Here is a 72,089-nt window from a genome sequence, read left to right as displayed (position 1 = left end):
ACATACAAACATGCCAGACTGGGGGCACATGTGGCCCCCATGCTGGTCCCCTTCACTTGAAGATAGAGGTCGTCTTTGAAGAGAAAAAAGTTTTTCTTCAATATTAAATAGATACACAACATGATAAAGTGATCGTTTCCTCTTTTTAAATCTTCCCTCTCTAGAATGGAAGCTATTACTTCTATGGTATCGTTCTGGGGTATGTTGGTGTAGAGGGCTTCTATGTCTAAGGCGACCAGAAATTGAGTCGCCTTATTGAACCCTCTACCTTCAAATGTTGTGATCGCATGTGTGGTATCTTTTAAGTAAGATCTCTGTTTTTTGACTATTGGCTGGAGAAAAAAATCCACATAGCGGCTCAATGGCTCTAAGAGAGAGCCAATTCCGCTAATAATGGGTCTCATGTGTGGGGTTTCCAAATGCTTATGAATTTTGGGGAGTCCGTAAAGAGCTGGGGTGACTGGGTGGTTTTTGAGGAGAAATTTATACTCATTGTCACTGATATGACCTGCCTCCCTCCCTTTATTCAACAGTTCGGTGACTTCTAATTTCAATGTCTTAAGTTCTGTAAATCTTGTTTTTTTATAGTGTTCCTCTACATTTAGGAGGTCTCTGATTTTGTTATCATAATGTGATGTGTTAAAGACTACAACTCCACCCCCTTTGTCTGCCGGCTTTATAGTAAGCTCATCGCATTTCTGTAGATTGGCGAGAGCTAATCTTTGCTCTTGTGTTAAGTTGTTGTTAAATTTGTTTTTGGCAGTTTTGTTGTAAAGAGCTTTAATGTCCATTTCTACAATATGTTCAAAGATCTCCACCTTTTTATCTAGTTGGTTAAGGTTAGGAAAAAGGTTGATTTCGGTTTCAATCCTGTAATGCTCTCTGGGGGAGTGTAGTCTCTGTTCTCAAAAAATGTATTAAGTCTGATCTTTCTAAAAAAGTTTTTCAAATCACTTTCTAGATTGAAAAGTGGATAAAAATTGGTAGGTGCAAAACTGAACCCTTTTTGTAAAACTTCCTCTTCTATGTTTGTTAGTACCCTATTGGAGAGATTAATGATAGGGAATTCACTTATCTCCAATATTACTTGCTTCTGGTTGCAATATACTCTTTTGTGCTGTTCTGAGGTGGATGGTTGCGGGGAGGGTCTTGTCGATGAAAACCCCTGAAATTCCTCTGACCCCGGAATGGACGTCTCCCTAAAAAAGACTCCCGTTCAAAATTGCGTCCAGACCTATTTTCCTGTGCTCTCTCGGGTTCATCCTCACTCCCTGATCCTGAGGTTTCAGAGAATGTTATCCTTCTGTTTTCTCCTCCTCTAAAGTATATGGGTCTTTGTTGGTAGGATCTATCTCCCCGGGGTTCGTTTTTGGTTGAAAAGTAGTCCTTATTGGTATAGGGGTAAACTACTTCTTCTGAGTACTTTTCTACATCCTTTTTAAATTTTCTGAGTTTCTTATTGGTTAGATACTCTCTATATCCATCAAGATCATGGTTTATTTCTTCTAATTTCTTTTTGGCGTCTTCAAGTGCTGATGACTGTAGTACTTGACCTTCCATTTTGTCTATCTCCTTTCTCTCTATGTCTATAATTTCCTGTGCTGTCTCTATGATTAATATTAACCAGTCACGGCTACATCGATTAGCTATCATAGTCCAGGTCTCAATAAATTTGGGGTGTTCCACGAAGAGGCCTGGCTCGTTACGCACTTGAAGGCCAATCGGTATGACTCCTTCTTTTAGGTAGTCAATAAGAAATTCTGCGTGAAGTTCTGTTCTGATTAGTTTCTTTTTTAAATTAAGAATCTTCATTAGCTGTTCATGGCTACTGTTGTTGAGGCTTTTTGTACTGCCTCCCTTGGGGTTGAGGTTCATGAGTCTATTATATTGATCCTCAGAGAACCCAAAGGTCTTGAGTTTATCCATATTGTGCAGTGGTTATAGACAAATAACTCACTATTGCTCTGGATTCCAGAGTGTGCGAGACAAACGCCTCTCCAACCAGCTGGTTGTACAGATATGTTATTAGAAGAGAGAGGAACCCCTTGAAATAATCAAGGGGAAATGGGTGATACATGGGCACATCTTAGAGATGCCGATAATAGACAAGTAGGTGGCGCTAAGCCTGAGGATTTGATTACTGAACTTCCTGGTAGGATTATTGATTATATGAAGACTCTAATGCCTGAAGTACGTGTCAATTGGGACAAGTTGTCTGCGTGCAAGCAGAAGAAAGATGAAACGGTGTCTGACTTTTTCACGCGGTTCGAAGAGACCTTTGTAGACCATAGTGGTCAGGATATGGCTACTGAGGGTGGCCAGAGACTGTTCGTTGACAAATTCGTACATAATTTGCTTCCTGAATTGTGTACTAAGTTGAAGGATTCTGAGAGTGCTTGGGCTGTTTCGACGTCAGCGCAGATTTTAGCTACGGCCCAGTACTATGAAAATAGGCACAAAGATGATGTAGAGAAAGCGGATAAGAAGACTAAGGAATTGAAGACTAAAGTTCTTCTACAACAAGCGTATCCACCCCGTACTAATAATCAACGCGATTATCAGCAGAATCAGCAATATTCGAGAAACTCGCCAAGGAACGATTCTTCTCAACAGCGTTTTCCGTATGGGCCTAATCAGTGTGCATATTGCAGAGAAGAGGGCCATTTCAAGAATAGTTGTCCGGTTTTGTTACAGCGCACGAATGGTGCTTCTGGTGTGAGAGGTCGAGGTGCTCAACAAGTACCTAGAGGTAGAGGTCGCGGACAGACTGGGCGTTCTTTGCCTCCACAGAACTCAATGAATAGTTTTGATCAGCAGAATGGTGCGTCTGGTAGGACGCCACAGTATTATGCGGACGATTATTACGTCGAAGGTGAGGAAGTGGATGGTGATGATTGCTAGGACAGCCATAGACAAAAACAGGGAGTTGTTTCAGTTCCAGTAGATCAGAGTGGACCCTATGTTGAAGTGATTGCATCAGGTGTGTCAGAGCCTTTTCTGTTGGATACTGGTGCTGCGAAGAGTTCTATCATGCACTCTAAACTCCCTGGCGCACCTTTGTCTGGCTTTGGGAATGTTTCTGTAAGTTTTTCGGGCGCCCCGGTTACGAATTCGATTTCTACTTCGTTGCCTCTTTCTGTTGGACCTCATAGATTTCAAGCACCCCTCATTTTGACTACAGGTTGTGGTGAGAACTTGTTGGGATTGGACTTGTTGAAGAGATTGTATGTGACGCTGTATTGTTCTCCGTTAGGAGTACATCTTACGTTGCGTGAGAGAGTGATCTCTCCGATGTATATATCTAAAGATAGACTTCCATCTGAATTGTCTTCCCTCTCTGATTCATTGTGGGCTACTGGTCCGAATGACGTAGGCCTCTTGGAGATTCCGCCATATGTTGTGACACTGAAGGCGAATGCTAAGTTACCGCGTATTCCACAGTATCGTATCTCGAGTGATGGTGAGCGTGCACTTTTGGCGATCATCTACGATCTAATTGAGAAGGGTGTGATTGAAGAAACGAGAGGTAATGTGTGCAATGGTCCCGTTTTGCCTGTTCTGAAGAGAACTGATTCTTCACAGCCTCCTGTATATAGGTTTGTGATCGATCTTCGTGAAGTGAATAAGATCGTTGTTCCGCAATTCCCTGTTGTACCTGATATCACAGCTTTGTTGACTTTGATCCCGGCTACAGCCACATGGTTTTCGGTTATTGACTTGAAGAATGCTTTCTTCAGCATCCCGATTGCTGTGGAAAGTAGAGATATCTTTGGATTATCTTTAGGAGGACGAAGTTTCCGCTTTAAGCGCGCTCCTCAAGGCTATTGTGAGAGTCCATCGATCTAGAGCCAAGCTTTGAAGACGCAACTTGATTTGTTGGTTTTACCTGATGGTGCTGCTCTTATCCAGTACGTTGACGATCTGTTAGTTGCTGCTGACACTGAAGAGATTTATAGAGAAGCTACCTTGTCGTTATTATGTCACTTGTCTGATTTTCATCACAAAGTTTCTCTCTCCAAATTGCAATATTGTCGACAAGAAGTAACCTACTTAGGTCACCTCTTATCGAAGGAGGGAAGAAAACTGACCCCAGAAAGAATTCAAGCTATTGCGAAAATGAGTGTGCCTACGACACAGAGAGAAGTACGTGCGTTTTTGGGTATTACGTCGTACTGTAGACAGTGGATCCATAATTTTTCTTTGTTAGCGAAGCCTTTGATAGCTCCTACTGTTAATGATACTCCAAATCCTATTCCTTGGACTGACGAATGTCAGAAGAGCTTTTCAGAATTGCGCGATGCGTTGTGTTCGGCTCCTGTGTTGGGTACCCCCGACTACAGTAAGCCTTTCACATTGTATGTCCATGAAAGAATGGGATGTGCATTGTCAGTGTTGACTCAACAGTTCGGCGATAAGCAACGTCCATGCGCTTATTTTTGGTCGACTTTAGATCCGGTAGCAAGAGCGTTGCCGAGTTGTCTGAGAGCAACAGCAGCAGCGGCTGTTTCGATTCGACAGTCTGCTGGTTTGGTTATGGACAATACATTGATTGTGATGGTTCCACATGCAGTGGATACCTTGTTGAATCATACCAAGACACAGCATTTAACTAGTGCTTGGTTGTCGGGTTACGAATTGACCTTGTTAGCGAGTCATGTGCACATTAAAAGATGCAGTACGTTGAATCCAGCCACGTTATTGCCGATTTCAGCTGAGACAGATAATGTTGAAGAACAGCATAATTGTTTTCTTAGAACTGAGGAAGAAACAAAAGGGAGGATAGACCTTAGGGATACTCCTCTTCCAGAGTGTGATGGTACTTTATGGGTTGATGGTTCGTGCTTTAACCTGCTGAATGGTGATACGACTGCGGCATATGCTGTTACGACTTTGCATACGATTGTTGAAGCTGATACTGCAGTTTCCACTCTGGTCCTACAGCTATGGAGCATCCTCATTGGCCCATGTAACACTTATTTACTTCCTCCCTATTCCTGTCAAGTAAAAATGATTCTATTGGCTGATAATACAGTTTCCACTCTTGTCCTACAGCTATGGAGCATCCCCATTGGCCCATGTAACATATATTAACTTCCTCCCTGATCCAGTCGGTACCTCCCCCTCGGCTCAGGATCAGTCCAGGGGCACCGACGGACAGGTGAGGAAGCGATGCCAGCCACGCTCATGCAGCTCTCTAAAGCGAAGCGGTTTCCTACTTCATACTTAGGAGAGCGCTTATTTTCCAGCTTTACACAGCGAAGCGTTTCTCTATTTTCATTCTTAGGAGAGCGCTCTGGATATCAGCATACAGGCTGTTGGATTACAATTCCAAACCGGAGTTTGATGAGCTCCTTATGTATTATTGTTACTAAATGAACTAGGTTCGCTATCAGCCAGCCTTGAAGAGCTTTTTTCACTGCTCTTACATTGATATATTGTTAGAATCAGAGATTTGTTACTAACTGTGTCTCACTCTCATGGCAGCCCTTGTAGTTGCTGTCTGTCATGTACTCAGAAACACTGCCAAGGTTTTTAGCACTTTTTGCTAGTGAATCATTAGTATGGATGTGATCTAACCAGACACCCACTATTCTATATCACGAATTAGAGCGGGGCCTCCAACCCTGAGCAGTGGCCAGGAAGAGGTGAGGCTTTCTCCCAAGCATTTTTGGGTGAGTAAAAATAAATAAAAAATATATCTCTATCGTTTTGGATAATGACCTATTGGCATAAAGTAACATATGGTGCAAAAATAATAGAAATGTGTATCTGTGTTCTACCTATTTGTTGTCCCTTGTTGTGTATCTTCCTTTTTAGGAAAGAATCCTAAATACCTTATGAAACAGACATCCCCCGTCTGGAAAATCCAATGTACGGTAGGATGTTTTGTATCATTAGTTTGAGTTAATTTTAGTTTTTTTCACTAAGCTTAGGTCAAGCTTAGTTGCAGTAGTGTTTAAGAGGTGCTGAAGAAAGCCGGGTACACTTTCCTACAATGGGTGAAAAATGTTGACCAAATACCATCCTTAATAGACAGTTATTGTGTCAAACTGTCTCACACTCATTTTAATCTTGACACCATGATTTTCCCTAATAAAGTTTTCCTTAAATCATGGTAGCCAATTTTACATCTCATTTTTTGATTCTTTTTGCACACGTTTTTCTCACTGCAATTTAACATCCCACACCATTCCAAACTGATTTGACTTTTGGTATGATCCATCACGGGTGGTTCCTTAGGTTTGGAGAAGCACATAGGCCCAGATGTAGGTAAAATAGATTTACCGATTTTTAATTACCAAATTCTACCGATTCGGTAATTAAAAATCGGTAAATCTAAGGGGTGGATATGTAGGAACATCCAGATGTTCCTTTTACCGAATCGGTAAATATCGGAAAATACCGACCGGTAATGCCCCATTCATTCCTATGGGCTTTGAAGCCCATAGGAATGAATGGGGCATTACCGGTCGGTATTTACCGATTCGGTAAATACCGATTTTGACAAGGGTGCAGGGGGTGTCACTTTGACACCCTCTAGCACCCCCAAAAAAGATTTGGGGGCCATGTGGCAGGCATACCTGCCCTAAGGGCAGGTCTGCCTGTCATATGGCACAGGTGTGCATGCACACATGTGCATGCACACCGGAATCGGTATTTTACCATGAAGTTGGATTTCATGGTAAAATACCAATTCTGTAAGGCTTGTGGGACTCAGAAGAGTCCCATCTACATCTCATTGTTACCGAATCAGTAAAAATACTGCATCGGTATTTTACAGATTCAGTAAATTTACCGATCGGTAAATTTACCGAATCTGTAAAATATGTGGCCCTACATACCATTTTGTGAATCTCGGTCGGTAACGGCCGAAAATACCGATTTTCGGCCGTTACCGACCGATCTACATCCGGCCCCAAATTCCAACAGGTGTGTGGCTCCTTAACCGGACCATCTTTGGTTCTATCCCAGATGATGAAGCTCTGCCATATGGGTGGGCTGATGGGATTCATTTCCTTTTTGTTGTACACACTTTATAGGTAGACACAGAGTCTGTCTCATTTTTCTTTGCCCCATTAGTTGTGCAGACCATTGACAGTCCTTTTGTATTGTTATACTATGAATAAGGGGTTTGTCTGTCCTTTGGTCTTTAAATAATTTTCCCCTTAGACCCTCTACCAACCTTGTTTTTTTGACGTTTTAGAGCAGCCACGGCACGGGTCTTCTTTCTTGAATATATATATTTTGAGCAGCTCTCACTTTAGAGTTGCATTTGCTCGCCAAGGCAATTTATTCTGAGGTTGTATGATGGCGGACTTCACCGGCTTGTTGTTTGACGATGAGACACTCAATTCCATTCTTTCAGAGAATCCTAGTATTCTGGAAGCTCTGTCGACGAGAGGACCAAGTAGGCAGGACGATTGGGGTACTGTCCTGACTTTAAAGAAAACTTATTCACGTACATGCATCCACGGGCAGATTATGGCTGAATATCTCCATGGGAAGTGCGCTCCTACAGGACTCATAGTCACCAATGCTCCCCGGCTTTTTCTTACAGATAAGATGTTTTTGAAAGACTGGTCGCTCATCGCATGGCGATGTACCCGCGACTGGTTGATCTTGATTATCACCACAGCCAAAAGAGTGGCAGATTCCATCTTGATAGAAATACAAACCCTAGAGGGGAAGATAAAGACCACTTTAACCAATACTGTCTTTAAGAAAAATTCTGATGAAACTACCAAAGCGAACAAGGAGTACAAAGAGTCTATACTTTTTCCCAAAATTTAAAAATTTCGTAAAGATCTGGCCAAATTTTTGTTAGAGAAAATTTACCCATACACAAGTGACACCTAAAACCCTCCAGATTACAACAAGAAGGGGAAACGGCATGGGTCTAATTATTCCACATCTTCCTCAGACCCACACTCCAGTGACTCAGACTCTCCGCGTAGTAGTACATCAACGGGGCAGGGAAGAGGTCGTTTTAATAGGCCCAATCGTAGGGGGGCCAGACAAGGAGGTAATTTTTACCAACAAGGTCCCTGGTGGCCTCCGGCTGCTTGGGGATATCATCAGCCACAATTCCCACAGCCAATGCCCAATTTTCAGCCTCCACCACAATGGTTTAATGACCAGGCTGTTTCAGGACAGGGCCGTGGACGGAGCAGAGGCAGAAGGAAAGGCCAGCCCCAGGTTCATTGGGAAGACGAACCATCCTTTCCCTACACCCAAAGCAGGAAGGGCCATCTGCAGCAACAACAACAAGCAAGACCCAGCACAGAGGGGAGAGTCTCATAGTGAATATTAGCTCTTGGATTCTCAGTGACCTTGAGGAACACGTTCTTAATAGAGGACTTGGGTTTGTACCCACCAACATGGGTGATCCCTTTTAGTGTGTGCAGGTCTTCCTACAAAACTACTTATAAATATTTTACAATTGGCTAATACTGCAGTTTCCACTACGGTCCTACAGCTACCCTGTGTGTGGGCTGGTCCAAGCACCGTGGCACACTTCCTTTGAGAAGCAGCCACTTCCTGTTTTAGTAAAAACGATTCCATTGGCTGATACCTCAATTTCCACTCTGGTCCTACAGCCATGGAGCATCCTCATTGGCCCATGTAACACATATCAACTTCCTCCCTGTTCCAGGCAAGTAAAAACGATTCCATTGGCTGATAATGCAGTTTCCATTTCCTGTTTTAGTAAAAACAATTCCATTGGCTGACACTGCAGTTTCCACTCTGGTCCTACAGCTATGGAGCATCCTCATTGGCCCATGTAACACTTATTAACTTCCTCCCTGTTCCAGTCAAGTAAAAATTATTCCATTGGCTGATAATGCAGTTTCCACTCTTGTCCTACAGCTATGGAGCATCCCCATTGGCCCATGTAACATATATTAACTTCCTCCCCTATCCAGTCGGTACCTCCCTCTCAGCTCAGGATCAGTCCAGGGGTACCAACGGACAGGTGAGGAAGCGATGCCAGCCACACTCATGCAGCTCTCTAAAGCGAAGCGGTTTCCTACTTCATACTTAGGAGAGCGCTTATTTTCCAGCTTTACACAGCGAAGCGTTTCTCTATTTTCATTCTTAGGAGAGCGCTCTGGATATCAGCATATAGGCTGTTGGATTACAATTCCAAACCGGAGTTTGATGAGCTCCTTATGTATTATTGTTACTAAATGAACTAGGTTCGCTATCAGCCAGCCTTGAAGAGCTTTTTTCACTGCTCTTACATTGATATATTGTTAGAATCAGAGATCTGTTACTAACTGTGTCTCACTCTCACCGCAGCCCTTGCAGTTGCTGTCTGTCATGTACTCAGAAACAATGCCTAGGTTTTTAGCACTTTTTGCTAGTGAATCATTAGTATGGATGTGATCTAACCAGACACCCACTATTCTATTTCACGAATTAGAGCGGGCCTCCAACCCTGAGCAGTGGCCAGGAAGAGGTGAGGCTTTCTCCCAAGCATGTTTGGGTGAGTAAAAATAAATTAAAAATATATCTCTATCGTTTTGGAGAATGACCTATTGGCATAAAGAAACATATGGCGCAAAAATAATAGAAATGTATATCTGTGTTCTACCTATTTGTTGTCCCTTGTTGTGTATCTTCCTTTTTAGGAAAGAATCCTAAATACCTTATGAAACAGACATCCCCCGTCTGGAAAATCCAATGTACGGTAGGATGTTTGTATCATTAGTTTGAGTTCATTTTTGGTTTTTTCACTAAGCTTAAGTCAAGCTTAATTGCAGTAGTGTTCAAGAGGTCCTGACGAAAGCCGGGCACACTTTCCTACAATGGCTGAAACATGTTGACCAAATACCATCCTTAATAGACAGTTATTGTGTCAAACTGTCTCACACTCATTTTAATCTTGACACCATGATTTTCCCTAATAAAGTTTTCCTTAAATCATGGTAGCCAATTTTACATCTCACTTTTTGATTCTTTTTGCACACTTTTTTCTCACTGCAATTTAACATCCCACACCATTCCAAACTGATTTGACTTTTGGTATGATCCATTACTGGTGGTTCCTTAGGTTTGGAGAAGCACATAATTCCAACAGGTGTGTGGCTCCTTAACTGGACCATCTTTGGTTCTATCCCAGATGATGAAGCTCTGCCACATCGGTGGGCTGATGGGATTCATTTCCTTTTTTTGTACACACTTTATAGGTAGACACAGAGTCCATCGCATTTTTCTTTGCCCCCATTAGTTGTGCAGACCGTTGACAGTCCTTTTGTATTGTTGAAGCTGCACGTATCCCACACAATTCAGCGCAAGCAGCAGAGTTGATTGCATTAACGAGAGCATGTGTTTTGGCAAAAGGAAAGCGAGTGAATGTGTACACTGAGAGCCTGTATGCGTTTGGTGTGGCTCATAGTTTTGGACATTTGTAGCGTGAACGTGGGTTCTTGACTTCGCATGGGACGAAGATCCAGCATGGACAGTTGGTGAATGAACTCCTTGAATCCCTTACGTTGCCATTGCAAGTAGCGATTGTGAAATGCAGTGCCCATAAGAAAGTTACGGATGATGTTGGCCGCGGAAATCCGTTAGCGGATGAAGTTGCGAAAGAAACTGCGAGAAATGTGATGAGCCGAATGTATGTTGCAGGTCCGGCGAGATGGGTTCCAGAGAAGAGTATGTGTGAAGATACAATTGAGAGTGTGAAATCCATCCAAGCAGAAGCTGCAGAGAAAGAGTTGAATGAATGGAGAGAAAGCAAGGGTAGATTGGATTCGTATGGTTGTTGGACTGATTTGTCTGAGCATCAAAGATGGTTGTTGCCTAACGCGTATGTGCTTCCGGTTGTTACGATGGCACATATTAGTGTGAAATGGATTTGCAAGTTGTTGGCTCCGGTTTGGCAGAATGTGGGAATTTCCAAATGTGCAGAGAATTTGGTTAACAACTGTATGGTGTGCTTGATGTACAATCCTGGTAAGGGAACTCCAACACCAGCTGGTCATTTTGCTCCTCCTACGTATCCGTTCGAGGCTTTGCAGCTAGATTTCATCCACATGGAGAGGTGCAATAACCTGAAATATGTGCTAGTGGTTGTTTGCTCCTTTTCTAGATGGGTGGAAGCTTACCCTTTGAAGGACAATACTGCCTTGTCCACAGCAAAAGCCCTTATCAAAGAGTTTTTCCCTAGGTTTGGATTGTCGAGAATGATCTGGAGTGACAATGGGAGTGAATTTGTGGGTCAAGTGATGAAGAAAGTATGTGAGGGATTAGGAATTAGGCAAAAATTCCACGCTGCAAATCACCCCCAATCAGTTGGTTTAGTCGAGTGCTATAATGGCACTTTAAAATTAAAATTGGCCAAAATTCAAGCGAGTTCTGGTTTACAATGGCCAGATGCTTTGCCTTTAGCGCTCCTGTCCACAAGAATGACTGTGCATTCACAAATTGGTTTAAGTCCGTATGAGGTTGTGTTTGGTCGCTCGGCGAATATTTGGGGCGTGCCAAGACCAACAAAGTTCAGTGATCTCGAATACCCTGTGTTACTTGATTACTTGCACGAACTGACGGCTAAACTGCGTGTCTTACACCAACTGGTTTACGATAGCCTACCACAGGCTGCTGAAGATCCAGGCCACGCCATTGAACCCGGCTTGTGGGTCTTCATTAAGAATTTTCAGAGGAGCAAGAACGAGCAGCCCCGCTGGACAGGACCGCCCCTGGTCCTCCTGTCTACACGTTCTGCAGTTCGAGTGCAAGGCAAGAAAAACTGGATCCACGGCGTACACTGCAAATGGGCTCCGTTGCCCTTACCGTACGACCGGTGGGTCCAGAAGGGACTTCCAGACTCTGAAACTGAAACTGTGCCATGTTTTTTGCCATTTAGCGATGCCCGTTTGATTGGAACGAACTCTGAGAAAGAAAGTGACGATGTTCTGCAAGAAGCTGTGCCTCCTTTGAATCGATTGAACACTACTGAGCCTGAACTCCTGTTTAAAGAACAGACATTGCCTGGGAAAGATCGTTATAATTTACGACCGAGAGTCGTGGACTAATAAAAATAAATGAAGTTTTTATGATTTTTCTGTTTACAGGTTAACTCCCCTCCGAAGAACTACTTATTTTTGTTTTTCGAACCGCCATCCGGGTTCAGCTGTAGGGTCGCGGTTGACAAGTCTTTGGAGTGCAAGCCTAAGACACTAGGTCAAAGGTTCTGGTTGGCCTAAGGGAGTTGCCCTGGGTTGACAGAGGCATTCCTTAGCATAGAACACCCTACCACCGCGACCAGCATATTTAGTGAGGATGGATTTCTTCGAGTTGGAGAGACCTGTAGAGACAATGAGTTTTAAAAGTAAGATACACAAACTGATAACACGAAAAAGATTGTTAATATTGTGCTTACTTATGCTATTGAGTATAATGATATTTTTAATTGGTTATGTGACATTCTCTTTTAAAGTGACGTTTATTCCCACTGTGCAACCTACACCTACACCCACTATTTCTTCTCATTCCTTTCACCCTCTGCCCGATTATGAAGTAGTTAGAAGACTGGAATTTGCCAATAATTCCTTTATTCAACTTTTTCACCAACAGCAGTTAGTTATGAACACAACGAATTGTGGATTTGTGGCCCAATGCCCATACGACCGATAAAGGTATTCCGTACTTGGTTTTGCCTTTCAGCCTTAATGGTTCTATTTGGGCTTATAGAACAATTTTCATCTATGCCCATAGTGTCTATCCCCTACGTTCACCGAAGGACAATCCGAAGAATAGAGCTTTAGCTAGAGGCATAGTCAACATGGTTAAAGGGACTAATGCAGTTGAGACTATTCCGAAAGATGAGAAAGGACCATATAGTGGTTGGGACGTTACTGGATATGGAGTTAGTCTGAGTGTTAACCAGCGAGCGAAAAGTTCTCCACCGATTTGGATAGTGCCCTATCAGGGTCGCTATTGTCTGCAGGGTAATGGCAAGAATCCGAAAGCTCAGCTAGGGAAGAGTGTTTGCACTGACACCTATGTATTTATGTCTCAGACTTACCCAGCATTTCTAGCCGCTAAGGGTACTTATTTTGTTTGTTATGACAAAGCCTATACATGGTTGCCGCCTGAATTTTCGGGCACATGTTTTGTTTCTTTCCTGTTGCCTCCTACTTTTACAGCTGCGGCAGATTACCATAAGACGAGAGTTGCTAGAGGTGTCTTCAGTCAGGAATATACCACAGGGCAAGAGTTGGGAGATTTCTTTAAGGGTTTTCTGCCATTCTGGGGACCGATGGCTAACAGCAGGAACATTCGCCAGTTGACGAGAGTGGTTGAGTCCACCATAGTCGAAACTGCTGGTGCCCTTAGTAACTTGACTGCTGAGCTCCAGTCGGATAGACTTATGACACTTCAGAATAGAGTTGCTCTTGATGTCATACTTGCAGACTGAGGTGGAGTATGTAAACTGATTCAATCGAGCTGCTGCGTTTTCATTCCAGACAACGCTCCGTCAGTCTTCCAGGTCATTTCCAAGCTACATAAGATCTCCGAGTCTGTACATATAGACGATGGAGATTGGTCGTTGATGGGATGGTTTTGGGGATTGATATCCACGTGGGGATGGAAAATTCTGATGGTCATTGGGATGGTCTTAGCTATTCTTTTCCTGTTCTATCTCTGTGTACAGTGCGCTCCTGCTATTTGTGGCCTCAGTGCTACTTCGTGTGCAAGGAGACCTGTCCAGAGAGAGGTACTAAGTAATAGGATGATGCTACAGCAACATATCGATGATCTGATGAATATAGACCTAGATTCAGACGAATATGGGTTTGAGTTTATTGCCTATGTAAGGGCAAAAGGAGGGTCTGTGGTTCCGTAGTTTGAGGGTCTGTGGTTCGGTGGTTCCGAACCCGTCAATGAAGGTCGTCGGATATAGACGATTTTGGTATCAGCGGACCGCAAATCACGAGTGCGGTGTGTACAAGTGTTTTGTCTTAATCGATCAATGAGAAGAATACGTATTCAGTGATTTCGTTTGAACCCTCGGGTTCCATTTTGTGGACGGCAGCCATTTTGTGTGGTTGCCCACACATAGGCCGATGACTGCGGCCGAGCGAGTCCTTGGGACACGTACACCTTAGCTGACTCCTCAGTGACCTGGACGAACTGACTCCCTTGCCCGAGGCTGACCTCACTGAGCCAGTTCCTTGTTAAACAACTGGTCAGATAAAGATCAAAGAGCAGGATATTGCCGAGTTTACAGTACACTGCACCCATCCTTCTATCTTGCTTCTCATCTGTTTCTGTTCCTTCCTTTATGGCTTAATTACTGATTTGGGTTGAGGTCTTTATGATGGGTTTGTCCGGCCCGTTCGAACAGGAATGTTGGATTCTGCCTTGTCATCTCTGGGGGCTAAACAATGGAAAGTGGGATTGTCGTCATGCGATATGTTTGAAATTTCAACCTATGATTGGCCAGTTTGTATGTAATTGATGCTAGCCAGGAATGTGATTTTTGGCATAAAAGACAATGCTCTGCTCCATGAATTTGTGCAGTCTCTAGCGAACCACCCGTGTTGTGCTTCGTAGATCTCTGTTCCTGGTTGCAAACAATAAACTTTGGTCTTTGACGTCATCGAGAAGTGTCCCGTGTCTCTGTTTGCCGAGGCAGGGGAATCCGAAGACTTCGAGGGTTTTCCCTGGCGCTGCTGGGTTCTAAAACCCGGTTCTTCAATATCTATAGCTGTCTCAGTGGTGTTTTTGTGTTTTAGGAAGGTGGTCAGCGCCGTGAGAGTGGACAGTCGTACCTGTTCGTATGTGAGAAGTTTCGTGTTGAGTTGCCAGCGCTGGGCAGCTAGTGTTCGCGGTGTTAGGCGGAAGCATAGGCTAATGGGAGAATGATCTGAGAGGGCGGCGGCCCGAATATCTGTGGTCAGGTTAGCTCTTGTTATCCCTTGTGTGGTGAGAAAATAGTCAATCTGGCCGTATGTTTGGTGCGATGTGGAGACGTAAGTGTATTCCACCTCTGCAGGGTGCATGTGACGCCAAGTATCGGTGAGTCCCGCATCGGTCATCCATCCTTTAATGCCCGGTGTGAGTCCCCCGGTCTGGCCCTCCCTGGGGTGGGATCTGTCGCGGTGGGCATCCATTGTGATATTAAAATCACCCCCCACCACCAGCTCCCTGTCTGGCATAGAGATCAAGTGCCCCAGGGCAGCTTTAATGGATTGGTGTCACTACAACGCATGCTTTTACATCGCATGCCTTTACAACGCGGTTTTTACCACGCAGTCCATTACAACGCATAATGCTTTTAGGCGCTGGATAGTGAATTATTTAATTTACTATTCCAACTCCAGTCCCCGTGGATAGCAGGGAAGGTGTTGGATAGTAAATTAAATATATTCCCTATCCTAGAGCGCCCCCCAGCGCAATGCGTTGTAATGGTTTGCGTTGTAATGGTTGCGATGTAATGGTAGTGCGTTGTAAAAAATGCGTTGTAAGTGATGTTCCCCGCTTTAATAAACATTTCCTGTTTGTCATTAGGGGCATAGAATGTGGCTATTGTGTGTCTGACCACCTGGATCTGTACATGTAGCGCCAACAGGCGGCCTGGGATATCTGTGAAGACCCCCTCCACCCTCCCTGCAAAATGGGTGGGCAAGCAGGATGGTTACCCCAGCCCCCTTGCTCGTACCCAAGGAAAATGATTGCCGGTCAAACCAGTGGGACCGCATCCCTCACCAGTCCTGCTGGACCAGGTGGGTCTCCTGTAGTAAGCACAGTTGCCCTTAGTGTCTTCAAGGAAGGACAGCACCGCGAATCGCTTCAAAGGGAAGTTAAGGCTCTGGATATTGAGGCTAAGTATCAACACCATTTTGCACCTCATCGCCTCCCGTTTTCAGCCCAGTTGAGTACCCCACAGCCCCGCACCCACCTACCCCATGGAAAGGAGCAAAGCAGAGCATCATAGGAAGAGGAGGAAAGGGAAAAGATAAGTAAAATACAAAACAGAATACAACACAACCGATGAGTCCAACCACATCTCTCACCCAGGAGTCGAACTAATCAGGAAGTTAGGGTCCGTGTTGCTGCTGAGTATGTTGAGAAAGAAAAAAGAAAAAGCAGAACAATGGCTTCCGGGCCCGGCCAGGGCCAACTCCTCTCCTTGCGCAGGGCCACTACTGTTCAGCTGGATGCAAGACACCATAGCATGATGTATCAATGATCACTGGCTGTGGTTACGGCTGCACCCTCATGCTGCAGATGCTGCAGAAGTCGAGCACGTTGCTCCTGGCTGTCAGTCTTGCTGAGTTTATTGAGCTTCATCGGCCTCTTCTGGATGAGCGCTGCACCCGAAGGCCCTCCTTTGGGGGATCATGGGTTGGAGACCCGGTGGGGGAGGCCTGTCGCAGGTCTGGCATCCCCAGTATAGTGTGGGCATCTGGGAGAGTGCGACTGAACAGACCTCCTCCTTACAGGTAAACTACAGGCGAAAAGGATCGCCCCACTTGTAGCGAATCTCCTGCGATCGGAGGAAGTCGGTTAGCGGTTTTAGGGCTCTGCAGCGTTGCAGCGTCATTGGGGAGAGATCCTGATAGAGTCCAATTTGATATCCTTCGAAGTCGATGATTCTCACGTACCTAGTTGCGGACATTATTGCTTCCTTCTGGGTGTAGTAGTGGAGACACAGGATTATGTCCTGGGGTTGGCCCAGGGTGGTCGCCGGCCTGCCAGCGCGATGTGTGCAGTCCAGTGTTATTACTTTATCCTGTAGTGTGGGCACCACGTGTTTGAATAGTCTGGTCATGAACACCTCCAAATCACCCGAGATGGCCTAGGGCTGGCACACCCTTGATTTGAATATTGGAGCGTCGAGAACGGTTCTCTAAGTCCTCAATCTGATACCGCAGTTCCTCATTCCGATCGCGTAGCTCCAGGAGTTCCCGGCGATGACCCTCTATCTCCTCCTCATGAGCCTCGTAGTTCTGTTCCATTGAGTCCAACCACTGGTCGAGGGCGGCAATGTCCTGTCTCAGCCCCTTGATATCCTTGGCTATGTCACTCTTAAGTTCTGCGAAGTCTGCTCGGAGGGTGCCAGACAGGCACTCCATAAAGGCCTGTGTCAGCGGGACTCTTCAGCCCCTCCTCTCCGCTGTCAGGCCCATCGGAATGATTCCCAGAATCCTCCTTGTCCTGCAGGGTGTTCGTCTTTTTCGCTGTCGAGCTGGCGAAGATGTCCTTCACTGAGGGGTGTTTTGTCTGTTGTCGGTGGGTGGTCACCTCTGCCCTAGAGTATTACCCCAAATAAGAGTCGGATGTCCCCCGCCTGTGGGAGGCTGTCCTCCACGGGTCCTCCACGCGTACCTGTTGCAGCACAAATCAGCCCCGGGGCCACAGGGAAGCTAAGCTCTTGGACGCTGCTTCCAGCCTCAGAGTGAAAGACCCGAAGTGGAGGAGGTGGGCCGGCTCACCAGGCGTTCGCCGCAGAAGGCTGCAATTCAGGGCTCTCACCTCCAGTTAGTCCATGGGGGAGCAGTTAGGTTATTGAGGCCCATTAGGGCGAACAGTCACCAGTAACACAAAGGCCCAGTCCCAGCAGCTTGCTGATGCGGCTGCCCACCCGACACAGCACTGGACGCTCCCTGCCTCATGTGGGCTCTCTTCTGTTCCACCCAACTGCTCCTTAGTGTGCACGACCCCCTGTCCCTGTCTGGTGACTGTAGGCTGCCCCCTGCATGGGTGCTCAAAAGAGGAAGAGAGGAGGGATCCAAGAATGGGGGCCACACCAAGCGCGCGCACCCAGCCCCGGCAAGGGAAGGGGGAATGCAAGCGCAGCTCGAACAGGCAGAGGTTTAAGGCAGTAGGCCCAGTGACGGTGCCCTCGCCTCGTGTCCTGCACTTTGCCACTGGCGGCCGCTCCCACAAGCCCTGCAGTCCTAGGCAATCCAGTGTTTGGAGCGAGATGCCCTGCCCCCGGTCCCGGTACCTCTCCGGGAATGACCCGGTCTCTATCTATAGACTAGGCACAAGAGCGTGAGCAGAGGGAGGGCATGGCCCCTTGTGTGCAGCCTAATGCGGTTGGCAGCGGCCTCTCTCTCGTGCTCCAGCATGTAGAGCAATGCCGCCACACAGGGCCGCAATCACTGTTGACCAAGCCTTCCAGGGAGGGGGGTCTTGAATTCTCCCGCCAGGCTGCCTACCTGGAACTCATGGGACATGGACTGGGCCGCCGCACCCCTACTTGTTGGCAGCTTCAGGCCTGGGCACTGCACACTCCACAGGCCGTGCCTGTGCCGTGCACAGATGTTGTTTTCAACCCCACTCTGTCACCACCACGGTCCCCTGGGTCCCCCGGTCACCAGCCGCCTTCGGGGAGACTCCTGGGTCGTAACCAGCTGACAACGCCCCACAGGTGAGTGTATTTCATCCTGCAGACCGGCGGAGCTCCGAGGTGCACGTCTTACACCTCAGTCACCTTGGACACGCCCTCCGTTGGACCATTTCTCCAAAATGGAAAGGGGAGTTGGTTCGTACTAGTGTCTGTATCTCAGCTGAGGACCTTGCAATCTGAAGATCAAAAGTTTCTCGGGCTGAGGTTTAGGGCACATCCTTTTGTAAAAGCATGGCTTTCAGTAAAGAAGCATTTACGAAGTGGTTTCCGGAGACCAAGCAAAAAATCCCTAAAATGCATGTCATCTGAGAGTAAGGACAAGTGTTGTTTCACCTGCAACAGTTTCAAGGTGCTTAGCCAATTCAGACATAACTTCCCAACATTGTATGATGTCACCACCCCCGGATGTTCTTGTTGTGCATAGCGTAGGTCAGGCCTATGTATACTAAACCCTACGGTGGCACCCTTAAATCTTGACTGACACCTATTTGTGTCGATAGGCTAAACTAACCATCCCTTCCAATTGGGGTCTGATGAATTGTATGAAATGTTATGCATGATGTCATCTAGCATACCCTCATTGTGTTCTGTATAATTTTGCCATCCCTCAAAGTGTGAAAGCGAGGGAACATGAGGTGTATTCCAGTCCTTGATCTTGGCTAACCCAAGACAGGAACTCTGTTGCACAGTGTTGTGCAGGAAAATATTCTGCTATGGTATTGCGGTATGAGGCATGCTCCAATGCCTCAGTTCCTTGAACCTGCCATTCCTTAGCCCTCCAGACTGGTTTGGTGTCTATAATGTCTTTTCATAAGTCGAAACCCTGTTCAGACAATTGGAAACTAAAGGATGCAGAGTATATCTGTTTCGTATTTGTAGGCATAGTTTTCTTTGCAGATGTAGGTGCAAGCTTATAATAAAATGAGTGTGGATCAGATGTATTCAACCCAGAAAATTAAGCAAACTTTTGTGTAAAAGTTTGTGAACTACCTTTCGATGGCGTTGGGCAATGTTCCCATTGGTGGTATGTGAAAACATTACGTGGGGCACTTGTTTTATGCAAAAAATGATGACCATAATGTCGGCAACAATACATGGTGTCAAAATCAGACGCATCATCATACATTTCATTTTTCAAAAATGCAGCATATTGTTCTAAATCAGACAGCATACTATTTACAGTTTCAAAATCCCAATCATCGGAGAATGTACTGGAGGTGATGATATCATTCAAATAAATGTTAAATACATGTGGTATTTTCAAAAGTTCAGTAGGACCAAATACATCATATGAAACCCTATCTCAAACTATCCCTTCAGGAATGGGAACTGCTGTAATATACAGAGGACAGGTTTATTTGTTCACGATGAGATGACGTATGTGGTTTCAGGACCAATTTCATATGTGATGCTGCGGCGACCCCTGACCCTCACAGGCCAGGTCGCCCCCCTCCTGCCGCTCAGCTCCACCGGAGTGCCAGCACCTCTCCCCATTGCTGCTGCACCACTGTGAGTTCAATCCTGCTCTGCCTCTTGGCAAGTGTCTCCGTTTTGTGCTTTTGTGCTTGTATTCTCTAACTTGTAAATTACGGTTCTGCTTTTGCACTGGTTTTGCCTCTTTCTTCCCTTGCGTTCAGCTCTCCCCCCCCTTTTCCTTCTGCATTCCTAGCCTGTCTGCCACCGCTGCTCCCCGGCAGCTACGCCCCCTCACCGCCCTGCTCCCGCCTCCCAGCTGATCCTCCCTCCCTCCCCGCCTTAAATGCCAGCCGCTGCGCGGCCGCGCGCAGCGGGCACGCCTCTGGCGCGCCAGTGGTAAGCCCGTCTGCGCCCATCCACGCCTGGTCTGCGGCCAGTACCAGAACCCCTGGACCCCGGGAATGCCACGGCGCCAGACGCCGATACGACGCCAGCACTCTCCTCGCTCTCAACGCCAGCCGTGACCACTCCTGCTTCCAGGCCGCCCCGAAACGCACCCACGGTCCCTTCTCCTGCCGCACCTGCAGCTTCACCTGCGACAAACCACCACTCCTCCAAGGACCGGACCCAACCACCTTCACTGCATACTCCTCAACACACTCTCCACACGCAAACACGCCGTCGAGCTCCGGGACCTCCGCCCCAGACGTTGCCTTCCTGACCGAGACTTGGAGGGACGACTCCTCGGCACCCGACATCGCCATAGCCATCCTGGACGGCTACAAGATCACCCGAAGGAATCGAGCCAACGGAATCGGAGGAGGTATAGCCAACGTCCGCAAGTCCACCCTCAAAGTCTCCACCCACGGAGGCAACACCCTCAACTCCGCCGAACACCTGCACTTCTGGATCCACACCGACCCCAACACCACCCTTAGAGGAACACTCATCTACAGACCGCCGCCCGCAACCTCAGACAGTGGATCGACGACTGCGCCAACACCCTCACACCGCTCAAGAAACCCTCCAACAGCCACACCAGCAAGAAAGCCACCTGGTTCACTGAAGAGCTCCAGACCTCCAAACATACATGTTGGAAACTGGAGAAGAAATGGCTCCACAAAAGTACCCAGGACAGCCACGCAGCCCAAAAGGACGCCATCTGCAGACATCACCACCTCATTAGATCAGCCAAGAGATCTTCCTTCAAAGCCTGCCTGGACAACAACACACACAACAGCAAAGAGCTCTTCAGCATAGTGAAGGAACTCTCCAACCCCAGCGCCAACACCAACGACATCCCGCCCTCACAAGATCTGTGCGACTCCCTGGCCACCTTCTTCCACCGCAAGTTTGCTGACATCCACGACAGCTTCAACACCGCAGCCGCCCGACTATGTCAGACTCCATCCCCCCTGTGAACACCACCCAACCCAACCGCCTGACCTGAGTCTAATCGTGTGTATTGAACAAGAAGTGCACACACAGTAGGTGTGGCAACTCACATTTCACTAAAGTTTTTATTACCTCACTTTAGGTCACTTAGTAGTGGAACGCACAGGGCTGGTCCTTGTGTGGTCCAGAGGAAGAGCCTTGGGGAGGTTCGAAACTTGTTGACCAATACTAGAGACGTCTAAGTCATTAAGGTTACACTGTTTTCTCTAGTATCCCTACTTTTAAACATACCGACTAGGAGCTAGAATAAAATGATTTCGCCCACTAGCCAGGAATTTTTAACATATTTTTTCTTCCACTTTGAGAGGACCCCTATGATGAAGCATGTCACCAAGGGGAAACCCTGGTGAGTGAGGGGACTCAAGAAAGGAACTCCTCTTTCTTGCTTAATTAGACTAACTCAACTGGCCCTCCTAAAATATTAGCCTCTATCGACAGATGCGAAGAAATTGCCAGTTTCTTTACGAACAAAATAAACAAGATCGAACTATCCTTCTCTTCCCTCCCACTCTCACTACAACCTACTCCCACCCTATACACCCTCACCAACACTCCTAACTCTCCTCAGTCCACTTTTTCCACACCTCTTGATCCCTCTCATCCCCTCCCTGCTCTCCCCCAACAAGATACCTTTCCGAAAATAAGCCCCCCCTGCTAAAACAATGCCTCATGGAATGATTTTAGTACAGTATCTGAATCTATGATCACTAATATCATTTCCAAACTAAAACCCTCCTCCCACTCCAAAGATCCTCTTCCCGCCCTTTTGGTTCAAGAACTTAAATTTATCATTGCCCCTATATGGACCAAAATCATCAACTCCTCTCTTTCCACTGGCTGTGTCCCCCACCTCCCTTCAGCTTGGTCAAATCTCACCCATTCTCAAAAGCACCACTGCTGACCCCAATGACCTCAACAACCTTCGCCCTATCTCTAACCTTCCATTCCTCTTGAAAGCCCTCGAAAAATGTGTCCTATTGCAATTAGAGAAACATATCGCCTCCTTCAACCTCCTTGATGTTTTTCAATCCGGCTTTAGAAAGGGATGCAGTACAGAAACTGCTATGCTAAATATTACTGACGACATTCATCGTTCCCTAGACAAAGGGGAATCCTCATTACTAATCCTCCTCGACCTCTCAGCTGCATTCGATACCGTCCACCACCCCACCCTTCTCAACACTCTCAAAGACCGGTTCGGCTTAGATGGCAACGTATTCAAATGGTTCTCTTCATTCCTTCAAAACAGATCACAGCAAATCAAGCTCAGCCACTTTCTCTCTAAACCTCAACCTGTCTCACTCAGCATCCCTCAAGGATCCATCCTCTCCCCAACCCTATTCAATCTGTTCATGGAACCACTCACCCTCATCCTCAAACAAACTAAAATCAATTACCACCTCTATGCCGATGACACCCAATTATATTAAAAGATCAAATCCCACAAAGACATTCTCCACCTCAATGAGACCTTGACCAGAATTCAAACCTGGTTCCATCTGAACCATCTCAAACTGAACCCGAATAAAACTGAAATCATCCTTTTCTCCTCCAAAAACAACACCCTTCCCATTCAACTCTGGATAAATGACATCAAAGCTCTTAACTGCACACTCTCCACCTCTAATTCTGTCAAATCCCTAGGCATCAGTATCGACCAGAATCTACATCTCATCCCCCACATTAAAAATGCATCCAAAAGTGTGCTTTTCACCCTTCTCCACCTCAAGAAACTTAAACCATTTATTCCAGCAAACGGTTTCAAACTTGTTGTCCAATCGCTTGTCCTTTCCAGGATTGACTATGGCAATGCCACTTTGGCTGGCACCCCTAAAATCCATTTTGCTCCGATGAAATCTGTCCTCAATCTAGCTGCAAGAATCATCTCTGATTGTAAAAAATGTGATCACATCTCCCCTGTCCTCAAAAATCTCAATTGGCTCCCAATAGAAGGAAGATCCACCTACATGATTGCCTGCATCACTCACAAAGCTCTTTACCAAAACACCCCTTCTTAGCTTACAACAAAACTACACAAAGCAGGTTGCTCCAGGTCCCTGAGGACCACAAACTCCCTTGTCTTGATCCCACCCAGACTCAAATGTCAAAAGACCTAATCCTGTGCGTTCTCTGGTAACGCTCCCACAATCTGGAACTCTCTCCCCTAAGGATCTTTGCTGCAACCCCTCTTCCCCTCTCTTCAAAAAGGAACTCAAAGTACTTCTTCTCAACAATTATTGGGATATCTAATGTTACTGACTCTGACCATGTTCACTCCTTTCTCTTCCCTTGTCCACTCCTCTTCCCACTCTCTCTCAATCCCTTCATTCTCTCACTCCCCCCTCTCTTCACCTTTCTCTCTCTCCTAACTTTTAATTATTCATTTTCCACTTAATTTTATCTCTTGGCTTCTTAGCCTCCTTAGCGCTGTTGAATGCATTATCACACTGTAACTCTTTTTCGCTTAATTGTTAATTTTATCTCATTATGTTCACCATCCTTGTAAAGCGCTCTGATACTCTTGGGTCCAGTAGCGCTATATAAAACCTTTGAAATAAATAAATAAAATAAATAAATTATATTTAACAGACATTGCTGAAATTTCAAGGAAAATGAGATAAGGTTTTATGGACAATAGGGAAATTATAATCCTTCAAGCTTGAACGAATTCACAGCCAACACATAGGATATACCTGCTCAGCTGCGGCAGATTTTTTCCCTTCCCCCTCAGACATCTCTGGGTAAATGTGAGTAGGGGTCTCTGAGAAAAGCACGATGGAAATACTCAGATTTGACCATTAAAAAAGAACTAAGTAGCGCTGCGCATAGCTGCGCGAAGTGCACTTCGCACTACGCGAGATTCGCGTAGCACTACGCGAACTGCGTAGTGCGCTGTTCGCGATGATTGCACAGTGCCGGGTGCTTGTCCGCACTGTGCAATCATTGAAAACGGCATCTTTTTTCTGCCGCTCAAGTAGATTTTTACTCGAGCAGCAGCTTTCTCAACGCGGACTTGTAGTTTCTCATTGCGAGCGGTCGCGAGCATACGCAACCACTCACAACGAGAAACCTGACCTCCCGCATTGAGAATCTCGCCGGGATGTCATTTTACTTGCTTGCAGTCACCAACTTGACATTGAGGACCGCGAGCAAGCAAAAAATGACCGCTGCACTACGCTACGCGTGTTTACACTGTGCTACGTGCAATTCACGTAGTGCGAAGTAGCGCAAACTATGTTAGCATAGCGTAGTGCTTTGCCCAGGCCTAATAAGAACCAAACCTACTTTGGCGGTAGAATCCTTGATAAGCCTCCTCACTACACAGGGAACAATAAACATGGCACACGTTAAGCGTTAAGAGGACCCAAAGACTCTAAATGTGTGACTCACCAGACAGGAGCTTGTTAGGATTGCACAAGCTCTGGTCTGGTGAGTCACATTTAGATTCTTTGGGTTCTCTTAGCACTTAACGCATGGTTTGTTCGTTAGATATTGGATGTTTGAATTACAAAGCAGGCCATGTTTACTGTTCCCTGTGTAGTGAGGAGACTTATCAAGGACTCCATACACTGTTGTGCCGTGAACCATATAAACGTGGGGGTAAGGATTTAACACCGCGCATTGAAGGACATATTTACACTCACACCCTACTAAGGAAAATGGTAAATAGGATGCCTTGCCATCCCTAATACACCAAAGAGAATTTCTAATTATGTGAGAAATACTCATTGCGATGTCTCAACAATACGGAGTGGTTCTTAGGCAATGACCAACGTGGGGCAAACGTTTGTAACGGAGTGAAATGATAAATACAACATTTGCATGCCATGCGTTAGAAAATATAAGTCGTTATAAAGACTGGGCACACAATGCTGGGCCCTTATATGACATCATATACTTTTGGTTAGTTTGCGCTAATATATGACATGGATATACGGATGTGGTTGGCATTGGTCTTGCAATGGTCTCTCCAGAGCTCAACTAGCGACTTTGTGTATTGTCTCATTAGGTATTAGGTCAGGATCTCAAATATTATTGTTCCTTTCTACACACTCAGAACTTTCTTTAACTCGAACTGACTTGTGGATACAAAAATTGACATGTCGGGGTAGCTGTATTTAAAGGCCAGGGATGCCTGGGCATGAGATTGTCGAACTGGTGGGTTTATCTCACATACTATTTTCTGTTTAGACACTGGGGTTCGGTAATTTGGGGTTCTTTCACAATTTCCTTTAAAAAGAGAAGGGCTTTCTTTTTGGGGTTTTATACACTTTTGTGCACACTTTCTTGTTTAATAATATACATTTTTCTTCTGATTAGATTGTTTTAACGTGGGTGAAATATTTTGCTACACTGAATCTTTCGGTCTGGCTTACTTTGTTTGGCTTTAAATATATCATCACTTAATGCACTTCATTTCTAAATATTTCTCTTTCAGATTTAACTTTTCAGATTATGAGATATCCGGCTGTTTCTTTGGAGAATAAGTAAATGAAAAATCAACTAAACTGTTTTCATCTTTTTATCATGTTGCCTATATCCAGACAATGTATATTGTTCTTACTCTAGCCTTGAAAAAGTCTTGTGAGCTAGACGAAACACGTGTCGGTTGATGTTTGCTGGACTATACAAATAATAAAGCAACAATGGAAACAACGAACATTCTGGTCTCTTAAGAATTATTTCTGTTATGAGAAGAGAAAAAATCAACTTGGGATCTCTGTTCTGAATTTAGCATATTGAGGACAATTACATTCACATTGCTATTATACCTAAGAATAAATGGTCCTTTGTTTGACTTCAAGAAGAGTGCTGCATAAATTAAACACTAGTTAGCATAACAAATGCACATTGTGGCTCCAGGGCTGTTTGGGCCTGAGGACTTCGGCAGGTGCAAAACCTTAGCTGCCACAAATGGAATATTGTAAAGACTGAGTCACACAACAAAACAGCATCTGCAGAAATCACTTTTTTATGCACAATGTACTTGGTAAAATATTTATTTTTTAAGCGTACTTTTTACAAAAACATTCAGTTCAATAAAAAAACATATTGATACAAAAAAAAACGTACATTTTTATTTAAAAGAATGCGTAACAAAAAGGCAAGGCCTGACGAAATGAAGTGACATTGGAATCTCTGGCATCGCCGGCCGTTGTCGTGGTATATTAGTGTCCATGGGGGCAGTGAGATGGGAGAATGGATTATAGGCTAGCACTGAAACATAGCACATGGCCCCAGGTCTCTCCTCAGCCTGGAGGTACTGGGCATGGAATGCTTCTCCAGGCACCTGTCAGACTTAAGAAGTAACTGCAAAGAATTTTGTACACGTCACAGGGTAGTGGTGCTAAGCAAAAGCCGCTCTAGTGATGCCACATCTGTGGCATTGCTTCATTCACCCAAAATCAAAGCCATGAGCCACTCGCGTCACTCTCCCCGAGTGCAGTCTTAGTCATGAGAGATTAAGTGCCACTCATTGGAAATCAAGAGCCTGATTTATATTTTGTTAGAGAGTGAACTCCATTGCGATGGAGTTCCCTCACCTTCTCCCTAAGACTGTAGTCTGACTGCCCGATTTAAATTCGGGTGGACCATGGTTTGACGACAGTGGAGAGTACTCCATCTCTGCCGTGGTCAAACTCCTTCCACATAGTAAGTGCCGTCTGAGGATTGTCTGTATGTCCACCCACCTAATCTAGATAGGTGTAGATTAAATGCCAGGAAAAACCATGCAGTAAGGGGCACTGAAAAGTGTTCAATGCCCCCAATGACATGAAAGGAAACTCCCATGGCAAGGCGAGCATAGTTTTCTCATTTCAAAAAATAAAACCCAGCTATGAGATTTTCTTTTTTAAAGTAAAAATTATTTATTTAATTGTGATGTACAGCCCTGTTATGTTTGACAGAGCCGTCCGGCAAAGTTACAAGGCATGGTCAGCGACCGCAGTGACAGCAGTTCCTGTCAATGCTTGAAATGTCTGCTTGACCAGCTGACGTCTCATAATTTGCAGGGCAGAACCTCCATCAGGTTGAAAAAGTAATTTACTCGGCTGCACTTGGGAGGACGGGCCACAGGCTAAAATAGAAATCAAGCCCTAAGTCTGACTGATCAACTCACTCAGTAGAAGGAATGGCACACTAATGATCTCACTCAGAGGAGGCCAAACCTTACTCATCGGAAGACACATCTCACTAAGCCCTTGCCTCACTGGACGTAAGACCTCACTCATCAGTGGAACTGCAATGTCCTCGTCTCCCTCATCCGAAGTGAAGACTCAGCCCTCTGAAGTCAAGTCTTTCCCCTTGTCTCACCTGCCAGAAACCAGGCGGTTCTCATTGGAAGTCAAGCCTCACTCACTGCCTGCCACATTGAAGTTACACCTTCATTCACAATCGGAAGTCACGTCCCACTCTTTGTCTTCCTCCGGAGCAGTCATGTCTCGCTCATCGTCACATGAGAAGCAAATTCTTCGTGCCCGCTCTGCCTTTATCCACAAACACCTGCACAGTTGGATTGGTCGCTGCTCGCAACACGTCTTAAGGATCTCCTTCTTACATGTCACATGCGTCACCTGGACCTCCGTACATGCCACACAGGTCTTAAGCACTTCATTCTTACATATCACACAGGTCTAAAGGACTCCATTCTTACATATCACACAGGTCTTAAGGACTCCATTCTCACATATCACACAGGTCTAAAGGACTCCATTCTCACATATCACACAGGTCTTTAGCACGTCATTCTTACATATCACACAGGTCATAAGGACTCCCTTCTTACATCACACATGGGTCTTAAGGACTGCATTCTCACATATCACACAGGTCTAAAGAACTCCCTTCTTACATATCACACAGGTCCAAAGGGCACCTTTCTTACATGTCACACAGGTCTGAAGGACTTCATTCTTACATATCACACAGGTCTGAAGGACTCCATTCTTACATATCACACAGGTCTTAAGGACTCCATTCTTACATATCACACAGGTCTAAAGAACTTCATTCTTACATATCACACATGTCTTAAGGACTCCATTCTTACATATCACACATGTCTTAAGGACTCCATTCTTACATATCACACAGGTCTTAAGGACTCCATTCTTACATATCACACAGGTCTAAAGAACTTCATTCTTACATATCACACATGTCTTAAGGACTCCATTCTTACATATCACACATGTCTTAAGGACTCCCTTCTTACATATCACACAGGTCTTAAGGACTCCATTCTTACATATCACACAGGTCTTAAGGACTCCATTCTTACATATCACACAGGTCTAAAGAACTCCCTTCTTACATATCACACATGTCTTAAGGACTTCATTCTTACATATCACACATGTCTTAAGGACTCCATTCTTACATATCACACATGTCTTAAGGACTCCATTCTTACATATCACACAGGTCTTAAGGACTCCATTCTTACATATCACACAGGTCTAAAGAACTTCATTCTTACATATCACACATGTCTTAAGGGCTCCATTCTTACATATCACACAGGTCTTAAGGACTCCATTCTTACATATCACACAGGTCTTAAGGACTCCATTCTTACATATCACACAGGTCTAAAGAACTTCATTCTTACATATCACACATGTCTTAAGGACTCCATTCTTACATATCACACATGTCTTAAGGACTCCCTTCTTACATATCACACAGGTCTTAAGGACTCCATTCTTACATATCACACAGGTCTAAAGAACTTCATTCTTACATATCACACATGTCTTAAGGACTCCATTCTTACATATCACACATGTCTTAAGGACTCCCTTCTTACATATCACACAGGTCTTAAGGACTCCCTTCTTACATATCACACAGGTCTTAAGGACTCCATTCTTACATATCACACAGGTCTTAAGGACTCCCTTCTTACATATCACACAGGTCTTAAGGACTCCATTCTTACATGTCACACAGGTCTGAAGGACTCCATTCTTACATATCACACAGGTCTAAAGAACTCCCTTCTTACATATCACACATGTCTTAAGGACTTCATTCTTACATATCACACAGGTCTTAAGGACTCCCCTGTGTGTTATGGAAGAATGACGTGCTTAAGACCTGCGTGATATGTAAGGGTGCCGCTCACTTTGGTTGTTTGCCCTGAAGCTTCTCACCTGACTCGGAGGTGTCTGGAGTCGTCCGAAGGGTCTGAGCCCTGAACTCTGCTGTGCTTCGCGATCCCCGCTCTACGGGTGCCGCCTTGAGAGACCACAGCCTTTTGCAGCTGGGAGAAATCACCGGGGTACTGCGAGGACCAGCAGGCTACACTCCCCACAGCTGCTGCCTCTTCCCTCGGTGGGCACACCCCCTGCCAGGCCCCTTTATCAACACACAGGTCCTAAGCATTTTCTGTTACATGTCACACGGGTCTTAAGGACTCCTTCTTACATGTCACACAGGCCATAAGAATCCCCTTCTTACATGTCACACAGGATTTAAGGACTTCTTTCTTATATGTTATACAAGTCTTAAACACTTCCTTCTATGTCACGCATGTGTTTACTGCACCATTCTTACATGTCTAACATGTCTTAAGGACCCTCTTTATCATATGGTTCTTAATGATCCCCTTCCCACATGTCACACAAGTGTTTACGACGCCTTTCTTACATGTCACAAAGGTCTTGAGCACTTCCTTCTGAAATGTCACACTGGGTTTTAGGACCAGCTTCTTACATGTCACACAGATCACTGGAACATTCCTTTTACGTGTCACAGGGGACTTCAGGACTGCCTTCTTACTTTACACACAGTTCTCATGGACCTGCTTTTTACATGTTACACAGGTTTTAAGCATTTCATTCTTACATGTCTCAAGGATCCCCTTCTCGCATGCCATACAAGTGTTTACGACCCCTTTCTTACATGTCATACAGGTCTTCACAGCTGCCTTCTTACATGTGACAGAGGATTTCAGGACCCACTGCTTACATGTCCCACCCACCCCAGTCATGCCGGGTAGACAGCTGATGGGAGGTCGTTTCAACTTTCCACAACCAATCCTGCGGCGTTTCTGCTTCATCCATGATAGAATTTTTTTTCCTGAATCCGTGCCAAGCGGGGGCCCTTACTTCCATTTGAAGTAAGTGCTGGTTGCTGTGGGTCTCAAGATCATAGAAGTGCTCTAGTTACACCCAGTGGTGCCCCCTTGAACTTCTAATCATGTAAAACACTTTTAGATCTTGTTACATCAACTGCTCAAACAAGATGTAGGGGATCCCTCTCCATGTTTTCCAGACTCATCACTAGATGGTGAAATAATGCACAGCATGAGAACCTAGAATAGGCTCTCGCTGCAAAACACTAACAACTCCTAAAAGACCCTCCTTCTTGGCTCCAGAAGGTCAGCTACTGGCTGCCTTGAGTGGATGTGCGAGGGGTTTGTACTCCAGCGCTGAGGTTAGCTCCTCGCAGACCAGCGCCTGCAGGTAGTGGGTGATCCCAGCAATGAAATCTCACAAATGTACTTTTTCAATTTCCTCACAGTGCTAACACTTAAGATTAGTCGCCTCTAAGCGCTCCTGATCTTTACAGATGAGGTGAACAAAGATAGCTAAACCGAAGGGAAGAGGAAGACAAGAGACACAGAAGAAGGTTTGAGGTGGCTGGGCCGAGTGGAAGACAGAAGAAGACAGGGTTTAACAGATCGACAGAGGCAGAGTGTTTGGCTTAAGGAGCACTTCCAGACACTTCACTGACCTAAAATTCAATTTTGAAATGTGATTGATTTTTTTTACATTAATCCATGAAAAGAAAAATTGGAACGCGTAGTGAATTCAATAAAAGGATAGGGCGTGGAGGTCTGTCACTGAAGCTCGCAGAGGCTCATTTTGAGGGGTAAAGACACAGAACCCCAGACTTGTGGCTTAATTGAGAGTTCGAGTGGAGAATTTTTCTTTTGTTGGTGCTTTGAGTTTTCATTCTCCGCCAAGTGGACAGAGAAGAATCTACCACCACCTGTGGTCACTGGCCAGGTGGCAGCGAAGGATCTACCACCACCTCTGGAGCCCCCTCGGGTGGCAGAGAAGGATCTACCACCACCTCTGGAGCCCCCTCGGGTGGCAGAGAAGGATCTACTACCACCTCTGGAGCCCCCTCGGGTGGCAGAGAAGGATCTACTACCACCTCTGGAGCCCCCTCGGGTGGCAGAGAAGGATCGACCACCACCTCTGGAACCCCCTCGGGTGGCAGCGAAGGATCTACCACCACCTATGCCACCCAGGTAACAGAGAAGTGTGTACAACCACCTGTGGGCCTCCCCCCCAAGTACCAGAGAAGGATCTACCACCACCTGCGATACCCGCCCAGGTGGCAGAGAAGATTCTAGGCTGTCTGTGGCATATTCTGAAAGAAAGAAAGAAAGAAAGAAAGGAGGAAGGAGAGTGTGTTGAAAGGTGCAAGGAGTACACAATCTGGTAATTTCAGGTAAAAAATGTGAAAGTGACCCAAAACTGTGACATATGGATGCACAGGAGGATCGGAACCTGTAAACAGGAGAAGGTGGTTGAGAAGTTTCCAGCTGCAAAGGTGGAGATGAACAAAGAAAAGGTGGATTGCGATGAAGGAGGAATCGAAGGTGCGACAACAGGTGGTGGTGGCAATATACGCTACTTTTCGATGCAGCGATGGAGGGAGTGGTGGTGTAGTTCTGGTCTTAAGGGAGACTACTTGTGCAGTAAGATGTCTTTCTCTGAATATTAAGGTCTGCAATTACAAGTGGGTTGGAGTTTTCCAACCCCTTGGACTTTGTGTCAAGTAGGGTGAATAGTCATCTGGCTTTTGGCATAGGCACTTCCAAGTCCCCGTGTTATTTCCCATTGCGCTGGGGAACATTTGTAGTAGTTGCTATTCATTGCATCCATTGAATTCCGAACCCCGGGCACGGAGTGTGGTAAACAGCAAATGTAACTTCGAGGCTCGTAATCGAGGCATACGTGTTTTGTGGGCTTGTGTTTCTATTTAGTTAGTGTAACCAGTTGCCCTTTCTTCTCTATCTTATGACAATTGCCGTTCCCCTGGTTCTCAGTTTTCCTAGGTTCCCAGTCCTCTTATGTTCTCAGCTCTCAATGTCCCCATGTTCTCAGTTCTCTCATCTTCGCAGTTTTCCCAGGTTCGTTTCCTACATTATCTGTCCTTCCATGGTTCGTTGTCCCACATTTCCAGTTCTTCACAGAGCTGTAAAAGGGCACGTACTGTTGAGTACTGAGTACCTGCACTTCCTTAATATGAAAGGTAGAGTACCTGCACTTCTTTAATGTGAAAGGGAGAGTACCTGCACTTCTTTAATGTGAAAGGGAGAGTACCTGCACTTCTTTAATGTGAAAGGGAGAGTACCTGCACTTCTTTAATGTGAAAGGGAGAGTACCTGCACTTCTCAGCACTGCTGCGATACATTTAATGGGAGCAAGCAGGTACTCTAGATTGTGAGTACCTACACTTCTTTATTTCCATTTAGCACTGATTCTTCACGTGCTTTCTCCTCCCACGTACTCAGTTCTTCCAAGTTCACAGCTCTCCCATTTCCTCAGTTCTCAGTTGCTCTAAGTTGCCAGATCCCCCACATTCTCTATCTTCCCCTGCTCTCAGTTTTCCTATGTTTTATTTCCTTCGGGGTCCCTATCCTGATATGTTCTCTGCTGTTCCATGTTCTTCATCCTCCCATGTTCCCTTTGCCCCTGGTTTCTGTGCCCTCCATCTTCCTCTCTGTCAGAGTCCATCTGGAGCCACCTCTGGGCACAGTCAGTTGACAGTGGGCACCTGGTTCTGGAACAGGCTGAACTCCTTGGCTTTCAGGCGCAGGCTGGCGATGCTGTTGGCCATGTTCACTCCCTGCGGAGGTGGTGGGCTGCTGCTAGTGGCTGATTGGGTGTAGGGTGGTACCGTGCTGAGGGGAGAAAGCAAAAGAAGACATGAGAACACACCTCACCTGGAGTATCACTTGTGAACCACCCTCCCGCCACACTGGAGTATCAGCCACCACACCTGGAGCACCACCTACCACACCTGGAGTACCACCTGCCATACCTGGAGTACCACACGCCACACATGGAGCAACACCCACCACACCTGGAGCACCACCCACCACACCTGGGGTATTACCCACCTCACCTGGAGTATCACTTATGAACCACCCTCCCGCCACACCTAGAGTACCACCCGCCACACTGGAGTATCACCCACCACACCTGGAGCACCACCCACCACACCTGGAGTACTCCAGCAAAACCTGGAGCACCACCCGCCACACATGGAGTACCACCCGCCACATGTTAGGAGTCCTAACTTTACTACTTCAAAACTGAGACAAATCCTAACTTTAAGACTTTCGGTATTCACAGAAAGCATTTAGGAGCCCTAAAGTTAGGAGTCCTAACTTATGTGAATACCGAAATGAGTAAGTGCCTTCTGTGAATACCAAAATGGCAGTAAATTTAGAATTTTGTCTTAAGTTAGTTCTGTGAATCGGGCCCTGTGGCCCCAGCCCCACCTCACCCCAATCTGGCTCCGTAGCCCATACTTTAAGTAAAATGATGATAATGTTGAGTTATTCATCTTAGGGGAGGAGCCTCAGATGTTGCCCCCCACTTCCTCTTTGTCCTCATCAGCCTGCCCCTCCCCCAGCCGTTGCAGTGCATGGAGCTTTGTAAGTACTCCCATGGCCACAGTTTATGTGCCCCAGATCCATGGCTTTCTAACTCAGCACTCCCTCTCATGTGGTGTCACTGCACTCCCTCTTATGTGATGTCACGGCACTCCCTCTCCTCTGATGTCACTGCCCTTCCTTGCATGTGATGTCACTGCACTCCCTCTCCTCTGATGTCACTGCACTCCCTCTCATGTGATGTCACTGCCCTCCCTTGCATGTGATGTCACTGCACTCCCTCTCCTCTGATGTCACTGCTCTACCTCTTATGTGATGTCACTGCACTCCCTTGCATGTGATGTCACTGCACTCCCTTGCATGTGATGTTACTGCACTCCCTCTCCTCTGATGTCACTGCACTCCCTCTCCTCTGATGTCACTGCTCTACCTCTTATGTGATGTCACTGCACTCCCTTGCATGTGATGTCACTGCACTCCCTCTCCTCTGAAGTCACTGCACTCCCTCTCCTCTGATGTCACTGCACTCCCTCTCATGTGATGTCACTGCACTCCCTCTCCTCTGATGTCACTGCCCTCCCTTGCATGTGATGTCACTGCACTCCCTCTCCTCTGATGTCACTGCCCTCCCTTGCATGTGATGTCACTGCACTCCCTCTCATGTGATGTCACTGCACTCCCTCTCCTCTGATGTCACTGCCCTCCCTTGCATGTGATGTCACGGCACTCCCTCTCCTCTGATGTCACTGCACTCCCTCTCCTCTGATGTCTCTGCACTACCTCTTATGTGATGTCACTGCACTCCCTTGCATGTGATGTCACTGCACTCCCTTGCATGTGATGTTACTGCACTCCCTCTCCTCTGATGTCACTGCACTCCCTCTCCTCTGATGTCACTGCCCTCCCTTGCATGTGATGTCACTGCACTCCCTCTCCTCTGATGTCACTGCACTCCCTCTCCTCTGATGTCACTGCCCTCCCTCTCCTCTGATGTCACTGCACTCCCTCTCCTCTGATGTCTCTGCCCTCCCTTGCATGTGATGTCACTGCACTCCCTCTCCTCTGATGTCACTGCACTCCCTCTCCTCTGATGTCACTGCCCTCCCTCTCCTCTGATGTCACTGCACTCCCTCTCCTCTGATGTCACTGCCCTCCCTCTCCTCTGATGTCACTGCACTCCCTCTCCTCTGATGTCTCTGCCCTCCCTTGCATGTGATGTCACTGCACTCCCTCTCCTCTGATGTCACTGCACTCCCTCTCCTCTGATGTCACTGCCCTCCCTCTCCTCTGATGTCACTGCACTCCCTCTCCTCTGATGTCTCTGCCCTCCCTTGCATGTGATGTCACTGCACTCCCTCTCCTCTGATGTCACTGCACTCCCTCTCCTCTGATGTCACTGCCCTCCCTCTCCTCTGATGTCTCTGCCCTCCCTTGCATGTGATGTCACTGCACTCCCTCTCCTCTGATGTCACTGCACTCCCTCTCCTCTGATGTCACTGCCCTCCCTCTCCTCTGATGTCACTGCACTCCCTCTCCTCTGATGTCACTGCACTACCTCTTATGTGATGTCACTGCACTCCCTTGCATGTGATGTCACTGCACTCCCTCTCCTCTGATGTCACTGCACTCCCTCTCCTCTGATGTCACTGCCCCTCCCTCTCCTCTGATGTCACTGCACTCCCTCTCCTCTGATGTCTCTGCCCTCCCTTGCATGTGATGTCACTGCACTCCCTCTCCTCTGATGTCACTGCACTCCCTCTCCTCTGATGTCACTGCCCTCCCTCTCCTCTGATGTCACTGCACTCCCTCTCCTCTGATGTCACTGCACTACCTCTTATGTGATGTCACTGCACTCCCTTGCATGTGATGTCACTGCACTCCCTCTCCTCTGATGTCACTGCACTCCCTCTCCTCTGATGTCACTGCCCCTCCCTCTCCTCTGATGTCATTGCCCTCCCTCTCCTCTGATGTCACTGCACTCCCTCTCCTCTGATGTCACTGCACTCCCTCTCCTCTGATGTCACTGCACTCCCTCTCCTCTGATGTCACTGCACTCCCTCTCCTCTGATGTCACTGCTCTACCTCTTATGTGATGTCACTGCACTCCCTTGCATGTGATGTCACTGCACTCCCTCTCCTCTGATGTCACTGCACTCCCTCTCATGTGATGTCACTGCACTCCCTCTCCTCTGATGTCACTGCCCTCCCTTGCATGTGATGTCACTGCACTCCCTCTCCTCTGATGTCACTGCCCTCCCTTGCATGTGATGTCACTGCACTCCCTCTCATGTGATGTCACTGCACTCCCTCTCCTCTGATGTCACTGCCCTCCCTTGCATGTGATGTCACGGCACTCCCTCTCCTCTGATGTCACTGCACTCCCTCTCCTCTGATGTCTCTGCACTACCTCTTATGTGATGTCACTGCACTCCCATGCATGTGATGTCACTGCACTCCCTTGCATGTGATGTTACTGCACTCCCTCTCCTCTGATGCCACTGCACTCCCTCTCCTCTGATGTCACTGCACTCCCTCTCATGTGATGTCACTTCACTCCCTCTCCTCTGATGTCACTGCACTCCCTCTCCTCTGATGTCACTGAACTCCCTCTCATGTGATGTCACTGCCCTCCCTCTCCTCTGATGTCACTGCACTCCCTCTCCTCTGATGTCACTGCCCTCCCTCTCCTCTGATGTCACTGCACTCCCTCTCCTCTGATGTCTCTGCCCTCCCTTGCATGTGATGTCACTGCACTCCCTCTCCTCTGATGTCACTGCACTCCCTCTCCTCTGATGTCACTGCCCTCCCTCTCCTCTGATGTCACTGCACTACCTCTTATGTGATGTCACTGCACTCCCTTGCATGTGATGTCACTGCACTCCCTCTCCTCTGATGTCACTGCACTCCCTCTCCTCTGATGTCACTGCCCTCCCTCTCCTCTGATGTCACTGCACTCCCTCTCCTCTGATGTCACTGCACTCCCTCTCCTCTGATGTCACTGCACTCCCTCTCCTCTGATGTCACTGCACTCCCTCTCCTCTGATGTCTCTGCCCTCCCTTGCATGTGATGTCACTGCACTCCCTCTCCTCTGATGTCACTGCGCTCCCTCTCCTCTGATGTCACTGCACTCCATCTCCTCTGATGTGTCTGCCCTCCCTCTCATGTGATGTCACTGCCCTCCCTCTCCTCTGATGTCACTGCACTCCCTCTCCTCTGATGTCACTGCACTTCCTCTCATGTGATGTCACTGCACTCCCTCTCATGTGATGTCACTGCCCTCCCTCTCCTCTGATGTCACTGCACTCCCTCTCCTCTGATGTCACTGCAATCCCTCTCATATGATGTCACTGCACTCCCTCTGCTCTGATGTCACTGCACTCCCTCTCCTTTGATGTCACTGCACTCCTTCTCCTCTGATTTCACTGCCCTCCCTCTCCTCTGATGTCACTGCACTCCCTCTCATGTGATGTCACTGCCCTCCCTCTCCTCTGATGTTACTGAACTCCCTCTCCTCTGATGTCACTGCACTCCCTCTCATGTGATGTCACTGCCCTCCCTCTCCTCTGATGTTACTGAACTCCCTCTCCTCTGATGTCACTGCACTCCCTCTCATGTGATGTCACTGCACTCCCTCTCATGTGATGTCACTGCCCTCCCTCTCCTCTGATGTTACTGAACTCCCTCTCATGTGATGTCACTGCCCTTCCTCTCCTCTGATGTCACTGCACTCCCTCTCATGTGATGTCACTGCCCTCCCTCTCATGTGATGTCACTGCACTCCCTCTCATGTGATGTCACTTCCCTCCCTCTCCTCTGATGTCACTGCACTCCCTCTCCTCTGATGTCACTGCACTCCCTCTCATGTGATGCCACTGCCCTCCCTCTCCTCTGATGTCACTGCACTCCCTCTCCTCTGATGTCACTGCACTCCCTCTCATGTGATGTCACTGCACTCCCTCTCATCTGATGTCACTGCACTCCCTCTCCTCTGATGTCACTGCACTCCCTCTCATGTGATGTCACTGCCCTCCCTCTCATGTGATGTCACTGCACTCCCTCTCCTCTGATGTCACTGCACTCCCTCTCCTCTGATGTCACTGCACTAACTCTTATGTGATGTCACTGCACTCCCTCTCATGTGATGTCACTGCCCTCCCTCTCATGTGATGTCACTGCACTCCCTCTCATGTGATGTCACTACCCTCCCTCTCCTCTGATGTCACTGCACTCCCTCTCCCCTGATGTCACTGCCCTCCCTCTCCTCTGATGTGATTGCACTCCCTCTCCTCTGATGTCACTGCACTCCCTCTCCTCTGATTTCACTGCACTTCCTCTCCTCTGATGTTACTGAACTCCCTCTCATGTGATGTCACTGCCCTTCCTCTCCTCTGATGTCACTGCACTCCCTCTCATGTGATGTCACTGCCCTCCCTCTCCTCTGATGCCACTGCCCTCCCTCTCCTCTGATGTCACTGCACTCCCTCTCCTCTGATGTCACTGCACTCCCTCTCATGTGATGTCACTGCACTCCCTCTCATCTGATGTCACTGCTCTCCCTCTCCTCTGATGTCACTGCACACCCTCTCATGTGATGTCACTGCCCTCCCTCTCATGTGATGTCACTGCACTCCCTCTCCTCTGATGTCACTGCACTCCCTCTCCTCTGATGTCACTGCACTAACTCTTATGTGATGTCACTGCACTCCCTCTCATGTGATGTCACTGCCCTCCCTCTCATGTGATGTCACTGCACTCCCTCTCATGTGATGTCACTACCCTCCCTCTCCTCTGATGTCACTGCACTCCCTCTCCCCTGATGTCACTGCCCTCCCTCTCCTCTGATGTCATTGCACTCCCTCTCCTCTGATGTCACTGCACTCCCTCTCCTCTGATTTCACTGCACTTCCTCTCCTCTGATGTTACTGAACTCCCTCTCATGTGATGTCACTGCCCTTCCTCTCCTCTGATGTCACTGCACTCCCTCTCATGTGATGTCACTGCCCTCCCTCTCCTCTGATGTCATTGCACTCCCTCTCCTCTGATGTCACTGCACTTCCTCTCCTCTGATGTTACTGAACTCCCTCTCATGTGATGTCACTGTCCTTCCTCTCCTCTGATGTCACTGCACTCCCTCTCATGTGGTGTCACTGCCCTCCCTCTCCTCTGATGTCACTGCACTCCCTCTCCTCTGATGTCACTGCACTCCCTCTCATGTGATGCCACTGCACTCCCTCTCCTCTGATGTCACTGCACTCCCTCTCATGTGATGCCACTGCACACCCTCTCCTCTGATGTCACTGCACTCCCTATCCTCTGATGTCACTGCACTCCCTCTCATGTGATGCCACTGCACTCCCTCTCCTCTGATGTCACTGCACTCCCTCTCCTCTGATGTCACCACCCTCCCTCTTCTCTGATGTCACTGCCCTCCCTCTCCTCTGATGTCACTGCACTTCCTCTCCTCTGATGTTACTGAACTCCCTCTCATGTGATGCCACTGCACTCCCTCTCCTCTGATGTCACTGCACTCCCTCTCCTCTGATGTCACCGCCCTCCCTCTTCTCTGATGTCACTGCCCTCCCTCTCCTCTGATGTCACTGCACTTCCTCTCCTCTGATGTCACTGCACTCCCTCTCATGTGATGTCACTGCCCTCCCTCTCCTCTGATGTCACTGCACTCCGTCTCAAGTGATGTCACTGCACTCCCTCTCCTCTGATGTCACTGCACTCTCTCTCCTGTGATGTCACTGCCCTCCCTCTCCTCTGATGTCACTGCACTCCCTCTCCTGTGATGTCACTGCCCTCCCTCTCCTCTGATGTCACTGCCCTCCCTCTCATGTGATGTCACTGCCCTCCCTCTCCTCTGATGTCACTGCACTCCCTCTCCTGTGATGTCACTGCACTCCCTCTCCTCTGATGTCACTGCACTCCCTCTCCTCTGATGTCACTGCACTCCCTCTCCTGTGATGTCACTGCCCTCCCTCTCCTCTGATGTCACTGCACTCCCTCTCCTGTGATGTCACTGCCCTCCCTCTCCTCTGATGTCACTGCACTCCCTCTCCTGTGATGTCACTGCCCTCCCTCTCCTCTGATGTCACTGCCCTCCCTCTCATGTGATGTCACTGCCCTCCCTCTCCTCTGATGTCACTGCCCTCCCTCTCATGTGATGTCACTGCCCTCCCTCTCATGTGATGTCACTGCACTCCCTCTCATGTGATGTCACTACCCTCCCTCTCCTCTGATGTCACTGCACTCCCTCTCCCCTGATGTCACTGCCCTCCCTCTCCTCTGATGTCATTGCACTCCCTCTCCTCTGATGTCACTGCACTCCCTCTCCTCTGATTTCACTGCACTTCCTCTCCTCTGATGTTACTGAACTCCCTCTCATGTGATGTCACTGCCCTTCCTCTCCTCTGATGTCACTGCACTCCCTCTCATGTGATGTCACTGCCCTCCCTCTCCTCTGATGTCATTGCACTCCCTCTCCTCTGATGTCACTGCACTTCCTCTCCTCTGATGTTACTGAACTCCCTCTCATGTGATGTCACTGCCCTTCCTCTCCTCTGATGTCACTGCACTTCCTCTCATGTGGTGTCACTGCCCTCCCTCTCCTCTGATGTCACTGCACTCCCTCTCCTCTGATGTCACTGCACTCCCTCTCATGTGATGCCACTGCACTCCCTCTCCTCTGATGTCACTGCACTCCCTCTCCTCTGATGTCACTGCACTCCCTCTCATGTGATGCCACTGCACTCCCTCTCCTCTGATGTCACTGCACTCCCTCTCCTCTGATGTCACCGCCCTCCCTCTTCTCTGATGTCACTGCCCTCCCTCTCCTCTGATGTCACTGCACTTCCTCTCCTCTGATGTTACTGAACTCCCTCTCATGTGATGTCACTGCCCTTCCTCTCCTCTGATGTCACTGCCCTCCCTCTCCTCTGATGTCACTGCACTCCCTCTCCTCTGATGTCACTGCCCTCCCTCTCCTCTGATGTCACTGCACTCCCTCTCATGTGATGTTACTGAACTCCCTCTCATGTGATGTCACTGCCCTTCCTCTCCTCTGATGTCACTGCACTCCCTCTCATGTGGTGTCACTGCCCTCCCTCTCCTCTGATGCCACTGCACTCCCTCTCCTCTGATGTCACTGCACTCCCTCTCATGTGATATCACTGCACTCCCTCTCCTCTGATGTTACTGCACTCCCTCTCATGTGATGTCACTGCTGTCCCCTGTGCCTGCAGGTCACTGGCTGGCACTTGGGCAGTAGGACATCTGCAAAGTTCCCTAGGTTCACCCAGGAGATTCAGCACACTGCTTTAGGGCAGTGTGTTCATTTCAGCTGCTCTGTTTTTCTTTTCCCTGTTCCTGCCTCTTCCCCGAGGGGGGCAGGGCAGCGCCCTTTTTGCCCATGAACACCAGTCGCCCCTGTGGAGATCTTCATAATTAAATGACGGATTGAAGTTTTGAGGTGCATCATCATGGCAATAGGGATGTTCCTTTAAATGACAATTAGCAGATTTGACCCTGGGAGCACTTTTATCAGCCCGAAGGATAAAAAGGTACTCAGATAAATACTGTTTTATACTGCAACCGATGCACCAGTACTTCCTGTTATATGCACTCTGTTTACGTAGATCATAGGTACCTCTATTCTACTCCCACCTCGTAATTCAGCTGACGTCCTTTTGCCACCTGTCGTAGTAGAGAGGCACAAGGAAAGGCTCTGTGCCCACCGCTCTTCATCGACGAGTACCCTCTCCGCCAAACTCTAAATCACCCCTTGGTCTAAGGTGTTCTAGAGCAGCAAGGGACAGAGCGCCCTACAACGGTCCGTGTGAGGAGACGTGAGCATGGCAGCGCCATGGTGCAGGGTGGCATAGCAGGGTGCTGTTGACCATTGGGGATGAGATGGCATGGAACTATGACAGTGCAGGCTGCTGCTGTAAATAGAGGACGAGATGGCTTGGGACCATGGCAGCGCCATGGTGCAGGGTGGCATAGCAGGACGCAGTAGATGATCGGGGATGAGATGACATGGCCCTGTGAGAGTCTCGTGAAGCAGTGTGGCATAGCAGGGCGCTGGTGTGGATTGAGGACGAGATGGCTTGGGACCATGGTAGCTCCTTGGTGCAGGGTGGCATTGAAGGGCACTGTTGAGGATACTGAATGAGATGGCATGGGACTATAGCAGCACCATGGTGTACTGTGGCATAGCAGGGCGCTGCTGAGGATGGAGGTGAGATGGATCGGGACAATGGCGGTCATGGTGAAGTGTGGCATAGACGGGCACTGTTGAGGTTAGGAGGCGAGATGGCATTGGACTGTGGCAGTGCCATAGGGCAGGTTGGCATACCAGGGTACTGTTGAGGATACTGGGTGAGATGGCATGGGACTATAGCAGCACCATTGTGTAGTGTGGCATAGTAGGGTGCTGTCGGCGATTGGGGATGAGATGGCATTGCACTATGACAGTGCATAAAATTCCCTAACACACGACAATTGTATAATGTAACAGTAGTGCAGTAAGTTATTGTGAAAATGAAATCTTGATGCAAAATAAAAGCGAGTCCTCAATCTTTTTTAGTTCATTGTCTTCAACCTTCTTTGATCTCAGATTGTGTGACTGTTTCAAAGCCCAAACGCCAACACGTGTTTCGTTGTCTCTGTATTTCAGTACATACGACTTTTTCAAGGCTACATCAGAGATAGATCACAGTCACGATCATGGAAAGCATTAGCAAGGCTGTCAGACATTGCACCCTCGTCCCTCCACCGTGACACTTCATATTCCTTAAGGTGACCATCATGATATGGTTTGTTTATCTTCATCGGGTTATTTTATGCTACGCAATCTCAACATTTTAGTTTTAGTCGTTCTACGCAGTTTATTCACAAGAGAATCTCCCATGTGTTATGTGTGACGATAGTTCTATATTGTGACTATTCACCATTCTACCTGTAAACACAAGGTGCTGCTCCTATCCAAGGGCCCTATTCACAGAACTAACTTAAGACAAAAACCTAAACTTACTACTTTTTGTATTCACAGAAGGTATTTAGTAGTAGTAAAGTTAGGATTTTGTCTTAAGTTTGACTTAAGACAAACTTAAGACAGACTTAAGACAAACTTAAGACAGACTTAAGACAAACTTAAGACAGACTTAAGTCAGACTTAAGACAGACTTAAGACAGACTTAAGTTAGGATTTTGTCTTAAGTTTGTCTTAAGTCTGTCTTACGTCTGTCTTAAGTCTGTCTTAAGTGTGTCTTAAGTCTGTCTTAAGTCTGTTTAAAGTCTGTCTTAAGTTTGTCTTAATCAAACTTAAGACAAAATCTTCTGTGAATACCAAAAGTAGTACGTTTAGGATTTTGTCTTAAATTAGTTCTGTGAATCGGCCCCCTAGATTGAATCCTTCACGCGTGAGTGCCCTGCCACCCAAACGTGTTCTAAAAGTGGGAAAGTAATCCACAAACCTTAGTAGGCTTCTTTTGAGTGCTTACTGTGAAGTAAGAGGAACAACAAGAGAAACAACTCGATATAGTAGGAATCCCTAATTCTCATTATATTCACAAACTGACAGTTGCCCGGGGTTCATAATGTCCCCATTGATAATACCTACTTAGCGTGTGGTGATACATCCGACCCACACGATCCTCCAGGGTGGGTAAAGTTTCTAAGGGAGTATTCAATATCGTCGTTCTTTGTCCCGATAGGTTTGGCCAACTATAAAAGATAAGCCGAGATATGGCCACCTGATGTAAGCTACACATCCGTAGCACAATCCCATTTTGCCAAAGCATACATCCCCACGTCTACCTATATCCACCACTGTGTCAAATACACACCAAAGTTTCTTTCTCTGAGTACGTTAACCTTCACTTATGTTTAAATGCTGGGCTCAAATTTGGCACTACGTCTATTCAAGTTGCCAAATAGATAAACTTAATAGATTCCTTCACATACTCAACAGTCGCATCACATCCTTTATCACCGTTCTAATGTGCCCTATAATACGACCACCGAAATTCAGCACATACATCCCTTTCATTTTTCCAGTCCAAAATTTCATCCGGATGAGGTCCTCAAATCCTCCTTCCCGTCTGCATTTTGTGTCTCCTGATCATACACTCACCAGTAACTCTTGACTAAGTGTATAGCTCATTTGATCCTATTCACACTGTATTATGCCATATAACCATACCACCAAAGCCGAGCTCGCACACCCTTCCCATGACTCCAGATCAATATTAAGTCAGTCAATCCCCCCTAAAGTAAGAATTCATTCCCTCTCCGCCAAACTCTAAATCACCCCTTGGTCTAAGGTGTTCTAGGGATAGAGCGCCCTACAACGGTCCGTGTGATGAGACGTGAGCATGGCAGCGCCATGTGGCAGGGTGGCATAGCAGGGTGCTGTCAGTGATTTGGGATGAGATGACATGGCGCTATGAGAGTCTCGTGAAGCGGTGTGGCATAGCAGGGCGCTGGTGTGGATTGAGGATGAGATGGCTTGGGACCATGGCAGCTCCTTGGTGCAACGTGGCATTGAAGGGCCCTGTTGAGGATACTGGGTGAGATGGCATGGCACTATAGCAGCACCATGGTGTACTGTGGCATAGCAGGGCACTGCTGAGGATGGCGGTGAGATGGCTGGGGACAAATGGCGGTCATGATGCAGTGTAGCACAGCAGGATGCTGTTGAGGTTAGGAGGTGAGATGGCATTGGACTGTGGCAGTGCCATAGGGTGGGGTGGCATGGCAGGGCACTTTCGAGGATACTGGGTGAGATGGCATGGGACTATAGCAGCGCCATTGTGTAGTGTGGCATAGTGGGGCACTGTTGACGATTGGGGATGAGATGGCATTGCACTATGACAGTACAGTGAAGCAGGGTGGCATAGCAGGCACTGGTGTGGATAGAGGATGAGATGGCTCGGGACCATGGCAACTCCATGGTGCAGGGTGGCATAGCAGTGTGCTGCTGTGGATGCAGGTGAGATGGCAGGCGACTATGGCAGCGTCATGGTGTTGTGTGGCTTGGCAGTGTGCTGTTGAGGTGAAGAGGTGAGATGGCATGGGACTATGACAGTTCCATTGTGTAATGTGGCATAGCAGGGTGCTGCAGAGGATAGAGGTGAGATGGCATGGGACTATGACGGTGCCATTGTGTAGTGTGGCATAGCAGGGCGCTGCTGAGGATAGAGGTGAGATGGCTGGTGACTATGGTGTAGTATGGCATAGCAGGCGCAGTCGTCAATAAGAGATGAAATGGCCCTTCAACTGTGGCAGCGCCATAGTGCAGGGTGGCATAGCATGACGCTGTCAATAGGAGGTGAGATGGCATTGGACTGTGGCAGCGCCATAGTGCCGGGCGGAAGGATTTGTCTCTGTGAGGCATCACATGGAGTAGTGTGGCAGAGAGGAGCTCAGTGAGCTGGAATGTCTGGGCAGAGCAGGTCGAGGTACCACTAGATTGGCCTACAGTGGGTTTAGTAAATCATTGACCACTCTAGAGGCAGGTCAGGAAAGTGGAGGCTCAATTTATTTATAGGAAGCAGCTGGTGATAAGCGGGGGCAGGTGCCCTGGCGAGCAAACCGCAGTGAGCTGTGGAGACTGTTGGAGGGAGTGTTGGGGTGTCAAAATAGTGTTGTATTCGGACGACACTCAACTGTTGTTCACGTGCGAGAAGGCTGTCGAGTTCAATGGCAATTTGATTAACATCTGCCTCTCTGAAGTCTTTTCCTGGCTCAGACATAACCAATTGAAGTGTAACTCTGGAAAGTCAGAGATTATCTTCTTCGGTCCTCGTCCGTATGAAGCTTGGCATACCTGATGGCCGCAAAAAATGTCTCCCCCCTCGTCTTCAGTTACCATCGTGAAAAAACTGGGGGTTAAATTGGATGCTGCCCTTTCCATGAAGCGATACCAAAGGGGATGATGGACGGAGTGTTGAACATTGCAAGCACTCACCCCCAGTTAACTGTTCTGGGTTTAATCCATCATTCTTTAGCTCACTCTGCCACCCCAGTTGGCCATATGTAAATCAGTCTGACCTTGTGCCTCATGGGAACAGTCCAGCCCGAACGGCCAAGCCAGGTCCTCCCGGGACCAGAAACAAGCTTCCTGGAACCGGATTCTGGCTAATCAGCCGTCTTCAGCCCAGCTTGCTTGAATCCAGTGGCCAAGTGAGCAAGGGACTCACGACTGAGCTTACCCTGCCAACTTACGGTGAACAAAGCGATACCAAAGGGGATGATGGACGGAGCTGTTGAGCAAATCAAACTATCACCCCCAGTCAACTGATCTGGGTTTATTTCATCATCATTCTTTAGCTCACTCCGCCACCCCAGTCCAGACATGGCCATTTCTATGAAGGCTCAAGTCCAAACGATGGCTGGGGTTTGTTTCCGGGTGATGAGAATGCTGAGGAACTTCCTCCCCCTGCTCTCAGTCTCTTACAGAAAACAGTGGCCCAGGCCCTGGTGGTGTCGAGACTGGACTATGTTAACTCCCTGCATCTGGGCCTCCCGGAGTACGTACTTGGCCGATTGCAGGTGATCCAGAATGTGGCGGCCAGGGCCATCCTTTTGACAGGACCTAGGACTCACACGACTCAGCTTCTATCCTCCCTACATTGGCTTCCGGGGCAGAAAAGAATCCATTTAAAAGCATTAGTCTTGGTTTTTAAAGCGTTTCATAAGATTGGAGCCCCTACCTTAGGGAAATATTTCAACCTTATATACCGCAGTGTACCTTGAGGTCGTCTGCTCAGCTTCTAATCTCTACTCCGAAGGCCTTGCTCTCCCGGGTAGGGGGAGATCCTTTCAAGCAGGGGCCTCTCGGCTGTGGAATGCCTACCCCTCTCTCTTAGACAGATACCGGACCCCCTTACTTTCAGGAGGAATCTGAAAACACAGCTCTTCTAGCTTTGATGTCTGTTGTGGGGGATGTTCTGTGTGCCGTTATGTGGTCTTTTTACTTAGCGCCGGGACACTCCCGGGAGTAGCCGCGTGCTTTATAAATACCAGATAACATAACATGACATATGTTTTACCTGATGTTACGGGGGGAGTCAGGCCTGGTGTACTAAACCTGCGGCTATCAGTCATCCTGTGTGAGGCGGACATAGTGTCCTTGAGAAGCAGTGAACTGTGGGAGGGGCCAGGGCAGGCCGTAAGGTGCAGGGCAGGTCTAGTTCCCTGAAACTCAAGGCCCTGAGTTTTAAAGCTGTAGGGGGCTGTACAGGGGTCAGTCTTTGAGTACTTCACATGCACTTACCTGCAAAGGGGTGGTAGATATATTTTGGTTCTGTTTTAAAGGGGCAGCCCTAGCTCCTTACCTGTAGGGGGGGCTGCTGCTCCAGGACAGGTAGTCCGAGTTGTGTCCCGCTGGGCGTGGAGCTACAGGCAGCTCAGTCACCACCTCCGGGCTGTAGGACTTCAGGAGGGACGCGGACCGGCTCGCCAACATCGCTCGCTCGTTGCGCCGGAACTTGGCCCTTCGGTTCTGAAACCAAACCTGGCGTTTTGAAAAGAAAGAAAAAGGCCACATGTAAACGCATGTCATTAGTGTGTGAGCAGTGGCGCCCCTCCTCTCACTTCTCCACTCAGCTCTTCAATGAGGCGCCCTGGGGCGACACCTAGTGGTAGCACTCAGCAATATCCCCCTACTAAATACCAATGGGAAAACAGATCTCCTCCTACCTCTCATCTAGATTACAATTTGCAACAAGCACTGGCAAAGCCAATAGGTCTCACCTTTTGCAGCTACTGCCCTTGGCAATGTGTTGACAAAACTAAAACAGAGGTTTGATAGTGCGACTCCTGTTACCAGTTGTGTCATTCTGTAGGTGTGCGCCTACAGAATGAAGCAGGTGCCATTTTCTTTTTTGTATTGCCAGTTCAAGATGGCACAAAACCACAAAATAAAAAAAGAAACATAAGAAGTAAGGGACAACAGAGGAGCGGGTGTGGGGAGGAGGGAAAAGGCAGCATACAAGGGAAAGAACAACAGAAGGATAAATCCACAACAGAAAGAACAGCAGGGATCATGCGGGTGTTTTGGTGGGAGAGAATCACGTGAAAGAGAGTGAGCAACATTTGAGGGAGAGAGCAACACGGGTGGGGGAGAAGCCCATGAAGGACAGAGCAATACAGAACGAGGGGGAAAGGGAGTTTGGGAAAGAAGCACAAGAGACAGCAAGCAGCACTCACAGACGAGAGCAACACAGAGAGCAGTGTGGGTAATTGGCGGGGAGAGAAGCACACGCCAGAGAGAGGTGGAAAACGTGCACTCTCGCTGAGTGCTTAACCAAAAAGAAAAAAAGTAGTTCTCCGAAAGTGAGCAAAGATATAAGTCAACCAATCAAAAGAATGTACTTATGGCACAGTGTCCACCTTTTGGCATATGTGGCACCGTTACATGTATAACACAAACATACAACCATTTTCAAATGGTAGAAATATAAAGTTCTGAAAAATGTTCTGTAAAACATTTAATACTATTGAACATTTTTCTTCATTTTCAATTTCTTCCACTTATAAAAATGGCTGTTTGTTTCAGTTATAAACTTGACACTGTGTACCAGCCACTGGTCACAAGATGTCTGCTTTGTGTAAATGTGACACTTTGAAATGGAAGGAAATTAAACGGAAGAGTTATTTTATTTTATTTATTTATTTTGAAAGTTTTATATAGCGCGAACAAGATCTTTGCAGATATCAGAGCGCTTTACATACGAAGGGTACAACATGTGAGTAAATAACAATTGGGGTGGGGAAGGTACATGCGGGAGCATAGTCAGACAGATACATCAATTTATTTATTTATTTATTGGCATTTTTAACCCCTTAAGTGCTGCTGACGGCCAATGGTCGTCAGCAGCGCTACCTCCCCAGTGCTGCGCACGACCATTGAACGTCCATTCAGCACTAGTTCTAATGGACAGCGCAGCACTGGGGAGAAATGTTTACACGCAGCTAAGGTGTTAAAGCGCAGCATATACCCTGGGGTGTCTTGGCGCTGATTAATTTGCCGGCTAGATGTTAAGCTGCCTTGCTCAGACCACTATTCTATACCTGGAACTTATTTATTAAACAACCAAGTTTTTAATTTTTTGCGGAATTGGAGTAGTGTGGGACACGCCCTAATGTCCTGGGGTAGAGTGTTCCAAAGTTTGGAAGCTGCCACCACAAACCGTCGGTCTCCCCACATCACAGTTTTGGTGCGGGGTACCATTAGTTGGTTGCTGTTGGTAGAACGCAGTTGGCGTGTGGGTTGATACGGTCGTAGATGGTCTTTAAGGAACTGCGGGCCCTGTTTATTAAGAACTTTGTATACAATGCACTGAGATTTAAATCTGGCTCTGTTCTGAATCGTCAGCCAGTGTAATTTAGAAATGGCATTGGATAGAGGGGCAATAATGGTACAAGTACAAATAAGTGGTAGCGTAAACAATCAGGTAGGTCAATAACACGAGTCATACAAAAATGCAAAAAGATCAGTAGAACTGAATGGTACAGCGTCTGTAAATATCATCCCCAGTAATAATTCAAGTGTATTTAGCCATGAGGATAGCTTTTACTTCTTTCTTAAAAAGTATGGTAGAGGAGATGAGCCTGGTTTCAGGGGGAAGTGAGTTCCAGATCCTGGGTGCCATTCCTGAGAAGGAGCGTTTATAGGTTTTTTCCTTGCGGAATCTTTGGGGCTTTAGCAAAAGATTGTTTGTGCCTCTAGTGTTTCTGGAGCCTCCAGAAATCGTCAGCTTCTGAGCTCAGGTGGACAGCCTTGTGCATCATGCAGGCAATTTTCAGATGTATTCTGGCTTCAAAAGGCAGCCAGTTCAGAGATTTCAGGTCAGGGGAAATGTGTGAGTTTTTTTTTGATCCAGTGATGAGTCTCGCTGCGGCGTTTAGAGACGCTCTTATGGGTGCCGTAGTAGTTAGGGGGAGACCGCAGAGGGCGATGCTGCCGTAATCTATTCGAGGGATGACTAGTGCTTGTACCGCAGTTTGGAAATCTTTGGCTGGAAGGAAGGGTTTGAGTTTCCTTAAGGTATTGATCTGGTAGTTCGCACCCTTAGTTGCTTTGTTGATGTGTTCCTGCATGTTGAGGTTGGTGTCAAGTGTTATGCCTAAAGATTTTGCTGAGTCCACGATGGTGGGATGGACATTGAGTGCCGTTAGGTGTTTAAGCCAAGTTTGAGCTGTCGAGATCTTCGCGGAAGGTGAGATCAAGAGGAACTCTGTTTTAAGAGCATTGAGTTTGAGATGATTATCGGCCAGCCAGGATTGGGTGCTTCTGATCGTTGAATTCAAGAGCATAATGTCTTTGGGTGATTGTAATTTGAGATAAAGTTGGGTGTCATCGGCGTACATGTGGAAGTGAACATTGGATGCTTGTAGCAAGGTGGTGAGAGGTTCCATAACCAGGTTAAACAAAGTTGGGGATAGGGAAGATCCTTGTGGGACGCCTAGCGATACAGGTATTGGCGAGGACATCAAGTTGTTACTCTTGAATTTCTGCGATCTGTTGTGTAGAAAGGACGTGAACCACTTGAGCACAGTTCCAGATAGACCCATTCTTGTGTTTAGTAGTTCTAGTAAATTCTCATGTTTGACGGTGTCGAATGCAGAAGAGAGATCAAGAAGGATGAGGAGGCAGGTATCGTTTTGATCTAGGATTTGAAGGGCGTCGTCAATTATGTGAGTCATAGCAGTTTCTGTACTGTGATCTGCTCTGAAGCCTGATTGATGAGGGTTGAGTAGATCAAACTGATTAATGTGTTTAGTCAATTGTATTTGTGCGCATTTTTCCAACAGTTTGGCAAGAGTCGGAATATTGGTAATGGGACGGTAATTATTTAGATCAGAGGGGTCGGCTGTAGGTTTCTTTAGTAGAGGTGTGACTTGTCCAACTTTGAGGGAGTCGGGGATGGTCCCTTGTTGAAGTGAACTGTTAATAATTTTAGTCCAGAGTGGGAGGAGCGACGGGGTAAGGTATTTGACAGCGTTGGCAGGAAGGGGGTCCGTGAGGTGATTGCCTGGTTTCACAGTGCTGAGCAGTCTACCAATTTCTTCTTCCGAATAGGTGACAAAGGATGACCATGTAGCATTGTTTTTTGGTTCAGTGGGTGCTGTGCAGTGGGGTTTGGAGTAAAGACTTACGTCAATGAGGAGATCGTTCTTTATGTTGTCGGGTTTTTGGATAAAGAAAGAGGCGAAGTCTTCACAGGAGGGTGCTTCGCACAAAGTGCTGAGTGGTTGGGGTTGTACCTTGGATTGTGTTTTGATTAGCTCAAACAGCTTTCTCGGAAGATTTTTGGCTTGGTCGAGCTGACGGCTGAAGAAATCTGATTTAGAGCGTTTTATTTTCCTGAAGTAGGCATTTCTCTTTTTCTTCAGCGTTTTTAAGTGCAGTGCGGAGGGAGCTGATCTCCAGGTGCGCTCTGCCATTCGCATGGCCCGTCTATCGTCATTGAGACTCCTGTCGTACCAAGGATTGGACATTTTTGTGGAGGCTCTTTTTAGCTGCATAGGTGCAGCTTCATTAACTATAGAGGTTATAGCGTTGAGATAGTGATCAGTCAAGGATTGGACATCCGTAACGCCGGTAGGAGGAAGTAGGAGGTTGCAGCTGTTGGGGGGTAGAGAGTTTGGGTTGAGTTTTTTCAGGTCTCTTTTCCAGACTTTGGGCTTGAAGGATTGAGCCGGGTTAGATTTGACTTTTTCATTGATGAAGAATGTGACAATATGATGATCTGACCAGTCACAGGGTTGGATAGATTCGAGATGGATAGAGTCCTCTTTGGAGATGATAAGGTCAAGGATAGAGCCTTTCTCGTGGGTCGGGCTGTTGCATATTTGGGTGAGGTCAAGGGCGTTGAGGACATTTTTAAGACTATTTACCACCGCGTCATTATGATCGTTCCAGTGGAGGTTGAAGTCACCAAGATAAATTTGTGTGAGTTGTCGCCTGGAATTGGTTGTGATCAAATCCATGATTTGTTGCGAGAAGGTAAGGTTGTCCCCTGGTGGGTGGTAAATGCCGTGAAGAGAGCATATCGGTTTGCCCTCACTGATAATATCGAGGCAGATGTATTCACAGGAGGGTAGGGAAGGAGAGGTTACTTTCAGGACAGAGAGGTTACTCCTGTAAATACATGCGATTCCACCACATTTTTGACCAACCCTGTCAAGTCTAGTGATGTGGTAGTTGGGGGGAACCAGTATGTCCATTATAGGTGTAGAAGATTCAGTTAGCCAGGTTTCAGTCATGATGATTAGGTCAAGGTCCAGTGTTAAGATGAGATCAGCGATTGCAGAGGAGTGCCTAGAGGCCGATCTGCAGTTGAGGAGGGTGCATTTGAGACGGGGTGTGTCGAGGGTGGAAGGGGGTACTAGAGAGAGGGGGACTTTTCTCAGGTTACTAAGGATAGAAATTCTGTTGTTCAGTGTGGGAGGTCTAAGGGGGTTTGGATGAATCGTTGGAATGGCGCGGAGGGTGGTGGGTGTGTTGTTATGGGGAGCTGGGTCGTAGGAGCGGAGGAGGGTGACTGTGTCGAGGTCCGATAGTGGGTTGCAGGAGCGATGGGGACGGTTTTCACGATCGCGAACAGGGATTGAGGTCCAGTGCGGGGGGCGTTGAGTGAGAGAGTTAGCCGACCGGGTGGAGGTCCTGTTGGGAGGGGTGGTGCTGGTGAAGGCGGGTGAGGGGTGTCTGGGGTGTGTGCAGAGTAGTTGTTTGATGATGTGAATGTCTTCTTTGAGCTGGAGGAGGGAGGCCATAACGTAGTCTAGTGTGGGATATGTGTTGGTGGTGGGGATGGGAGGGTTGGGGGTGGATGACATAGGGGGGAGGTTGGTGGTATGGAAGAGGGTATTGGTGGTAGGCGGAGAGTGCATGTTGGAGGATGGGCGTATGTTAGTGGTGCTGGGGGCGCATGTAGGGTAGTGGGTGGTGAGTATGGGGGGGGAGTGGGATTGTATATGGCTCTTTTTTGAGGAGGCGGAGTTGAGTTGATAGAGGCGGCGTGTTCTGTGTGATTAGTTAATGGGTGGAAGTGGGGGCTGAGAATGGGGGGGATAAAGGGTGGGGTTTGTCTGTGTGCGTGTCGATCTGGTGCTGAACTAGGTTAGGTGGATTGTGGGTGGGAGCTGTGGTGACATGGGTGTAAAGAATGGGAATGTGGGCTGGTGTATGTGGGTAAAAGATCTATGTCTGTGATTGAGCGGTGTGGGGTAGCAACAGTAGATGGGTGCATGACTACGGTGCCGGTGGTAGAGGAGAGGTGCGTGTCGTTTTGGGGCTGAGCTAGGTTAGAGGCGATGTGGTTGGGGGCTGTGGTGTCAGGGGTGAAAGGAGTGGGAGTGGTATGAATGGAGGTCAAGGTGTTGGTGGGGGGGGGTGCGGCTGGTGTATGTGGGGGAGAGATCTAAGTCTGTGATTGAGGAGTGTGAGGTGGCTACAGTAGGTGGGTGAATGACGAAGGTGCCGGGGGTAGAGGAGAGGTGCGTGTCGTTTTGGGGCTGAGCTAGGTTCGAATGGTTATGGTTGTGGGCTGTGAAGTCAAGGGTGATGGGACTGAAGGTGCTATGAGTGGGGGTCCGCGGACTGGAGAGGTGCTGTATGAAAGTGGGGAACAGGTTGTCTAGTAGTTCCAGGTTCCTGTCTGTGGATTGGATTAGGACAATCCCGTTATTGTAGATAGTGATGGTGGTTCTGCCCGGGAAGAGTTGGGATGGTGTGATGGAGAGTGTTCGGCCATGAGCGGATTTCCTGGAGTTGGAGACGGTGAGTAAAGAGAGGAACGTTTTTCTCCATTGAGCTCTGCGTGTGGTGTGAAAGATGATATCAATGCTCAGGGCACCATTGACCGGTGAGAAGTAGGTGTCTGCAAAGGGAGTTTCAGGGTGGGACCTCAGTAAGTTGTGTTTAAAGCGTTTAGCGGCTTTTTTGGTGAGTGTGGGTGGGTAGTTGATTTTATATGTGTGCTTGCCGATGAGCTCCATGTTGGGATGACGGAATAGGTAGGTGTTGGAGGGAGCCCAGTAATCACTGGTTGCATGGAATAAAAGTGACACTAGTGGGCAGCCAAAGTATATGCGGTAGTAGTCAATGCAAACAGGGATAAATAAAGATTGTAGTGGGTGCGGGTTGCACAGATGTAGGGTGCACAATAATACGGGAGCAGAATACAAACGCAGACAGTAATAACCAGTTGCATGGAACAACAGTGACACTAATGAGCAGCCAAAGTATATGAGGTAGTAATTGGTGCCTACAGGAATAAGACTTGAAATGGGAGCAGGTTACATAAATGTAACAGGTCTATATGAGCAATTAGTCGGTGCATTACAGGAATAAAAAGTGAGGTCGGTGTGGGTTACAAACATGTACAGAATAAAATGTAGGTATAATACTAACGATATACTAGAGTGAAATACCGATGCAGACAGTAAAATACCTGAATCGAAAGTGACAATAATGAGTAGTCCAAAATGAGTACTCAAAAATAAATGAGGTACATGAATCAGTAGCAAAATAGAGTTGCAACAAAAGTTATATGTTATATAACAATAGTGAGTAGTCAAAAATAGATGAGGTACTTTATAAACTTTGTTTATATGGATTCCATAAAATTAATCATTTAAATTTTCTCCCATTTCAACGCATCACATTTACAAACAGTAAGCATTTTGCACCCAGTGGCCTGGAGACATGGTGCCTTAATTATAATAGAAAAATACAGCCATTTGTTTCAATGAGAGGAATTAAGTTGACAATGACTTTAATTTAAGAGTTAAATACCTCAGGGCTTCAGTTTTTAACCTCTGTGCCCCACCTGGGTCATAACTCTGACTCAGCATTGCTCATTATCAGGCCTAAATCTGACTCAGCACCGCTCATTATCAGGCCTAAATCTGACTCAGCACCGCTCATTATTAGGCCTAATTCTGACTCAGCACCGCTCATTATTAGGCCTAATTCTGACTCAGCACCGCTCATTATCAGGCCTACTCTGACTCAGCACTGCTCATTATCAGGCCTAATTCTGACTCAGCACTGCTCATTATCAGACCTACTCTGACTCAGCACTGCTCATTATCAGGCCTAATTCTGACTCAGCACTGCTCATTATCAGACCTACTCTGACTCAGCACTGCTCCTTATCAGGCCTAATTCTGACTCAGCACTGCTCCTTATCAGGCCTAATTCTGACTCAGCACTGCTCATTATCAGGCCATGCTATCTGCCACCTGATGACAATAATGTAAAATTAACACAGCCTTCTCTTAACTTTAAAAGGAAAATGTGGCCCTGCACTTATTTAAAAATGTACTCAAGGCTGCAAGCTATTCTGAAGGTGTTTACGAGCTGCTGGTGGCTCGCGATCGACTGGTTGGAGACACCTGCTGCAGAGCAATGTTCACTCGAAGTGTGTCTCAGCTCTTTGCAGTCTCACTTGAAGTGTCTCTCAGCTCTTAGCAGTCTCACTTGAAGTGTCTCTCAGCTCGTGGCAGTCTCACTTGAAGTGTCTCTCAGCTCTTGGCAGTCTCACTTGAAGTGTCTCTCAGCTCGTGGCAGTCTCACTTGAAGTGTCTCTCAGCTCTTGGCAGTCTCACTTGAAGTGTCTCTCTCAACTCATGGGAGGTGTTGCTCGCTTGCTGATTCTGACAGGTCTTACTTGAAATGTCTCTCTCAGCTCCTGGCGTGTCTCACTTGGTGTGTGTCTCTCAGCTCTCTGCATCTCTCCCCACCCGTCTCTTACCCCGAGGAGCTCCGTTCCTCCCAAAGTTGGGTAGTTATAAAAACTGATCATGAGGTTGAGTCCAGGCGGTGGCTTGGGCCAACCTGCCCCTCAAAGAGCCTTAGAATACAAGGACTGCTTAGCATTATATTTACAGAATAGAAAAAAGCCTTCCCTGCCGTGGGTTGAAAGACAGGCAAGAGGGGGCGAGAGGAAGCCCAGGGTGTGCCTGCGCACAGTGACGGGGAGGGAGGCTGCAGTTTATTCTGAACACTTCACGTGGACCACTCCCCAGTCCATCCTCACAACTGGTCGCCTTCACTGTTTCTCCCCGACCACCCTCTTGTATTTCAATCACAACATTCACCAACTCACACGAAGCACTTCTCAGGACTAGCACGAGCACATTCACAACACAAGCGCAACAGGTGACTGTTCTACATAAAGGTAGCGTAGTCCTTGTAGTTCCTTGTAAGTAGTTTATTCATGAAAGGTGGTAAGATAAGAAGAAGAAAATGAAAACCCCACCAGGAGCAGCCTCCTGCCGCTCAGCCCTTCATCCAACTGGCAGTCTTACACACTCAACATTCTAACAAGCTCGTGATCTGGAAGTCCAAGAGGTCGCTGACCTCCTACGTGTTTTATGTTTCTGTTCTTGTTGTTTTCCATTATTTAATCTTTTGTTATGTGTTTGAGTCTTTCATTTTTGTTTTCTCTGTAAAGGAAGAAGATATGTTGTATATTTGTGCTTACTTCAATAGGGCTACTTGGTGTCAGTAGTCCCTCCTTTGTGTTCCCACCTTCCCAACCTCCCATAGTACCTATGAGTGTTCTAACTTGTATGTGAAAGTTCCAGACTTGGCAGTTGATGGTCTGGTCAGCTGGCGAGGTGTAGTGCTCTGCTGTGCTAACTTAATAAATCTATCTTGTAACCTGAAGGCGTGGCGTGCGGCATACCCATCTTACTTACAACAGTGACATCACATCCTGCAGCCACAAGACATAAACGGAACACAAGCCCAAGACAGCACTGTGTCGTCAGGGGGGTAGACGTCACCAAAACTGCTGCTTCTTCTTTGGCAGGAAGTGCCTCTCTTCTGACCTCACAGGTACCCTCAGGCCTCAGGCGCTGTATCCCTCCACCATGTGCTGAGGCTCTGTATCTCTCCACCATGTGCCTAGGTCTAAGGCTCTGTATCCCTCCGTCATCTGCTGAGGCTTCTCCTCTGTATCCCTCCACCATGTGCTGAGGTATGAGGCTCTGTATCCCTCCACCATGTGCTGAGGCCCTCTGTACCCCTCCACCATGTGCTGAGGTATGAGGCTCTGTATCCCTCCACCATGTGCTGAGGCTCTGTATCCCTCCACCATGTGCTAAGGCTTCTCCTCTGTATCCCTCCACCATGTGCTGAGGCTTCTCCTCTATATCCCTTCGCCATGTGCTAAGGCTCTGTATCCCTCCACCATGTGCTGAGGCTCAGTATCCCTCACCATGTGCTGAGGCTTCTCCTCTGTATCCCTCCGCCATGTGCTGAGGCTTCTCCTCTGTATCCCTCCGCCATGTGCCGAGGCTGCTCTGACGCGTGTAGCTGTCTGGGGGAAGCAGGTGCCTCCCACACCGAGTTTTTGTTCCTACAAACCGATCTCATAATGACTTCTATCAAGGAACTGCAGTTACTCCTCAGGACAGGGGATCTTACGGATTTTGGGGGCCCTGGGCCAAATGCATTAGGAATAGCTTTGAATTGAAGATCCAGGTTCTGCTTCCATGCCGTCTTTGGCCAGGACACTGACCGCGCACAGACACATTTGTCCACATTCTAAATGTGTTTATATCTAATTTTCAGGTATAGTGACAGGTGTTTTACATATTGTGAAACAGCAGCAGCTCCTTAATATTACTGCAAATAATCTCTGTGACCCCCCATTTCCCCCTCATGTGAGCTCCTGTTTTGTTCTAAAAGGATCTTTTCTATGAATGTTGCATCAAACATAAACACATTTCTCTGAAAAATGTCCCTATTAGGCTCTCACACATCACCCACATCAAAAATAAACTAAAGGAAAAACGTTATTTAAAACAATCTGTTTACAAATTTTTCATGGTCATCAGGGCAAGACTCTCTGCAGAACGGGGCTGGCTCTATCAGGGCCCCTGGAAGGCTGGGGCCCGGAACCAGAGCCCACTTTGCCCATGCCTTAAAATGTCTCTGCCCCTAGGACACATTTATTTTTATTTAGCGTGTTTTATGATAGTATGAACATGACTCAAAGGTATTTGAGCGCTGTGGAGATAGAAGGCCATGGCCGTTAACAATAAACAAGCAAAAATGGAATATAACATTGTTATTGGAGCAGTGCTGTGAAAATGCTGCTCCTGTTCACCCCAAAGCATTACGCGTGGGCCAGGGATTTCCCGAATATCGCCGGCTCTACTAGGAGGGAGCCGCACTTCTTAGAGAGCAACTACCACCTGATAAAGTTAGATTGTGGTCTAGAAACGCAGGTGTGCCATAGTGCCGGCCTTTGTGCGTTAGGCATGCTATCTTAAGAAGGACTGTTGCTTCGACCAGGAACCGTGGTCAGGGTGTCATAGTTCTGCCCCTCTGAAATGACCCGCCCTCTGCTTCAGAGCGGTCAGCACCCCAGTTCACAGGACTCTATCAGAATAGATATGAAGGTTTGTATCTCAAGCCGCAGAGGGTAAACAGAGTGGAAACCCCATTGGTAACAAACAGCCGTCTCCACTGGATATCCCAGGGTAGGAAAGAATAAAACACACAGGGGCATATTACCAACGATTAGCGATATTTATCTCTAACTAGGCTTATCAACAATTTTTTTATCGCTAAGCATTGCCGGAAATTATCGCTGAAATAACGTGCTATCAGCTACGTTTATCTCCAAAGCGATAATTTTTCCGGCGATAGCGTGAATATCGCTGAGAATACAGCAATATTCGCGCATTAGGGACTAAATGTTCTTAGCCATGTTATCCCCCTCCCATTGGATAACATGGCTAAGAACTGGTCTGGGCAGGTGTTAGTTTTTGGCGATATTCGGGCTTAGCGCGAATATTGCCATCGCTAAGCCTGCCTTGCTAATAGGCGTTAGCGACAATAGCGACTGCTTTCAGTCGCTAACGGGTTGGGAACACCCACTTTGCATGTCATTAGCGATAATTATCGCTAACACGCAAAGCGGGCCCCAAACCGCTCGCTATTGCCTCAAAGCTGTCGCTAACATCAGTTAGCGACAGCATGCTAATTGGGCGATAGTATTATCGCCGCTTAGCGGCCGAAAACGGCTGCTAAAGCAACGAAAATAGCATATCGCCAGCATTGATAATATGCCCCACAGCCTTTAACAAGACCTATCAGTTGGGGTATTTCATGGGCGAACAAACACCGAAAGCGTGGAGATACCTCGTGCAAAACCATGCACCCAACTCTTTGAGATACCTCATTGGCGCATCGAGTAAAGCCGCGCCACAAAACTCACCTGGACCGACCACTCCATTGACCTCTTCAATATCACCATCTCACTGACCTCCTCCCCAGTCTGCCCAAACCACCCCACCACGGCGGCAGCAAAGTCTCCAAGGACCAATGGATCAACACCCTCAACACCTCTCACACCATGGCCGCCGACAGCCTAGACAAGAACATCAGAAACTTCAACACGCATCACTAACTGCGCTGGCACGTCACTCCTATCAGCAACAATAACACACGCACAGATCCAGCAAGCAGGCAAGCTGGTACACGGGAAACCCAGAACCGCTAAATGCTACTGTAAACAACTGTAAAAAAAATGGTGCATAAGCAATAATTCCACCGTTAAGGCCTCCTTCAAGACAGCCCTCAACCTCTACCACCAACAGACACAAGATTTAAAGAAAAAAGCCATAGCCTCATGCATTTAGTCAAGCTCCATCAACAGCAAGTAACTCTTCAATATCGTAAAGGAATTCTCCCACCCCTCAGCTACAGCAAACAACCTCACCCCGTCACAGGAACTCTGCAACAACCTCACAAACTTCTTCCATGACAAGATTGCTAAAATCTACAGGACATTCAACTCCCAGCCCAAGTGCACCGACTTCTTCAAACAATAAAACAACCCTGATACCATCACAGGCAACCGACTGACCAACTAGAACTAGCTGGCCACCCAGGACACCACCTCCATCATGAGCCTGATCTACTCGGGCCCACACTGACCCATGTCCACACCACATTTTCAACCTAGGCGAAGCTATGAATTCACCACTCTGTTCATCACCTCGAAAGCCACGGCCACCTTCCCCGAGGACTGGAAACCCTTGAAGGTCAACTCACTACTTAAGAAATCTTCAGCTGAGCCAAGTGAATTCAACTACTACCACCCGATCTCCCTGCTCCCTTTCCGGGCCAAAGTACCGAAAAAAGCCATCAACCAATAACTCTCTTTATATCTAGAATGAAACCACCTACTTGATGTCTCCCAATCTGGAAGCTGCAGCAACCACAGCACAGAGACAACCTTCATCGCGGCCACAGACGGCATCTGAGCCCCACTCGACCAAGGAGACACAGTGGCTCTCATCCTCCTAGACCTATTAGCAGCATTCAACACGGTCTCTCACCACACACTCATCGCAAGGTTGCACAACATCAGTATCCAGGGAGCTGCTCTCAAATGGATCGCCTCCTTCCACATCAGAAGAACCTAAAAAGTCCACCTACCACCATTCACCTCCGAGCCCAAAGAAGTCCTCTGTGGAGTACTGCAAGCATCACTGCTCATCCCCACCCTCTTTAGCACGTACATGACCACACTAGCAGCATCCTCAAACCCCAGGGACTCAACGTCATATCCGACAATGACGATTCACAACTCACCCTCTCTGAAGACACCACCACCAACACCAAGACCAACGTCCACAACTGCATGACAGACAGTGCCAACTGGCTGAAGGACAACACAGACAAGACAGAGGTACTGATCTTCAGTGACAAAGGCTCCCCTACGATGACTGCCCAGACCAGCCCTACTTTCTCCTCCTGCTTCCTCATCCTTCGCATTCTTCACAAAATCCTCAAATGGCTACCTCAAAGCTCCAGACACACCATCACCCAGGCCCTCATCTCCAGCCGATTGGACCATGGCAACACTCTTTACGCCGTGGTCACAGTCCAACCCCTCCAAAGTCTACAGGCCATCCAGAACGCCACAATCAGACTCGTATTCGAACACCCAAGACGAACCAACACCGCAGCTCATCTCATCGAGCTCCACTGGCTCACTATTCAGAAAAGACGCCTGTTCAAGCTCGTGACCTACGCATTCAAAGCCCTACACAACTGCAGACCCACCTGTATGAACCACAACCTGAACTTTCACCAAAACACCAGACACCACCTCTTTGCCTCCCTCTCGCTAGTCCACACCACCCACATCTAACGTAGCAGGAGTAGAGGACACTCTTTCTCCTACCAGGCAACGAAGACATGGAACAAACTACTGCCACATCGTCAGACCACCCCATCTCTTCCGGAGTTCAGTAAGGCTCTGAAGACCTGGCTCTTCGGCTGATCACCTGGACCCTGACAGTGCCTGGATACCCTCAACAGTGACAAACTGCGCTCTACAAATTGACTGATTGATAGCAGAAAGTGGGTATGCCCAGGCTAGACAGAGCATCAGCACCTGCAGACACCTCAAGGTAGTTACAAGGAAAGGTCAGTCTGTAGAAGACGCTCAAGTATTGGTGAGACATCATGCCAGAAACTGGGCAGGCACAGTCTGACCAGACATCCAACACCTACATGCACCTCCTGGTAGGAAACAGGAAAAGCCAGTCTGTAGCAGATTTCAACACCTGCAGATACCTCATGACAGGAAGAAGGAAAGGCCAGTCTGTAGCAGATTTTACCACCTGCACATACCTCATGACGGGAAGGAGGAAAGGCCATCCTGTTGCAGATGTCAACACTTGGAGATGCCTCATGACAGGAAAGAGGTAAGGCCAGTCTGTAGCAGATTTAGACACCTGGGGATAGAGCATGATGGGAAGGAAGAAAGTCCAGCCTGTTGCAGATGTCAACACCTGGAGATACCATATGATAGGAAGGAGGAAAGGCCAGCCTGTTGCAGATGTCAACACCTGGAGATACCATATGATAGGAAGGAGGAAAGGCCAGTCTGTAGCAGATGTCAACACCTGGGGATGCTTCATGATAGGAAGGATGAAAAGCCAGTCTGTTGCAGATGTCAACACCTTGAGTTCCCTTCTTGTATGAACAGAAAAGCCCAGACCAACATACTCTCAACATTAGGAGATATTTACTGCCAGGAATGGTGGTAGTGTACGGGTGGTATTAATGGTAGGTAGAAATAGTGCCCATGTACAAGAGATGACAAATGGATGAAGATACCTCGTGGGGTGCAGTCTGAACAAATACCAACACCTCAAAAAGTAACTTTCCGCTCTGTGGGCTTACCACTGGCTTGCTTGCGTCTACACACCACCCCTAGTGCGCACGTATAATGGCCTGTACGGTCATGAGGCAAAGCCAGGTTCAAACCCACAGGACACCTATGCATGATGCTCACCTGTACTCTGGCCTCGCTGAGGGTGACCCTCCGCGCCAGCTCCTCCCGGACGAAGGCGTCGGGGTAGTGCGTCCTCTCGAAGACCCTCTCTAGCGCCTGCAGCTGGCTGCTGTTGAAGGTGGTCCGGTTCCGCCGCTGCTGTTTCTTCTTCCGCTTGGCCTTGCTGTGCTGCGGGCTGAGAGCTTCGTCTGAGGCACAAGAACCAAGAGATTATTAAACACAGTTCCACCCCTCTTGTAGACATACGCAATGCATACATTACTACTGTCCAGCACACTTACTCTCTGCTCGCTTTGCTGAGATTTCTAGAGTGATATTGCGTGGTCCCACAGAACCAATGCCCAGAGCACAATTATTTACCATGTCCCACAATGGCGCCGGATGGAGGTAGGGAGTAGGGTGTGTTTTGGGTCTGATTTGTGACACCTGGGCCCATGTTATGTAAGGGTAGCACTGCCCCTCTTTGCACCCCTGCACACCTTTAAGCAAGTGCATTGGCACAAACAGGGACCGTGGACACTGTTACAATCATTACGCTGCCCCCAGGCAGCCACAAGCGCTATTACAGTCAAATCAAATCAAATCAAAAAGCACTTTATTCGGTTTCATACATGAAAACCATAAAAATTACATATAATTCATAACGAGACGAAATATAAAAAGTACCCAGCAGATCAAATTCATATTGAAGGCATACAACATAAAACAGGGGGAACATCCCGCTAGATGAAGATACTGCATTTCCATACAAGCCCTTGTTCTCACAGTGGATTTCAAATAACCCTCGATAAAAAATATGCAGTCTGCCTTCAACAGTTGCAGATACAAGAGTGCTGGATGAACCTGATTAAAATGTAAGTTCTTTAAAAGGGGGGTTAAAAACAGATCTCGATGGTACCTCATAAAATTTACAAACCATCATAAAGTGTAGCAGATCCTGGATCCTGCAGAGACTCACCGTTACAGCCGCAGGGTGCTAACACCTGGCCTCGGCGGCACCCTTTTGGGACAGCGAGTAGCAAAGGAAACATGTCCACACAAAATCGGCCCGTAAAAACGCTTGTATGTGGACAAGGACCCCAGGAGATATGGCTCTGTTGATGGGTTTGTTTTTAGCATAAGGAATTTGCGAACACTGGACTTTTGCACTTCTAGCTCATCCCTTCCTAACTTCTTTAAGCTACTAAAGGCATTCTTAACAAAATCCACATCCTTTTGTACAATAAAATCTGGCTTAGAGAAAAGTTCAGGACTCCCCAACTCTTCAAAAGCCCCCTAATATATTTCACCCATGGTATACACATCATGTGGTCGAGGCTCATACAATCAGGAATAATCTGCTGGCTGAGGGCTAGCTCCTTTTTCAGCCAGCGCTTGAGCCAGAACACTAGAGGGCGCAATGCCAAAGTATCACATAAAAAAGGTACCCCCAGTTCCTCGTGAGCCACCAGGTTTGATAAGCTGCATGGCACCCCTAGCAAACGCTTTAAAAATGTATTCTCGACCACTTGTAATACATCTGTGCTAGTGTACCCCAAACTTTCGCTGCCATAACACACTGTTGCTATGCTTTTTGCCTTATAAATCTTCAACATGGCTGCAATTGGGCGCTTGCCCACCTTTGCAGCGAAGTTGAAGATATCCGCGTTAATTCTGGTGAGCTCACCCCTTTTCTTCTGCATCAGCGGCCCCCACTTCAAGCGATCCTCCACTGGAACACCCAGGTATCAAAGTCAATGCATTGCTCCTGGGAGCCACGAACCTGCGGTTGTCGTGGGGGCTGTGCGTTCAGTGAAATACGCAGCGGCTGCTTACAAACCCCTCCATGTTTCATAGTGCGGGTGGCTGCCGTCCTGAACTTTAAAGAGAGGACAAGGCACACACAAAACACACTGATTTACTCTGACACACACAGATATACAATGCAGTCCCACACAGAGATATGTCTCTCACACGCGCACACACACATACACACACACAGAGCCACAAAAACACAGACGGAAGAGTTACTTACCTTCGGTAACGATATATCTGGTAGAGACACAGTCTAGCCACAGATTCCTTAACTTAGAATATCACCCTAGGTGACAGACTGGATCCAACAAATCTTTCTTCCCCAGCAATACCTCTACATGCCGGGAATGTGACGTCGCCCAGTTCCGTTCTGACGTTGTCCACGGAAGTGACATCAATGGAGCTATATAAGCCACTCCCGGCGTGCTGACGTCAGTTTTCTTCTTTTGCGCATCCTAACGCGGATCTGGTAAAGTAATACCTCAGGCCTGTTATTGTTTATTACATGCATTTTCGACACCTTCGCGTCCAGGAACAGTGTGTTCGATGCCCTTTGTGGTCTTCAAACCGTGCCGGTCCTGCAGTGACGGACCCTCACGGAATCTGTATATGGTGCTTGGGAGAACACCATGACTCTGTGGAGTGCAACGTTTGCCGCCAGCTGCGGCCACAACCTCTGTGGGAACGCCGCATGAATCTGCTGTCTGCCCAGATGTCCCGAACGGGCACTCGCGACGCAGGTCTCATTCTCCAGCGGAGTCGTCCATGCGGCGCCAGTCCTCACAGGAGGATATTCTTGTTCAGGGCCGGTCCCGGAACTGTGGCAGTCATTCACCTACCTCATATAAGCATTGCCCCCCCTCCCTGGTGCGCCTCCTGGCCCCATAGGGTGGGTAGGGACTCAGGTTGGAACACAGTCGGCGTGTTTACCCTTGGCTCCTACCGAGTGTCTGACTCTGGCACCAGAGTTGCCGCAACATCGGGGCACAGCCCGGAGGGGCATCCCACGCCAGTCTGACTCCGAGCGGTCGAGGCCTTTTTGGAGGTCACCAATGCTGGCTGGACTCGGACAGTAGGGACCTTTTCGGAGGTACACGATGCCGGTGAGGCGTCGTGGCCTTTTCGGAGGCCGCCGGCTCGGCTCGAGGGGTCAAGGCCTTTTTGAAAGCCCTTCACAGCCCTCTCACAGCTATAAGGGGACCTAACATACATGGCAATGTATTGTAATTGTATTGTAATTGCACTTATATAGCGCTTACTACCCCTGAGTAGGCATCAAAGTGCTTTTTCAGGGAGTGGCACGCTACTCCAGAACCCATAAAGGATTAGTGTTGAATTAGTATAGTGAAATATGAAAGTAATTTAAGTGGTGGATAGGTTAGTCAATGATTTGGATTCAGAAGGATAGCGGAAGGATAGAAAAGGGAAAAAAGGTTTGCATTTATATAGCACTTGCTATCCCTGATGGGATTTTGAAGTGCTTGTTTGGTGAGTAGCCGCTATTCTGAAACCCAAAAGGATTAGTGTTGAATTAGTATAGCCCCTCACAGCCCCTTAGCAGCTAAGGGAAGTCCTCACATACAGGGGACTGTCTAGAGATCCTCCCACCACCCTCATAGCTCCGAGAGGTCCAAACATACCGTGAAAAACCCCTCACAGCTTGGGGCCCCTCCCGGCTCACACATAGCCTTGATAGATGCTCACATTGATGTAAAGCTCTTTGCAGCCTAGTGGCCCTCCCAGCTCCCTTCAAGCCCATCACAGCTAAGAGACCCTTCCCTCACAGCTCCAAGGGGTCTTGTTGAACCCACACTTCCCTCTTACACCCACAGTCAGGAGCACCTCGTTCCGTGTGTCTGTTTCCTCCTGATTCCCTCCAGGCCCCATGCCGCCATCACCAACAGGGGGCAGACGCCTGAGCTATCCTGACGCCCCATGACGCCATCACCAGCAGGGGGCAGACGTCTGAGGCTCTCCTGACGCCCCATGCCACCATCACCAACAGGGGGCAGACGTCTCCTGACGCCCCATGCCGCCATCACCAACAGGGGGCAGACGTCTGAGGCTCTCCTGACGCCCCATGCCGCCATCACCTGCAGAGGGCAGACGTCTGAGGCTCTCCTGATGCACCATGCCACCATCACCCGCAGGGGGCAGACGTCTGAGGCTCTCCTGACGCCCCATGCCACCATCACCCGCAGGGGGCAGACGTCTTCTGACGCCCCATGCCGCCATCACCAACAGGGGGCAGACATCTGAGGCTCTCCTGATGCCCCATGCCACCATCACCGGCAGGGGGCAGATGTCTGAGGTTCTCCTGGCGCCCCACGCCGCCATCACCAACAGGGGGCAGACACCTGAGGCTCTACCGACAGGTGGTGTTGGGGGCTGCGGGCCCACGTTACAGTAAAAGACAGGTTAACAAAGTGGCCCTGGACAGTGTGATGATTTAGTGACTCATACAAACAAGCATTTGCAATGCAATCTGTCTCGCCTTTGGGACCTTAAATGTATTTAGCTCTGCAGCGCATTAGCCCGGGTGCTGAAACATCTACTGTACTTTGGGGTGGAGGGAAAGTAAGCTCCAAACTGCATGACACGCCAGGTATGGGAACATATGGAGAGAAATATTGACTTTCAGTGGGAAATGGTTTAGTTCAAAGCTCTGTCTCAGAGCCTTCGGTGATCATATCACTGAAAATACAAGATTGGAAAAAAACATTGTCTATGGGTGCTCGTGGGAGACAATCTCTATGGACTGGAATCTAGAGAATGCTAAAGTGATTCTGGTATTTTACTGACCTCTGCTGGTCGTTTCTATCAAGAAAGTTAAATAGAGGCAGTTTAACTGAAAAAAAAGTACCGAAGCGGAAGCAGACCAGTCCTAGGGCTGATCTCCAGAGCCCACAAAGTACATACACATATAAGTATATACTAAAGTATATACAAGAGGTCTCAAATGCTCGACCCAAAAAGTACATTCTCTGATTCTAAATAGACAATAATACAGATTCACTATTTAGACATCGCAAAATAATATATACCATGAGTCTGGTCTTAAATAATAATGTCTTAGGATTTGCTGCTTAAGTCAAGAAAACTGGGCCTGAAGTCTGAAGAATGCATTTAGTAAAAGAGGTAGCAATTTGCGCATCGACTTTTACCAAATAAATTTGTATTTTGTGAACCGTCCTATGCATTAATATGTCGGTTCACAAACTACAGAACCATAGTGGGTTGCAATTTGACCTACCTCATCAATATTCGTGAGGCAGGTTGTAAATTGCGACCCATTACGATAGGTGGCAATCAGAGGGATACTGACATGCTGGGGTCAGCAGACCACAATGTCTGTGATTGCCTTTAAATAAAGCAAAAAAATGCAGCCCATTTTCCTTAACCCCTTCCGTGCTCCCGTCGGCCGACGGGAGCACTGCCTCGCTGGTGCTGCCGTCGGCCAACGGCCGACGGAGCCCCGCCCACTCTTTAGAACACCCGTACCGCGGCAGAAAACCGCTGTGGTTAAGGCGTTAAAGGATGTGTTTAAAAAAATCAGAAAAGTTCCAAATCAATACCTTTTCCAAATCGTTACTTGGTTTAATACATTTCAAAAAGTGCTTTAGTGGTCGCAAAGGAGGAGGCCTCCTGAATCTGAGGGTTTGCAACCCTTGACCCCTTTGTACAAGAGGCCCTTAACCCCTTGGGCGCGGCCGCGATTCTGTGCCTGTGCAGCACTTTTATTGAGTGGGCGGGTTCATGACGGCCCCCAGCCGTCATCAGCACACGCCCACCGTGATGCATGACGGACGGGGGCCGTCATCAGCATGGAAGGGGTTAATGAAGTATTTATTCAGTAGAGATGAAGGACAGGCAGAGCTCAGAGAGAGCCCACTTACAGGATCCCAGGAGGGGGCAGACCACCATTCCCTGGAACCCTGGAATGGGTGTGTGCAGTGTAGGGATGGCCCTCTGGGAAGGGGCGGCAGGGACATCCTTCGGACAAGACGTTGATGCCCCCCAAAAACAGAATAGTTGAGTCCACCAGTGGAAAACAAAACAACCAAAACCAGGATGTCAGCCTGGGTCTTTCAGTCTCAGAATCAGTCACTAGGACACCAGCGGAGATCAGGATGGATTATGCCGTCGCGACAGGTCGAGCGCTGTCGGCGACAGGTCGAGCGCTGTCACAGCGAGGCCCACAATCCTTTGACAGCATCTTGTCCCGAGAGTAAAGGGTCAGTCTGATTTGCTGATGCTCAGGACAGTTCGAGGCTGGAGTCCAAAAGTCAAACAGTGCATCAGTAGCGTTGCCGCAGTCCTGAGCCTCAATAATGTGGGTGAGGAGGGCAGTTGTATGCCTCAGTGCTACGAATGAGGAGGGCAGCTGTGTGCCTCAGTTCTGCGGCTGAGGAGCGCAAAGAGAACAATTGATAGAGGGACTGCTGAACAGTGGCAAACACTCACCCCAGTACAGAGAAGTTGGCCTAAATCCATGGGTGTTTTGCTCAACGCCCCAGTTCAGACCCAGCCATACGCCCCTGCTCCTCATGGGAACAGTCCAGCCCGAACTGCCAGGCAGGACCACCCTGGACCAGAAATCAAGCATCCTGGGACCGGTTTCTGGGTAACACCCCTCATCAGCCAGGCTAGCTTGAATCCAGTGAGATAGAGCCAGTCACGTGCCAGCCGCACCTGTGAAAGAATGGCAGGCTGGAGACATATCCAGTTATATGTCAGCCTCACCTGTGAAAGAATGGCAGACTTGGGATAGAGTCAGTCACATGTCAGCTTCACCTTTGGAAGGATGGCAGACTTGGGATAGAGTCAGTCACCTGTCAGCTTCACCTGTGGAAGAAAGACAGACTTGGGACAGACTTGTCAGCCTCAACTGTGGAAGAATGACAGACTTGGAATAGAGCCAGTCACCTGTCAGCCTCACCTGTGGAAGAATGACAGACTTGGAATAGAGCCAGTCACCTGTCAGCCTCACCTGTGGAAGAATGACAGGCTTGGGATAGAGTCAGTCACATGTCAGCTTCACCTTTGGAAGAATGGCAGACTTGGGATAGAGTCAGTCACCTGTCAGCCTCACCTGTGGAAGAATGACAGGCTTGGTATAGAGTCAGTCACATGTCAGCTTCACCTGTGGAAGAAAGACAGACTTGGGATAGAGTCAATCACCTGTCAGCCTCACCTGTGGAAGAATGACAGACTTAGAATAGAGTCAGTCACCTGTCAGCCTCAACTGTGGAAGAAAGAAAGACTTGGGACAGAGTCAGTCACCTGTCAGCCTCAACTGTGGAAGAAAGACAGACTTGGGACAGAGTCAGTCACCTGTCAGCCTCACCTGTGGAAGAATGACAGACTTAGAATAGAGTCAGTCACCTGTCAGCCTCAACTGTGGAAGAAAGAAAGACTTGGGACAGAGTCAGTCACCTGTCAGCCTCACCTGTGGAAGAATGACAGACTTGGGATAGAGTCAGTCACCTGTCAGCCTCAACTGTGAAAGAATGACAGACTTGGGATAGAGTCAGTCACCTGTCAGACTCAACTGTGGAAGAAAGAAAGACTTGGGACAGAGTCAGTCACCTGTCAGCCTCACCTGTGGAAGAATGACAGACTTGGGATAGAGTCAGTCACCTGTCAGCCTCACCTGTGAAGGAATGACAGGCGAGAGAGAGAGTCAGTTACCTATCAGCCTCAACTGTGGAAGAAAGAAAGACTTGGGACAGAGTCAGTCACCTGTCAGCCTCACCTGTGGAAGAATGACAGACTTGGGATAGAGTCAGTCACCTGTCAGCCTCAACTGTGAAAGAATGACAGACTTGGGATAGAGTCAGTCACCTGTCAGACTCAACTGTGGAAGAAAGACAGACTTGGGACAGAGTCAGTCACCTGTGGAAGAATGACAGACTTGGGATAGAGTCAGTCACCTGTCAGCCTCAACTGTGAAAGAATGACAGACTTGGGATAGAGTCAGTCACCTGTCAGCCTCAACTGTGAAAGAATGACAGACTTGGGATAGAGTCAGTCACATGTCAGCCTCGCCTGTGAAAGAATGACAGGCTTGAGATAGAGTCAGTCACCTGTAAGCATCACCTGTGGAAGAATGACAGGCTTGGGATAGAGTCAGTCACCTGTAAGCATCACCTGTGGAAGAATGACAGGCTTGAGATAGAGTCAGTCACCTGTAAGCATCACCTGTGGAAGAATGACAGGCTTGAGATAGAGTCAGTCACCTGTAAGCATCACCTGTGGAAGAATGACAGGCTTGAGATAGAGTCAGTCACCTGTAAGCATCACCTGTGGAAGAATGACAGGCTTGGGATAGAGTCAGTCACCTGTAAGCATCACCTGTGGAAGAATGACAGGCTTGAGATAGAGTCAGTCACCTGTAAGCATCACCTGTGGAAGAATGACAGACTTGGGCTAGAGTCAGTCACCTGTCAGCTTCACCTGTGAAAGAATGGCAGGCTTGGGATAGAGTCAGTCACCTGTCAGCCTCACCTGTGAAGGAATGACAGGCTTGAGATAGAGTCAGTCACATGTCAGCCTCACCTGTGAAAGAATGACAGGCTTGGGATAGAGTCAGTCACCTGTCAGCTTCACCTGTGAAAGAATGACAGGCTTGGGATAGAGTCAGTCACCTGTCAGCTTCACCTGTGAAAGAATGGCAGGCTTGGGATAGAGTTAGTCACCTGTCAGCCTCACCTGTGAAGGAATGACAGGCTTGAGATAGAGTCAGTCACCTGTCAGCCTCAACTGTGAAAGAATGGTAGGCTTGGGATAGAGTCAGTCACCTGTCAGTTCCAACTGTGAAAGAATGACAGACTTGGGATAGAGTCAGTCACCTGTCAGCCTCACCTGTGAAGGAATGACAGGCGAGAGAGAGAGTCAGTTACCTATCAGCCTCACCTGTGGAAGAATGACAGACTTGGGATAGAGTCAGTCACCTGTCAGCCTCACCTGTGGAAGAATGACAGGCTTGGGATAGAGTCAGTCACATGTCAGCCTCACCTGTGAATGAAAGAATGGCAGGATTCAGATAGAGTCAGTCACCTGTCAGCCTCACCTGTGAAGGAATGACAGGCATGAGAGAGAGTCAGTCACCTGTCAGCATCACCTGTGAAAGAATGACAGGCGAGAGAGAGAGTCAGTCACCTGCCAGCCTCACCTGTGAATGAAAGAATGGCAGGATTCAGATAGAGTCAGTCATCTGTCAGCCTCTCCCTTGACAGACTGGTAAGTTTGGATGAGACGCTATGATGTATGCCACACCCGGAAAAGGCTGGCAGGTTCATGCCAGGGAGGTGCATGGCACTCCTTTCATGCTATTTGCAACAGGGCGTTGACAGTCCACACATAGATTAGAAAAATCCCAACTACAACTCCCAGAATGCAAAGGTCTGTAGGCTAAGATCCAGTATTGGCTGAAGGCATGCCTCTTGGCAGCAGAGCCTTAGGGAGGCGGGAGGGTGGAGTCACTCGTGCAAGCAGGAGGACATGGGACACGCCCAGATACTGGATCTTGGAGCCAGAACTGGGAATGGACCAGTTTTTTCCACTTTGTGGTCAGCTTCAAAGGAAGGCGGCTTGGATCAGGCTGATGGCTCCAGGACTTGGAGCCAAACAGTCAGAGGCGCCACCAGGGAACTCGGAAATTGCTGAACTAGAAGGAAAAGTCCAAGAGATGCAAGTCAGGCCTCTGGAACCAACAAGGAGGGCGGAACAAGCTCTCAGCTTGTCCTGGCTGAGTAAGGGCTTCTGGGTAATGCTGGCCCAGCTTCAACTGCACATTGAAATGCACTGGAGGGACTTGGGCCGCATTACCAAGTATTTGAGGCAACGCCGCGCAGCGACCGAAGTTACTGGGCTGCGTTGCGCCAAAGGGGGAGACAGCGCAATCTACTAAGACATGGCACACATTTCTCTTCCGTGCGCTGGCGCTATTTCGGGTGCCGTGTGCCAGCATACACACCCTTGTGTGATGGTGCAAGGGTGTGTGCGTTCTTTAAAGCACAGGCTTCATTCTGACAGGGAACCCTTCCAGTACAACAACCAGCCTTCAAG

General features: G+C 47.9%; 1 protein-coding gene across 1 annotated transcript; it reads right to left on the bottom strand.

Annotated features, from left to right (window-relative positions):
• Positions 1-29,611: 29,611 nt before the first annotated feature.
• Positions 29,612-62,413, bottom strand: PRRX2 (paired related homeobox 2; the record flags this gene model as incomplete). Its single annotated transcript, XM_086948130.1, has 3 exons — positions 29,612-33,161; positions 47,220-47,398; positions 62,226-62,413. Coding segments are annotated over 3 exons (512 nt in total), but the record flags the coding sequence as incomplete, so codon positions are not given.
• Positions 62,414-72,089: the final 9,676 nt, after the last annotated feature.

This window comes from Lissotriton vulgaris, unplaced genomic scaffold (assembly GCF_964263255.1).
Source record: "Lissotriton vulgaris unplaced genomic scaffold, aLisVul1.2 SCAFFOLD_3573, whole genome shotgun sequence".
In the NCBI taxonomy this organism is placed as follows: domain Eukaryota; kingdom Metazoa; phylum Chordata; class Amphibia; order Caudata; family Salamandridae; genus Lissotriton; species Lissotriton vulgaris.
This window is presented reverse-complemented; position numbering and strand designations above follow the sequence as displayed.